Genomic DNA, 72089 nt, shown 5'->3' with positions numbered 1-72089 from the left:
TCCAGGGGCAATTTCCTCTTGCTTCATGGATTATTTATCTATAAGATCTATGATCCTGGAGTGAGGGATAATTTAGTTCCCATGGGACTATACTGCTCCTGCTGAGGGAGGGCAATCTCTCAATGGTGGATCTGCCTGCAAGACTCACTGTGTAAAATGCAGGGCAATGACTGAAGACTTCTAGACACTACTCCAGAGCTCTTGAACAGGACACAGTAAAAGCAGGCAGTTTGTGGAAAATGCCTCAGTTGTTCTGACCTTGATGTCTTCAGTCTTGAATGAAGCACATTATCAACTTTAGATGAATACTCCTTAAATAATTAATATGCTTATGCTTATATAAACTAGTATAGCCATTATGAAATGCTATGGGGCTCCACAAAACAACAACTAGAAGTAGAACTATCATATGATCCAGAGTTGAGCAGTAATCCAACCCAAAGTTTAATAAGGTAAAAAAGTCAGAGATACATGTATCAAAATCTTTTTTCAAAAGGAATTCATGTTGAGAAAAAAATTCAATTTTGGACAGAGTATAATGAGAGAGTAAAACAGATCCAAGTACAGGTTTTGAATAGTTAACTGAATAGACTATTCTAGAGTTCAAGGGAAAGGGTTAGAACTGAGCACAAATAAGGAAATCATAATTTTAGGATGGAGCTTAAGTTCTAATATCCCCAAGACAATGACTGGAACTATAAAAAAAGACTAATCCTTGATTAATATTTAGAAATTGAAAAGAGGAGGCAGCAGAAGAAACTAGGAACAGCCAGTGAAATAGTATGAGAACAAAGAATATAGTATCCCTAAGACCAAATTAATAAGGGTTTCAAGAGTCACGGTCTGCATCAAATGCAGTTAAGATATGTAGTAAATGTAGGATAGAAAATAAGCACTGAATTGAACAACATTATGGTTTTCAATGGTGTTGGCAAGAGGTCCAGTGCCTGACTGGAGTGATTAAATAAAGAGAATGAGAGGAAAGAAGGTGGAGACACACCATCTCACCCCTTTTGAAGAATTTTGGTGTAAAAGAAAGCAGAAAATTGGCAGCAGTAACTACCAGGTCAAGGGCAGTTTATTTTGTTTTAAGATGGTGATGTTAGAACATATTGAATGCTCATGGGAATAATCCAGTGGAGATAAAATCTGATGATACCAGGATAATGTTCTTGAGTGAGAGGAGGTGGGATCTAATGCACAAGTAGAGGGGTTGGCCTACACAATAGAATGCACAGTATGAAAACAAATTTGGTGGTGACAGCACCTTATCTCTCCTTACTCTACTGTCTAAATGAAATAAGAATGGCATCTGGTGAGCTTTTGTGGGAGGGATGTTGGGGGTTTGAGGACAGAAAATTGTGAAATAGTTGTCTAAGGAAGTGGAGAATGAATGGACAGGAGGAATATGGTACCATTGCCAAGCAGCAGTGTGGGCCACTTGAAGTTGATGGTCAGGAGACCAGGTAGCATGGTGTGTGTTGGCTGCAGGTGAGGAAGAGTTCAAAAATTCAGTCTTACCAGGGTTAGATATTTGCCAGATAAATACAATAGAGAGTGATAATAAAGTTGGTCATATCCCCAGTGTCTAGAATACAGGTGAACACAATAGATAAGGTCCCTGTATTGTGGAGTTCAGAATCTAGTGATGAATAAATATAAAAAGAAAAGAAAGTACAAATAAATTATCAGATAGAATAGTGCTAAGAAGGTAATGATATTGAGAACAGGACTTGGTAGCAGCTGAGTAGAGTGGGTTGAAGAGGATAGTGCTAGAAAGATGACATTCAAATTAAGGTCTGAATGGTGGGAAGCCAGTATTGCAAAAAAGAGGAAGAAAGTATAGATCAAAGGGATCACAAAGGCAAAGTCATTGAGATGACTTGTAAGGGATAATAAATATATTTAAAAATTGGTGACAGAGCTAGGTGCAATGGAGCACACCTGTAATCCCAGCCACTTCGGAGGCTGAGATAGGAGGATGGTAAGTTCAGAGTAACCCTGGGCAATTTAGTGAGACTGTCTCAAAATAAAAATAACTGTAAATGAAATAAAAGGTATGTAAATTAAAAAGCTACGTAGCTCAGTGGTAGAAAAATTACCTAGCATATGTGGGGCCCTGTGTTCAATCTCTACTGCTGAAAGAAAAAAAAAATTAGTGAAGATGCACTTGAAGGGATTTGGCCATTGATAAGCACATGGCTAAAGGTGACAGAAAAAGATTCCATGGAGACTCCCACAGGTGTCTACCCTGGGATATGGATGTTTGTGCCATCACTGAGGGATTATAAGACATAAAAGCTGGTTTGAGGGAAGGAAGATAATAAATTCACCTTTAGGATGCATTGTATTTGAACCTAGAACAGTGTCTAGCCCATAGGTAGCACTGAGAAAGTATTGTTAAATGCTTGAGTGAGGGGGCTTTGGAGCAGTTCAAAAATATAGGACCTATGATTTTTATAATCTTGAAGAAAAGAGAGAATATTTAACAAGTGGGCAATCTAAGGCACCAAAAGTTTAGGAAACCTGTTCCATATTTTCTAGTGCATCAGTATTAACTGCCAGAATGAAGTGTAGCTCAATTCCTTTTTTATTCATTGCTCAGGTTATGCAGTCATAATACTTGTATTAATTCTGTTTTATTCCTCCACAAAAGGGAATGCCCTCTGACAACAGTAACCCAGTAATATTAACAGTAACCAAATCATGTCTTTGATAAATCTTAACATCAAACCCATCCAAAACAAGAATGATTAAAGCACATTTAGTGAACAGGTTATATTTGCTCTCCACTATGTCTACTGGGTTAAAATAGGATACTAGTTGGCAGCATACAGTGAGTCAGATATGCAGCTTCAGTAAAAGATGTGACCATAGGAAAAAATGTTTCAGACCTTTTCTTGCATTCATGAACTTGGACTTTTGGGCTAAGGTTAGGATTATGTCAGTGCCCTACACTGAGTTGAAAGCAATTTGGGTTTTCTTTCTCCCAATCAAGAAAAAACTACACTTGGCTTTGATGTAACTATATATCTTAGGCATCAGATTTATATAATAAATGTAAAACCTAGAGAGTCCAAGAACCTGAGAAGATATACCAACAAGACTGTGCATTTAAGTATAGCAGGAAGTGCTTTACAGAACTCTTGCCCAGTCACCTCTGAGAATTGTCACTCCCTTTCAGTACCAAAGGTAAGGGCACAAACTAAAAAATTATCAAAAATTTATTGAGAACACAGGTCAGAGATTGTAGATAGCTTTGCACTGAAACTTGTCTGTGTGTCTTTTGTTTGACAAAGCAGTTCTAGTTTTCCTATTTCATTTGTTTAAAGTACTGTAATTGAATCCAAGGTTTTATGTGTGTTAGGCAAGCACTCTACTATTGAGCTACATTCCCATTCCTTTTTATTTTATTTTATTTAATTTTGGGTGTGTGTAGTATGGCTAAGTTGCCAAGGCTGGCCTCAAACTGTGATTTTCCTGAATTAGCCTCCTGAGTAGTTATGATGACAAGCTTGTGCCATTGTGCCCAGCGTTTTTGTTGTTCTAATTTAATACTTATTTTTTTCAAATAGGTTACAAGAAATTTCACTCTTTTTGGTCCAGCAGGAAAACATTTATGCAATCTACCTAGCTAGTCCCTGAAGCCTTTGAGTGTACTACTGCTGGAGTTTAACTTTTCTAACAGATTTTCATGTAAGGAGCACATTATCTCAGCAGTAAAATTGCATAAAGCTAAATGTTCCTCCTGATTCAGCCTACACTGAAATCCTAAGAACACTCTGTGACCTTCCTCTTCCTCTGGTTGATAAGAACCCAAAGCCATCTTATACCCTAACTTCACAAACCTTGGTCTTAGGTTTGAAAAATTAACATACCTGTTGCACATATATTTGTATTCCTGAGGTAGAGTTGAACATTTAGCCAAGAAATTTCCCATTTTGATACCCCAAAATGTTCAAAAGTGGCATGTAAAATAATCTTCAAACTCAGAGGACATAAATAATCTGAGAGTGCTTCCAAAAGGCCCATGATGCATAGTAATTCATAGTGAGGACAATAGTAGTTGTCCTATAACACTGTTGAGAACACTAAATAGACCACTTTTTAAAAAATTATTTTTAGATGTTGATAGATCTTTATTTTATTCATTTATTTATATGCCATGCTGAGAAATGAACTCAGTGCCTCACACATGCTAGGCAAGTGCTCTACCAGGGAGCCATAACCCCAGTCCCACCTTTTTTTAAAGATAAGAAATAAAACACAAATTTGAATTTCCAGGGTGTTGTAAAAGACCAAAACACTTTAGATGGAAATAAATCTGGAGATCATCCATCTGTCTGCATCTCACCAGTAAAGACTCAAATGATCAGGAGTTATCCTTCATGGTTGAGGTTCCATGGTAATCTTGTTAACTTGTGAAGTACAGGCATAGTGTTTTCCTCATTTTCATGACCCATAGATGTGGTCTCTGAAAGCAAACAGAATCACAGAGTGTGTGTTTTATCTACTCAATTATAGTTCATGCATAGCCAACTTTGGTAGATTGTGTTCCTATTCCCAACTCTCCATCTTCTCCCCTATAGAAATGTTGTTCATCCAGACCCTTAGTCATGTGACCTTCTGTGTCTCTCAATGGACAGAACCCATGTGCTTTGTTTTGAAATGTTTAGGAACATGATGTCTGAGTTGAAGTTTTAAATGTGCCTGCTTATATTGTTCCTACTGCCTGCTATGAAAGTTATATAAATCAAATAAGTACCATGGTGATTAAAATTTTCCTAAACTTCCATGTAAATATTAATTCATATCATTTCAAAAAGTGAATGTGTATACATTATGTGTGTGTCTTAATATCACCTGTAGAGGTGGAACTAGAATTGTGCCTGCGTTCTCCTTCATCATGCCTGTTTATGAGTTCCATCTCTCCTTTCCATGTTAATTTTCCACCTTAGGTCTTCTGAAATTAAGGTAAAGGTAAAATGTTGTTTAATTCAATGGCTATCCTGCACATGTGCTTGGGGCTCACCACCTAGAGTTGCACTTATTGTCTGAGAAATTATCTGCTATTAATATTTTCTTTATTTTTTAATTTAATATTTATTTCTTTTGTTTAGTTATACATGACACTATAATGCATTTTGGCATATTTTACATACATGAAATATAACTTCCCATCCTTGTACTTGTGCATGGTGTGGGGTTACACTGGTCATGAATTCATATGTGAACATAGGAAAGTTATATTCAATTCATTTTACTCTCTTTTCTCATTCCCCTTTCTTTCCTTCATTCTCCTTTATCTAATGTACTTCTATTTTTCCCTTACCCCACCTTATTGTGTGTTAGCATCTGCATATCTGAGAGGATATTCAACCTTTAGTTTTCTGGGATTAACTTATTTCACTTAGTATTATAGTCTCCATTTCTGTCCATTTATTTGCAAATGCCATAATTTCATTCTTATTTATGGCTCAGTAATATTCCATCATGTATATATACAACATTTCTTTATCCATTCATCTTTTGAGGACATCTATGTTGGTTCCATAGTTTAGCTATTGTGAATTGAGCTGCTATAAACATTGATGTGGCTGTGTTACCATAGTATGTTGATTCTAAGTCCTTTGGGTATAAACCTAGGAGTGGGATAACTGAGTCAAATGGTGGTTCTATTCCAAGTTTTATGAGTAATCTCCATATTACTTTCCAGAGTGGTTGCACCAGTTTTCAGTCCCCCCAGCAATGTATGAGCAAACATTTTTCATCATAACCTTGCCAACATTTATTCTTACTTGTATTCTTGGTAATTATTATTCTGACAGGAGTGAGATGAACTCTCAATGCCATTTTAATTTGTATTTCTCTAATCACTAGAGATGTTGAATATTTTATATGTTTGTTGTGTGCTATTAATATTTTCAAAATAGTACAATCTTCACAGGTTAGGTAGAAGTTGCTCACATTTGCTCTTCTTATGTTCCTTGGTGATAACTTGATCATAAATTTACAAATAACTTAAAAGAGAACCAGGAAAATACAGTTCTTCTTTGGGAAGCCCCACTCCAAAGAGATATATGATATTGTAAGAGGAGGAGAAAACTTTTTACTGAGTATCTAGCAGTGTCTGCTTCTGGTCTAGCCACTAAAATTCAATGTTAATTCTGCTCTTGATATGCTCATTTCTACCCCAAAGATGACAACCCCAAACCCATCTGGCTACTGTGCCCAACTTGAATTGTCTGTCTGGGTGACATGCAGTTGTCACTCTCAGTTTCAGATTTAGCCCCTTGTGGTCCAGTGATTCATTAACAGAAAGAATACCATCTGTGTTCTCCAACACCTGACAAACCATGGTTTAACAGAAACTGGATAGCTGTAGATGAGATGTCTTTTTCTTAAGTATCCCTTGGCCCTTCCACTACCATAGGTCTTGGGAGGGATGAAATGGGAAACTATTCTGAAATCTCAAAGGAGATTTAGGTAACTGATAAAAGGAACATTGCTTTATCTTCCCAGGAGAAAGTAGCATTAGACAGAAGGAAACGTCCTTGGTGACAAAAGGCACTCTTTTTGGTGGTAATCTGTGAGGACAGACACTAGTTAAATAAAGGTTTTAGAGGAAGTGTTGCAGGAGCAAAGTGAGACAAAAATTCAGAACAAAATTAAATAGCAGCTCTTTTAAAATAAATACTACTTGACTAGGTCTTCTTGATGTGTCCATTGAAAATTTAGTATATTTTGATGAATAACTTTTGACAGAACCACATCAAAAAGTTAAAACATTGTGCCCAGTGCAGTGGCACTCACCTGTAATCCCAGTGACTCAGGATGTTGACGCAGGAGGATCACAAGTTCAAAGCCAGCTTCAGAAAAGTAGTGATGCCCTAAGAAATTTAGTGAGACCCTGTCTCAAAATGAAAAAAATAGTTGGTTGTGGCTCAGTAGATAAGTGCTCCAGGTTCAATCTCTCATACCCCAACCAAAGTGAAAACATTCCTTTTTATTATATATATATATATATATATATAAATGTGGAGAGTAGGGGAGCAAAAGAGATTAGAGGACCATTCTGTACTTAGAGGGAGTAAAAAGGCACTGTCTATGACAGCAGCTGAAAACTACAGAAGTTGTAGATGAGTAGATGATTTTTTTATTTTTGTTTTCTTCTCAAAGCAGATTCACTCCATGTTTTCTTCTCATTAAGAGAAGGAGAATTGCTGCCAATGAGTGAGTGGGGTGTTGGCTGAAAGGATTTGGGGAAGAACATCTCTTCCACACCAACTGTTGCTGCTGTTTGTACTTCTGTAGTTTATATTTCTTTTACCATGGCAGAAAATCAGATTAACTTCAGGATTGCAGCTGAAGAATCAGCCAGATGCTTCTGGAAACAGTATGATAACACTATGGAGCTTCTCAACTCTGGGTCCTGCAGGCAACATGGCTGCCCTGTCCTGTGCAAGAAATTCCTTCTGTAGAAGGCAACCAAATCTGGCTTTCCCAAAGTCACCTCTTGTTACAGCATTTATTTGAGTGTCATGGCAACTGTCTTTCTTAAAAACTGTTGACAAATTTGTGCTTTCTGTCTCTTGTCATTCTTTCTTTAGGACAAGTGACTTTGCCATAGCCAGGTGAAGACCTGTGGAGACCATGACCAAGAAAAAAATTGCTGTAATTGGAAGTGAATTCTGTCGGCTCTCTTCTGTAAAGTGCTGCCTGGATGAAGACTTGAAATCTCTGAAAGGACTGATGACATTGGAGGGCTTTGTAGGTATCAGGTAAATCTTCTTGTCCATTAATATTTGAAGCCCTCCCTGCAGATGGGTGCATGCAACATTTTATCTCATGTTAGGTAATATGAGAGCTTGATAGTGACTAAACATGATAAAATTCTGCCTGTTGACTTAATATCCCCCCATCTCACATTTTATGAGGGTTTCTCTTTCCCTATGTGGGCTTCCTTGTCTACTGTCTATAAATACCACAGACAACATTTTCATTTCATTAGTTTTTCTGTTTTTCAGAAGAGGGAAACAATCTGGTGAAGCAGGGAGGATGAGTAACAGAACAACATATATTAGAAAGCACAAAGGGATTAGAAAATGTAGAGTGGTTCCTTCTGATACATCTTAAAGGTAAATGAGCTAGAATTACCTGCTAACAACTCCTTCCAGAAATATCCCCCTCCAATCTTCAGTATTACTTTTTCTATTAAAAATATGCACATATTTTTCTGACATTTCTTATCCTTGAATAAGGTATAAAATTTGATAGTATTGCTTGCTGTAAACTTCTTGCTTTGAGGAGTTCAAAGTTCTTTGTCTTCCATATGAGGGTAGAGGGCACATGCAAATGGGTTTTCTTGTCCTTACACATACTCAGTTTTAAAGTTAAATTGTTTTAATATGCACATTCAACCCAAAAACTTGTTAGTAACCATTGACAATATCATCTATTTAAATGGTATGCTTATTAAGTGCCAAAAAGTATCAGTCACCTTCATTGATCTCTAACTTGGTTTACTATTAAACTCATTTTCTGGACAAGTGAATGGAATTGAGGTGTTACAGGTATATTTCACATCATAAAAACTAACACAGTTTTGGACAGCTACTTTAAAGTGGCCTTATGACATTTCTTAGTTGAACAAATGTGTTGTATCTTGGCTTCATCTTGGGAATTAATTCTGAATATAGTCTTATTCAGATCTATAATGAATCCTCTTAGCAAATTCCTATACCTTTATCTTAATTGGATGTGGGCTGAAAACCCTGTTAATTTGTTTTTAGTAACAGAAAATTCTACTCTTGAAATCCAGTCACACCTTAGTGTAGAAGTTAAAAGCACTGTTTTAGATTCAAAGACTGTCATTTATAAGAAGTATGGCCTTGGGCAAATCATAAAACCTCTCTGTCCACTGTTTTTTTGAATCTTTCAGAAGGGATAATAGTAATACTCCCTTTGTACAGTGATCATAGTAAGTGAATGAATAATTACATCAATCACTTATAAAGGTGACATCTCTGCGTATGGTTACATGTCAGTTATTATTCATGCCTAGAGTGAGACCCCCACATTTTGAGTCTCCTTAAGCATCTTAGCAAGGTTTGGCAAATACCAAACAGCAGTGAAATCAATTGAGGCAGGGATGATGTTGGAAGTGTAGCCATTATTCTGCCTGATTATCAGTTCTGTGGTTTTTAAACTCTAAGGGGATTTGAAGTTAAAATCTGTTGAATATACACATGGGGATTTCTTTTTTATAATCCTCTGGGCAAAATTTCAACACCTTATGAACTGCTACTTAAAAAATAAACTTTCATCTTAATGCTCTGACTTTTCTGACTTTTCTTATCACAGACATACCTATATGGTTCACTATTATATTCAAAAACCAAGAATGATGCCTGGCATATATTTCTTACCCAGTATATTTATGTTTAATAAGTGTATTTCTGAGAAGAAAGCTGTCCTGAGTGGCTGCTAAGAATGTTTATAGAACTATAGACCCTCCTTTTCACATTTTTTAGTTACATAAATGTGGAGACTAAGGTATTATAAACATCCTTTAATGGACTGAAACATATTTTGCATGTTGCTGGTGGTTACCTTGAGAACTTTTTCCTGAGATGTACTTCTCTATCAGTCTCATGATCATTATTTGGAGTCTAGTTTTCCTTGCATCCCCCAAAACCTTTTTATACTTTGTTAGAGGTTTCATATGTAGAATTGATCTAAGCACTTTGAAATTCCACCTTCACTGGTAGGTTGTCCAATAAGAACCCTGGGAATGCAGGGTTTCTATTTTCTCCTTTTTTTGTGACAGTTTCCTGGGATTCGATATATTTTTATTTTCTTCTCTGGTAGTACCATGTGTACTTTCTTATCATGATTCCTGTTTCATTTTTCTCTCTGCCAAACAAGTATTTTCTCAGACACAACCATTTCTACTTTCTGATTATGTTCCACCAACCAAACTGGTATTGTCTCCTTGTACAGCTGAAAACTTTCTAATAATAATTATATGTGCTCTTAAGACATTAATTTCAATCAATTCATGATCTCTTTATTAACATTAAGTAAGATTGATGGTAGAAAGTAGGTTGTAATATGATATATACATCAGTTTTCTTTGATGTTACCTTATGAATGAAATTACTTGAAAAGTTAATAAATTTCTTTCAAAATGCTAAGGATTTAATAAGTACTCAATACTATAAAATAATCTTGATATTTTTGAGTCAAACTGCAGATCTAAAAAATATTAAAGCAAGCTAAACTGTGCTTTTCAAACTTTAATGTACACATGAATTACTGGAGATTCTCATGAACTAATTTGGAGTATACCAAAATTCTCCATTTCTGACAAACCATAAGTGATATTTATGCTGATTATCAGATAACTATTTCACATAGTAAAGTTTTAAAGTATAGCAGATAGACAAATAGATGTCATGTGGGCACAATATAATATAAAATGGTAGTTACTGCTAAATCAGAAAATTAAATAATATACACCCTTTAATAAAATATGTTTTTTAAAAACCATAAATTTCATAACTCCTCCTTTCTCAAAAAATTGTAAAAAAGAGAATAAGACAATAAATGAATTGAAAAACACTTAAAAGAATATAGTTGTCCACATTTGCTACATATTTAAGAATTAATCACTGGGAGAAAATTGACAAAAAATGATGTCAGCCCATTCATGAGATTCTGGTGGTGTTGATCTGATGTCCCAATAAAATACTCTGCTAGGTAATATAGGAAACATGAACAGCTAAAATGTTAATTATGGCAGAGATATAGTCATAACCACAACTTAAATGAGTATTTTGGTTGAAATAGGTAAAATAAATAAGAAAAGACTTGAAAGAAGACTCCTGAAAATTTTATTAGCAGTCAAAAAGAAATAATTATGGGACAGACAAATGACTATGGTCAATTTTGAATTCCTAGAATAAATAATTATTTAATAAGAATTGAGAGAAAAATAAACCTGAATGTGGACAAATCAAACACTCTGTTTTGTGGATATTTAATTTTTTTGTAATACCCACTTTCCTAATATTTATTCATTTCTGTAATACAAAGGAAGGAGAGGGTCCAAATTGGTTAAGGTGATATTCTATAATCAAAAATAATTTAAATGTAATAGATTTGAAAACCTGTGGTTTGTGACATTTCAGTGACAGTATAATAGGCTGGATTTATATTGCATTATTTTATTGGATTACCACCTTAACCCCATGAAGTAATTAATTGGAATATTTTGAGGAAGCAAAAAGTTTGTTGTAGGAAGGAAGACACTGAATTAGAGATTAATGTCATCTGAACCAGTGCTTCTCAGTTTTCATATGCATCTGACTCATTTGAGGATTTTGTTATGTTAGTTCTGATTCAGTAAGTCTAGGGAAGGGCCTAAAATTCTGCATTTCTAACAATGTCCCTAGGGATCCCCTTTGTGTTGGTCCACAGTCCATACTTTGGGAAGCAAGGATCTACAACAATGGTTCTCAAATTTCAGTTATTTTTTCTTAAACATTTAACTTGTTTTCTTTTTATTTTATGAGTAATGCTGACAGTACCATCTTTTAACAATAATCTTTGTTTGCAAGTCTGAATATTTCCTTATAAGGCTATGTAAATTACAAGGATTCTCATATACATTGCAAAATTACTCAGAAAATATTGTACTAACTTATACTCTCCCTAGTATGTTTTGATCTAATCCATTTTAACTCATTTAAATGACTGTTACTCAGCAATAGTAACAATGGGGTAAATAAATTATACTGGAAAGAGAGTACATTTTCTTGAGAGCAATATCTCAATATATATGAAATTCTTGAGACTTATTCATTAACCTGGAAAGTTCTCACTTGGAATTTCTTGTTATTGCCATATGATGAGTGCTAAGACTGAATTTAATGTGACTACTTTGTTCACATGTTTAGAACTTTAGGTGAGATAGCTAGAATTTCTGGAGACTATTTGAATATTTCTCTATCCTAGTTATTTTCTTCCATGTGCCTAGGTTGGGCTTCCTAACAGTATTGTGGTCTCAATGTAGTTGGAGATTTTATAAAGATTTAGAATATTCCCCAAAAACCCAGGTGTTCAATCTTGGTATCCAATGCAGCATTGTCCAGAGGTGGGTCTTGTGGAAAGTTATTCATTCATTAGGGTTCTGACATCAGCAATGAATTAATTTATTGACAGCTGAGTGGATTACTAGGCAGTGGTAGAAAGAGTAGGCAGGTGGGACATGGTTGAAAAGCAGATCATGGGTTCAGGTGGGTTACCCTTGGGGACTCTATCTTGTCCTGGGCCTCTTTCTCCAACCCCTGCTTTCTGACTACCCTGAGCTGAAAAGCTTTCCTCGGCCATACCCTTCCACCATAATTTTCTGCCTTGCCTGAAGCCAAAAGCAGTGGAGCCAAAACCTCTGAATGCATAAGCCAAAATAATTCCTTCTCATTGTCAGGTATTTGGGTCACAGCTACAAAAATGAACTTCTTACATGGCTGCTGGGTTCCACCAAAGTGAGCCTTCTAAGACACGCAGGTGGAAGCTGCAAGACTAATTATTATTTACTATTGAAAGTCATTCAGTGTCATTTCAACTGTATACTGTTGGTCAAAAGCAAGTCATAAAGATACTGAGTTTCTAGGGGAAGGAACTACACAGAGACATAAGTAATGAGAGATGTATGGAGGTGGTGTATGTGTGCATTTGTTTGAATTGACATTTATTCCAGAAAATTTTTCAACTGTTCACTGGCTATTTGTAAATCATGAAATTAGTTCTCAAGTTGCCATGAATACTTCTAATTTACTGCAGGAAAATCCTGAAGAAGGGAGAGTCAGTATTTACAAATTGGTGATAATCAATGCTTCTAAGGAGATGATGTGCTTCAGTGACTACATCATCCCAGATCATTATCTTAACTTCATGCACAATTCCCAGGTCCTTGAGTATTTCAGGATGTATGCCAAAGACTTCAACCTTTTAAAGTATATCCAGTCCAAGGTAGGCACTTTTGTGGGTGTCTTTGTGTTTGAAGTTCTTCATCAAGTAAATGAATTATGTGGCTTCAATTACCAGTGCTTATGTGTAAATATTAGCTTGATATGCCCAAGTACAAAGACTCCACTATTTGTTCTCTCTCTAAAACACCCCTGGGAAAGTCTCTCATATATTTTGGTTGCAGACAAATAAAGAAACCTGCCACCAGTATTTTCATTGTATTCATTTCACACTCTGCTTATAATAAAGGAGATGATGGGAATGAATACGTATGGGAAATTTAAATCTTTCTGGTTCCACAACTTTTCCACTATTGCTTTATTCTTTTATACTTTCTGAGGCACTTTTCAATATATTATTTTATGTGATCACCAAAACAACCTGGTAAAGTACTTAGTGACTGGGAAAATATTGAGGAAGCAAAGAAGTTAAATCTGGTGGAGAGAGTAGAATACTGAATTAGGAAACAAAACCCTGAATTCTGGTACTTGTTCTTACCACTAATTAACTTGTGACCTGAGATGAGTTAGTTTCTCAACTTGAATTTATCATAATTTTTTTTTATGTAAAAGAAAATGTACTGTATGACTTTTGGTTCCTTTCTTCTCTAAAGTCTGCTGTGATTTTCCCATAATTTATAATCATGACCATAAACAGATATATCACCTGGCTTAAAACCCAAACCTTTACCTTCTTCTGTTTAGCAACAATAATAAAATGGTAATATCCTATGACCATTTCCAAAGCCAGTCACTTACAGCCCAGTGGTGCATCTGTGATGTGTTTAAATGACAGTTCTTCAACAAGTTTGTTACTGTATTAAGCAGTGATGATTAAAAGACAAAAAAATAAGTAACTTAACTAAGTAACTGTGTTTAAAGCACAGAAAAATGAAGAAAAGTACTATTATACATATAAGTAAAAAATGAAGTGATAAGTGCTATAGAGATCTATACATTGCAGCTCAGAAGAGGGATGTTTAACCCATCAGTGAAGAGGAATCAAGTTTCAGAAAAGATTTTTAGAGAAGATAATGTCCAAGCTAAGTCTTGAGTAGAAAGAAGTCTACTAAATGAAGAAGGAATAAAAGGATGATTCAAGTAGAAGTACCAGCATGTGTAAAAACACATGACAGGAACTATAAATATTACAGGATGGTTAAGGCTTAGTGTCTCTATTATTCAACCAAGACATTATAGCTAAGGCCCTAGAATCTCATTGGAATGCATTCTTGATGTTTCTTTAGAAAGGCAGAGTAACCCATATTTATTGCTTTTTTTGAAAAACTAAAAATTATACCACTATTTCCCTATCTCACAGTCTCTTTCTCTATAATTACTTGTAAAGTGGTCACATGTAAAAAGCAAAGAAAGACTCCTTTAAAAAAATAAGAGCCACTGAAATATTTTCCTGCTCTAGCATGAAAGGAAGCCTCATAGTCACATGTTTGAGGTTAGTCAAAGAGAACAGAATTTGGGTGTCAGAAGACATCAGAGAGTATGGGGATGTCTGGGGTTAGTGGAGAAATAGGTGTTTAGTGCACAGAATGTCACAGAAATACAGGAGAAATTCAGCATTTATTCAGGTGCTACAATGCCTTAAGGCAGAGACTAAAATCCTCACAAACCCTACTTTTCTAGAGGCACAGGAGAGTACATTATCTGTCAAATTCATTTTACTTTATCTGCCTTATAGAAATCTTCTCATTCAGACCACAACCTCAAACAAAACTGTTCTTTAAGGAATATAAAAATCAAATATTCTTGCAAGGATCCTAATGATGTGATGGTACCTGTGGTATCAACCTTTTGTGCAACATTTTGCAGGATAAGTCATGTCTTGGAAGATATACATTGTACTGGCTATGGTTACAGTCCCCTGTATATGTGTACTTTTCTTTCAGACCACTGTGTACCATGTTAAGAAGAGGCCTGATTTCTCTACTTCAGGTCAATGGGAGGTGGTCACTGAATGTGAAGGGAAAAAAGAAGTTAATGTCTTTGATGGAGTCATGCTTTGCACTGCTCATCACACTAATGCTCACTTACCCCTGGAAAGCTTTCCATGTGAGTGACCTACCAGAAAGGAGGTTGAACCTCAAACCATGCCTTTTACACTGAGGAATAGAAGGTTGTGGTCTGAGTAATTTTTTACCTTGGGGTGAAATAAAACTTACCCTAATTGTGCATGTTCCCTTGAAAATGGGATTTGTATTGTTGCCATTTGGACAATGGTAATTTTAGAGTTTAGAGGTCTATAAACACTCATGCCACCTCATAATGCCATTTTAGTCAAAGCTGGAATACATACAGAATGGTGATCCCATAAGATTTAATGAGGACTGAAAAATTCCAGGCTGAGTAGTATCATAGCAATTATAATATTATGGTGATGTTGATGTACAAACCCATCTGCACTGTCAGTTGTATAAAATTTTAGCTCACACAATTATGTTATGTGGCACATAATAATAAACAACATTGTTACTGGTTTATGTATTTACTACATTTAGCATACAGTATACTGCTTCTACTTATAGAAACATTTACTGTAAAGCAGACTTTCATGTTACACCAACTAGCCTCACATGTCTCATGTTTATTGTGGGTCTTGATTGCATCAGTAGGTCACATTGAGTGACTGGCCTAAACAATCTATGCTTATGTAAGTACTTCTGTGATGTTTTCACAATAATAAAACCAACTTACAGCAAATTTTTTGAGAACATACGTATTTCTGACAAGTAGAACATGATTGTATTTAGTTTCACAATGACTTTGGTCTCCATAAGGATCAAAAAGGAAGACTGTGGAACTCTTACACATCATTTGTTCAGATGTGGCACTTTTCAGTGATTGAGGAAACTAACAAATATTGAGTTCTAAGGGCTAAATGAAAGCTTGAATAATTTAGTTTCAGTTTGGGGCCTAACTTTCTTTTTCTAAAGAATGCAATTTATGTATATCCTCACGTATACAGAAACATATATACTCCAATTGAAATGGGAGTATGTAACTAAGGGAATGAAAAGACACAAGAGAATGGCAGTTTTCTGAGGCAATTTGGATTTGTGAGTCTGCAAATACAAAATACATACTACTTACAGTAAAGGAATCACAAGTTACTATTCTTGGGCTATGGAAGAAAAAATAAGCAAATGTATTCAGAATGACAAGAATAGCTGAATAAAGGGAGATCATATGGAGAATATGCGCTTCAACTTTAAATTCTACAAAAGAATGATTTTACAAATGATATCCATAATATAAACTATCATCCAAAATTATTTTATGTTCTCTTGCAGGAATTGAGAAGTTCAAAGGACAGTACTTCCATAGGCAAGACTATTAAAATGCAGAGGCATTGGCTGGAAGAAGAGTCATTATAATTGTTGGGAATTATGGAGGAGATCTTGCTGTAGAGATTAGCTACACAGCCAAGCTGGTTTGAATCAATGATTTACTTTGCTCCATTCTACTTTCAGTCTTATCAAGAAGGTAGACTCAACAGATTATGGATGGCTGCACATTGCCCATCAGTACCAGTGGCAAATACAGGGCTTGGTTTCATTGCCTCAATTGGCATCATGATTGATGCTAATGGAGGGGCATTACTGGTTAGAGTTCCACTCTTCAGTTGGCTTTATACTAAGGAATAAGTTCACTGCTTCAGGCTGCACTCAGAATCCCAGTTAGGACTGGGGCTGTAGCTCAGTGGCAAAGTGCTGGCCTGGCATGTGTGAGGCACTGGGTTCCATCTTTAGCACCACAGAAAAATAAGCAAATAAAACAAAGGCATATGTCCATCTACAACTACAAAAAAATTTTTTAATGAATCCTAGTTAACTTCTCCCTGGCTTTGAGGAAGACCAGGTATTTGCTGGAAGAGGTTGTTTAAATGCAATATTGAGAATGTGAATTGTCCATTGGTCAGAAGAAATTCCATGTTCTCACATAAAGGAAGGTGCATTTTGGTAATTAAAAACTTTTACTTAACAGAATGGTGGGTGAATTTCCTTTTTGCCACTCAAATGGAAAAAAAAAAGAAGCAATCTAATCTTTCCAAAAACATAGGGATATCATCATTTACCCACTGAGCCACTTCCCCAGCCCTTTTTATATTTTATTTAGAAACACTCACTGAGTTGATTAGGAGCTTGCTAAATTGCTGAGGCTGGCTTTGAACTCGTGATCCTCCAGCCTCAGCCTCTGGAGTCACTGGGATTATAGGCATGCACCACTGAGCCCAGCCTATTCCATGATTTTTAATGAGTCCTATAGGTGGTAAGTGCTAGTGAAGTTCAGAGGAGGAGAGAGTATTCTCAGTCTGAATGGTCAGTGATGTTCTCATAGAGGTAGACAACTTGATCTGAATCTTAAAAATGAATGGGCTGAGGAGAATTTAAAAGTGGAGAACTTTTCAAGCACATTAACTTTAAACAGAAAATTAATGGTGGATCACAGTGAAATATATTCTTGGACAGTGTTTGGGAAGGAAAATGACAGAAAAAAAATTTTAAAGGATTATACAGAACTAAAATGCCACACTAGTGAGTTTGAACTTAATCTTGAATAAAGGAGGAGTGCTTTCAGGTCGTGAGCCAGAATGATAAAAGTAAAAAATATTTTCCATGCCTTAGGTATTCCTCAGCACCAGGAGTGGGGCTTGGATCCTGATTCATGTAGGGGACCATGGATATCCTTTTGATATGGTACACTTTTCTCAACTTAAACATCTTATATCAAAGATATGTGGCCAAGCATTAACAAATACATTTTTGGAAAAAAAGTATGAATCAAAGATTTGATTATAAAATGTTGGCCTGATGCCTAAACACAGGTATGTTCTCAGGATGGGAATGGATTTGATAATGGCTAAGATACAAGAACAAGGATTGTTCACACAGGCTAACAGAGCTATCTCTATCCATACATTAAGAAAATCAAGAGAATTTGAAATTCAATTTTTACCTTATCAACCACAGAAGAACAAGATCTGCTGGTCTAAAGGATTTCTGTCACTTACTCTCATTGGCATTAACCATTTTTTTATTCTTTCAGTTATTATTTCTTTTTATATTGTGCTCAACAACAACAAAAAGGTAGTGCAGGGCAGTGCATCATTCAGTGAACAAATATGGGGCACCTGTTGTGAGCAAGGCATCACATTGGGCATGAAATACAGAAAGAAAAGACATGATAATACAAATAATACCTTACCTTTTTTGAAGAGTTTTAAAGACAAGCATAGTGATGAATTATATGTATTATCTCATTTAACCCTCACAAATGGCCCTGGGGATCCATACCTTTTTTAATGTCCATTTTACAGATTAAAAAAATTGAAACTAAGAGAAACTAAGTAATTTGCCCCAGGCACACATGAGTAACAAATGGAAGACTTCAGAATGGATCTTACCTTAAAAATATAAATGAGAAGACAGACAACAGGGTATGACAAAAAAATGCATAGGATGCAGAGTATAAAGAATGAAGTTCTCATATAGTCAGGAGGACCATTGTAAAATCATTTCTATATACAGACTTTAAATATTTTTTTTTCTAATTTCTCATTTTTGAAAATATTCAGATCTACAGAAAAGCAGTTCAATAATAAATACATTGAACATTCATATATCTTTTACCTAGATTCACCTATCAAAGATGGCTATATTTCCTTTTTCTGTTTTCCCTTTTAGAAGATAGAAATATTCAAACAATATGTGGTATGCATACATACTTAAGAACATTTTTTTAAAAGTAAGTCAAAATCATTAATATATACCTTAGAAAAAGGGCACTCCATTATATACCATAATATAATTATCACATTTGGGAAATTTAACATTGATAAAATACATTATCTATTTTCCACAGATGTTCCAATAATATTCTTTTCTTTTTTCTTTGGGTGCTAGGGATTGAACCCAGAGTCACTTTACCACTGAGTTACATTCCCAGCCTTTGTATTTTTTTAGATAGGGCCTCACTAAGTTGTTTAGGGCCTTGCTAAATTGCCTCAGCAATTTGAAATTAATTAGTGAGATGATACTTGGATGCTGTGTTTCCCAACAAATTTTCATTGAGTTATTTAAACATGAATATCTTTTGTAGTTGCAAAACAAACTGAGGAGTTATGGAATAATAAGAGGTAGATAAATAGCATCAGCATGTAGCACTCTAATTATAATATCTTAGAATAGCAAAAGGCACATTATAGCCTGAGACCTGCACATAGTCTGATATATCTAGAATATATGGCAAAGGTAGAAGAGTAGTTGAATATATATCTAGGTCTATCAGGTAAGAAACTTTTTTTATGCTCTGCTAAATAAAATGTTTGTGAGTTGGGGATTTAGCTTAGTGGCAGAGCACTTGCCTAGAATTTAAGCAAGTGAGTGACATAATAATAAATGTGTAATAAAAGTATTGTAGAATGACCACCATACCTGAACCAATAATATTCTTCTAGCTTTTTATTTTTGTTGCTAAATTGAGAATCCTAAAACCATGTTTACTTGCCTTTCTATTATAAGGCAAATGGTATAGAAGGCCAATAGGAAGGGAGCCCTAAAGACAACTGTAATAGTTCAGGGGAGATAGGAAAGAAACAAAACTATTCTGGGTAATATTCCTTTTTAAGGGATAAACAGTATAGGATTGATAAGCAGATATGAGACAGTTTTGTGACTTGACCATCTAGATAAATGGTGGTAGTGCTAGTGAAAGGGAATAGGTTTAGAGAGAAAAATGAAATCATGAGGTTGGGATGCAGAAAAGAATCTTCCTAAAGGTTAGAATCAAAGCAAATTAAATTCAACAAATAAAGGATAGTTGTAAACCATGCACTATTTCTGAGACTAGGCCAGGAAGATAATGAAATGAGGACTGTCAGAGCTCACTGACTTAAAATTCAGAAATTAAGACTGTTTTACAGTTTTGCTTAGGAGTACTAGAAAAAAAAACTTTGAGTTTTGGGATAGTAGGCTCAATATGAGTCAACAGAGGATAAGGTTTCTAAAAGGCATAATTAAATTTAGCATCATCAAAAAATTATTATGTCCCAGAACACATAATTGTTTTCTAAACTGATCAGACCACCACCTGAAAACATTATAAAAGTGAAACTGGAATTCATTGAATAAGAAGAGAGATAAGAATGATTTAGGGAATGTGAAAACATATCATTTGAAATACAGATTAATTTGCTGGAGAAGTTTAGGGAAAAGAAGTTAAGATCTGGGGGAGATCTGAGCGTTCCTTTCAAATATTTGAAGGAATAACCTACTTAGTAGGACAAAGAGTCAAATTAGAACCAAGGAGTGAAATATTAGGGTTGCATAATATCAGCTTAACATTAAAATTAAAAAAGACAAGACTTTTCCTTTTTTGTCCATATAAAGGTTTATTCTTAATGTTGTTTTTAGATATACATGACAGTAAGGTGTATTTTGACATATTATACATATATGGAGTGCAACCCATTCCAATTTGGATCCCATTCTTGTGGTTGAACATGATGTGGAGTTACACTGCTCTTGTATTCATATATAAGCAAAGGAATGTTATGTCTAATTCATTCTACTGTCTTTCCCATTCTCATCCCTCCTCCTTTCCCTTCATTTCCCTTTGTCTAATTCAGTGAACATCCATACTTTTCCTCCCTACCCACCACTGTTATGAGTTATCATCCACATATCATAGAGTACTTTGGCCCTTTTTTTCTTGGGAATGGTTAATTTCTTTTTAAATTTTTTTTCAGGACCTCACACATTCTAACCAAGCACTGAAACATTGAGCCATAACTACTCCTGATTTATTTCACTTAGCATGATATTCTCCAGTTCCATCCATTTACTGCAAATGCCATAATTTCATTCTTCTTTATGACTGAGTGATATTTCATTCATATTCATTCATATTCATTTTCTTTATCTATTCATCTTTTGAAGGTCACCAAGTTTGGTTCCATAGCTTTGCTATCATGAATTGAGTGCTATAAATATTGATGTGGCTGTGTCACTGTAGTCTGCTGATTTTAAGTCCTTTGGGTATAAACCAAGGAGTGGGATAACTCAGTCAAATGGTGGTTCCATTCCAAGTTTTCTGAGTAATCTCCATACCGCTTTCTACAGTGGTTGCACCAGATTGCAGTCCACCAGCAACGTATGAGTGAGCATTTTCCCCTACATTCTTGCCAACATTTACTGTTACTTGTACTCTTGATATATTTCTGACTGAGATGAACTCTCAGTATAGTTTTAATTTGCATTTCTCTCATTACTAGAGATGTTGACCATTTTTTCATATTTTTTGACCATTTGCGTTTCTTCTGTAAGGTACCTGTTTGGTTCCTTTGCTCATTTATTGATTGAGTTTTTGGGGATTTTTAGTATTAAGTTTTTGAGTTCTTTGTATATCCTGGAGATTAATGCTCTGAGATGTAGATGGTAAAAATTTTCTACCGTTCTGATAGCTCTTTTGATCATTTTCTTTGCTGTGAAGTAGTTTTTTATTTGATACCATCCCATTTATTGATTCTTGATTTTACTTCTGCTTTAGGAGTCTTAAGGAGGATGTAGGTTTCTGAGTTGACATGATAGAGAGTTGGGCCTACTTTTTCTTCTACTAGGGGCAGAGTTTTTAGTCTAATGCCTAGATCAACAAGACCTTTTCTTGGGCAGCCTCTGAAATTGTGAGAAATCCAAACATAAGAGCAAAAGAATGTCACATAGATAAGATGGCCATTTGAACAGAGGTGAATGGAGAAGAGTTAAGCCTCAAAATAGGGAGAAACCAGATGACCTTGAAGTTTTTTTCTAAAGAAGAAATTCTCTGATCCTGTAATTATTATAATAAAATTTGTTATCATTACTAGTATTTAATTAAAACTATTCAGTGTTTTCATTGGAATTATAGCTTACTCTTTACTAGTGAGATCCTCATGATGTCAAAGGGAAAAAATATAGTGCTATATAGTTCATAGGTAAAAAACATCTTTCCAAATGTCTGACATTTCTTAATTTCTTACAGTCTATGCAGTAGATCATGTACTAGTTAAGAGCAGTGGACCACCAAAAGCAAGGTCCCATGGTTGACTTAATTCTAGTCATACTAAATGAATATTTTAATTAGATCAATTAAGTAAGGTGAGAAAAATTCATTAACATAGGTCAGAGCATCTTAGTATGCTTGAAGCAAATGGGACTCTTATTCCATGCCCAAGTAATTTGTGAAGAGAAATTGGAAACATGCGTATTTGGAAGAATCTGCATTATGGGTATGAGAGTAGGTGATCTGAAGGAAAACGTACAAAAATTTCAGGTTCTTATGGTAGCAGAAGCCTAGCACACATTCTTCCAGCTTTTGCAAAAAAGAAATCTTCAAAGAATCCCTATGACTTTACCAAACTTCCAACAGAAACCCTGAGTTTTTTATTCTAGCCATGAATTACCTGTCTACCTACCAAATTCTTGTCTTTCTCATCCCTGAATTTTATCTTTACTAAGTTTATCTTTGACCTAGTTTCTCCTAGTCTTTCAAGCCTGCCCAGCTCAGTCTTTCCTCTTCTTTGGTCTGTTGTCCCTCTACTAAATCCCATTTTCCTTCTTCCTTCATTCTCTGGAATTATTGTCCTCTTGTGAAGGACAATAATTCCACCCTTTTCTATAACACTGAACCCACATTCTTGCCATGAATGAAATCAAGTTTCTTTGTTCTTTTTCTGTTTTGCCAGTCTCACAAGGGTTCTTTCATTCAGCAACTTTTTTTTTTTTTTTTTTTGCGGTGCTGGGGATTGAACCCAGGGCCTTGTGCTTATGAGGCAAGCACTCTACCAACTGAGCTATATCCCCAGCCCCTCATTCAGCAACTTTCTTTCCCTGAAAACCATATCAAGTTATACCAATTCTTTGTATTACCAGAAGGTATAATGTCATAGGGTGACATTTAGGTTCCACCACAGATTGGTCTAACCTGCTTTTTAAGGTTCATTTTTTACTAGTCTTTACCACACATCAAGTCTTCTAGAAGTACTGGATGACTTATTCACTAACTACCAATATAGCAGATACCCTTTTAACCAGAGCTTTTGTTTCTGATGTTCTCTTCTTAGTATGCCCTCCCTTTACTTTCTGTTTATACAGGACAAACCTATGCATATTTTCTCCCTCCTTTATTAGTATATTGAAAGCTCTTTAAATAATCATGTTTATTTACCTTTCTATTCCAAGGTTAGACCAATGCCTAGCACATTGAAGGTATCTAATAAATATCACTTCTAATGAATACAGTATGGCCTTCAAATAAATGAAGTTCTGAATTCTGTAGTACAAACTTAATAAGATATCAGGTTATCAAGTGCCTTGGCCAATTTCTCTTCATGTTAAAAGGCTGAACTTGTCTGGAAGACCAGTATGTCAGTCACATCTCTTTTCTTTTGTAACATTATACCAAAATAAGCAGGGCAAGTCAGGATTTCAGAAAGTCAGGATTACACAAATACAATATGCCTTACTCCTGAGAGTAGACCTTGAAAGACCCTTTCCCATAGAGCTTAATTTAGGCTCTCTTCATTCCCACATTGTCTTGGGTCCCTGGGAAAATAAACTTCAATTCCTTACTGTTCTTCTACAACATTGTTCAGCAAACATTTACTTATCTCTCAGTATATATGATCTCCTAGGTATAGAAAAAACAGAAAAACAGAAAATCCCTATTTTCATGGAACTCAGAGTCACAAAAGGAAGACAGGCAAGAAACATTTAATGTGTTCATTCACTTCACAGATATTTACTGCATCCTAAGCAGATGGTCTAGTAGCAAAGTAGAGGAGCTACTATGGGGACAGTGGGCAACAAGTAACCAATTCTTCCATGACTATACACTGAAAGAAAAAGGAAATTTTGATATATGAGTGGGAATATCACCAATATTTATATAAAGTTAGGGGAAAATGACAGTAAATTGAGTTCTGGGTATTATAAGTAATTGAGAATTTGGGAAATAATGTTATAGAAATTAAGGAAAATGAAGTCAGGGGTATTCATAGAGGTGATATCAAGAAAGTTCTTGGCTGCCATGCAAGTAATTTTTTTTAATGTACGCTATAGAGAACCACTGAAAATTTTAACTGGGACAGGAGAACTCAAGTCAGCTTTGCAAAGTATAATACATGTTAGAGGGAGTAAAATGGAAATGTCAGTCCAAGTAAGACCTCATGAAGCCTTTAAACCAAAGTAATGGAAATGTTAATGAATAAGAGAAGACAAACTTGAATGAAACTTCATAGGAACGTTTAAAAGGATTTGATGGCAGAATACATTTGGGGATAAGAGAGAAAAGAATCTGCCCAGGTGCTGTGCCAGTATTGTAAACTAGGAATTTAAAAAGGGGAGAAAGATTTGGAGGGAAATAAGAAATATGATACAATATGTGCCTAAACAAGATAATACTGAAAGTTAATGAATTCAATGAGAACTGCATCACTGAATGTTGTAAATATATTTGTCCATCAAATCTTAACATATTTTTGTTATTGTTTATGAACTGACTGTCACCACCAAGAAACCTCTATCCCCTCCTCCTCCTTAAAATTTCAAGCTAATAAATGCAAGATTTACTTGCATTTATTTACTCCCTCTGACATGTATTCTAAATTGCAAATCTGATTTGAGTTCTCTTCCAGTCAAAATCCTTCAGTGGTTATCTATAGCCTACATTAAATGCAAATTTCTTGCAGCCAAGAACTTTTTTTTTTTTTTTGCGGTGCTGGGGATCGAACCCAGGGCCTTGTGCTTGCAAGGCAAGCACTCTACCGACTGAGCTATCTCCCCAGCCCCCAAGAACTTTTTTGATATCACCTCTATGAATACCCTGTAAGAAGTAATTGGAAATAAGCTCTCAAAATGTATTTCTTGAGCATCCTAAAAGACCTGTGATTAATTTCAAAGGAAACATTCCCATTCTTCCTTATTGATTTATAAGTAATAATTTTTGCAGCTAAAATGAGAAAAGACATCCAAAAAACAGAGTAAGCTCTGAGTATTGAATTTCTGACTTCTGTGTTTCAGGGGTGCATATCAGGATAGTTAACGCAGTGTGCCCAGAAAAGGGCAAGTAGAATGTCAGAGAACATAAAACCTGTTATATAAGGAACCTGTGCTGGTTAGCCAGATAAAGAGAAGATTAAAGTAGTTATGACAGGTGCTTTTCATATATTTTAAGACCTGTCAGGTGTTGAAATTCATTTCTGTGGCTCCAGAAGGAAGAGCTACTTCCAATGATGCAAGTAGAATAGAAGTAGATTTGGGGATCAGTACAAAAAAAAATGTTCCAGCAACTACAGCAATCAATTATATCATCTCCTTAGATGGCAGTGAGATCTCCAAGACCAGAGACTTTTAAGGAGGAATGAAATGATCACTTGATATTTTATTGTAGAAAGAAGGATTGGACTGAAATTCCTGTACTGAAATTCTACATTCCAGGATTTTATAGAGTAACACTTTACGATTGTGACTTAAATTTTCTACATGGCCTAGAGCCTACATATCTGGTCATAACACTATATATCTGGGCAAAGGCTAATTGTTTGAGCTAGAGTTGTTTATATGAACTTAAATGTGATTCTGCCTTTGTCTAGCCATGTCCTTGGTGTTAGATCCTACTACAGGAAAACTGTACATTAATACTTAATTTTATTTGTCAATGTTGGGTATTATGAGTTACCCTTCACCTTACCCTCCACACAAACTCCTATCTAATAAAAGAGAATAGAAGGTGAGGCTTATCTTCCATAGGACTTTAACATAAAATGTGATTGAGAATTTATGTTTACTTTTTTACTTTCCATTGTATAAAAGACATTTGCTATTAAGATACCTGTGTAGGTGAATTTCTCCAGTCCCCTCCTTTTTTGAGATGGTGTTTTATTACATTGCTCAGATTGTTTGAACCCCTGGACTCAAATTGTCCTCCTACTTCAGCCCCCCAAGTGCGGGGATTGCAGGTTGTGTCACCACATCCAACTTGCCTTTGACCTTGTATCTCATTTTCCATATGGTTTTAAGACCATTTGTCATTTCCATGTGTCCATATTTCATTTACCAATTCAAAGGCTATTTTAGGGAGGAGGCAGGTATTTGTTGGAAAGCAGAGTATAGTAAGCATGTTAAGACAAAACAGAATAAAGTAAGCTACACATATTGATACAGGTGAATATTCTTTATCTGAAATGCTTAGGAATACAGGTGTTTTGAACTTCATGTATTTTCAGAGTTTGAAATATTTGCATATATATAATGGCCTATCTTGGAGGTGGAACCCAAATCTAAAAATAAAATTTACTTATTTTTCATATGTACCTTATAAACATAGCAATAAGGTAATTTTATACAGTAGTTTTAATGTACCTGTTTTTTGACTGTGAGCTATCACATAAGGTCAAGTGCTAAATTTTCTACTTGTGGCATCTTGTCAGTGTTCAAAGAGTATTGGAATTTGGAAAATTTCAGATTTCTCTTTTTCCAATTAGTTATGCTCTTCTTATATTTTGATGGTGGCAGGATCAGGTAATCAAGCAAACTATAATCTCTTTGAGTACGGAAAATTATCCTATATTTCTTTGAATTTCTCATAACACAGTAATTGTTAATAGGATCATTGTTTTTACTGAGGTAATTTACACTCAAATTTTATTTTTTTTTCTTTAGGGCTAAATAAATTTTACTCACAAAGTGAAATGATGGCAGGTATAATTAAAATTCAAGAGGAAATGGCAAAAAGATAAGAAATTCTCCCAGGATGATGTATGGTAACTCTTTCTACATGTTTCTTAAAACAAACAATATTTTACTACATTTTACTACATTTCAGTTTGCTCTTGTTCATTTGAGAATTCTGATTAAAAGTGGAACAATATTGATGACAAGTGAATGGGAAAATATCAGTAACAGTTTCAATGCAAATGAAAAAGGAGAGAAAATTCAAGAAAGGGGTATAAATACTATGTTTAGGGCATAAAATAAAAGTTAGGTAGAAAAAAACTCATGGAGAAAAAAGTTAGGTATGTTATTTTGGGAGGAATTACTTGAAGCAGTAATAGAGCTGCCAAAGGAAGGAAGAGTATGTTGAATTAATGATAATTTCAAATCTGTTAAGTAGATTTACAAATCCAAAGTGACTGCTTTGCTGGCTATAATCAGGTGAATAACACATGCAGGTTAGACTGGCTTGGGGCATGAAAAGTCCATGTTACATGGAAAGGTAATAACATCAGCTGGCGGCTTAGTGCTTTGGTGAACACAATGATTTGGAAGTCTGAACTTGAGTTCAATCCTAGGGTTATTTTTATTCAGAAAAAGTGGAAATTGATTGTTGAAGTCCCCAAAATGGTGGTTTTCTGCAACTGACTATACTAGCATAACTCCCCTATCTTGAAGGAAGAGAAAGTAATTTTTTATTTAATCTTCTTATTCTTACCAGGTGCTCTCCTATTTTCTTCCTCACTTTCATTGATAAAACATCTAAAGTTTCTACATCCTATGCTATCAGGCCTCTCCCCTTTTTTCCACAGAGTCCCTGCATTTTAAACTCACCTCCTTACTCCTGACACTGTTCCCTTGAAAGTCATCCATAACCAGGTTCCAATCTCTCACTACTGAGCTTAGCATTTTTAAACCTTTTCCCTTGGAGTGCTTTCTTTCCCTTATTTTCTGGCACTAAACTGTTTTATTTGGACTTTTCTGCTTTACTTCCTTTGACTTATTCTTGTTCCACCACCTTCTGACTATAATCAGTCCCCAAGGATATAAATTGAACTTTATTAAGGGTTGACAATTATATTCAACATTTCATGTACATGGAGCTTATTTAATCCTCATAACAATCCTGCAAGGCTGGAACTAGTGAATCCTTTCATGAAAACTTCATGAAAACTCCAGCTCTTGACCTACTGCTATAAGATAAATAAAAGAATGCATACAAACACTTGAGTTAATATCATCTCCAGAAAGCAAAGCTCTCAAATTCTTTCCTATTTAATCTCTTCAAAATTCCAACCCCATTTTGATAAAGTACTACTTGACCATCTATCAGTTCCTTCAGAATTCCATCTCAAGAATTCTACCTAAAATTTATTTTCTAATCATTTTTTTCTTGTCCTTGGTATTGGATCCCTCAATCAGCTTAATTTGACTTTCCTCTTATTTCCTATGTGTTCTGTTGTTCTTTCTTTTTATTACAGAAAGTAGCAAGTGAAAGTCTCCTAGTCACACTTCTTCCACATATTTTACTGTTTACCACATTTTCCCACTGAAAAGTCTCTTTAGCTCTCCAAAACCACTTGCTATAATCATTTTATCTGGTTCCATCTGTAGGACCACTTCTTTGTGTAGGATAAATCACCCTCCCTTATCCTTTCAGGATTCTAAGTTAACATTTTCCCTGGGAAGCCTGATTTGTGAACACCCACCACCCCACCACCATTGTTTTCATAAAATAATTGAGAATCCCATGTTTGAGGATTTTTGTGGTGAGTTCTCTCTTTTGCATCAGTCTTCTGAATCTGGAATGCTGTCCATTCTTGTTTTCTACTAATTTAGGTATTGATGATAAATATTCTTTGACACATTCCTCCTTTATTCTCTCACTTTGCTGTTGTTCCCTGATTTTTAATACTTTTCTTTGTTTTCATCTATATCTTTCACATCCTTCAAGGGCCTAGTATAGCCCTTTCTTAAATGCCCATTTTTACATTTCTATTATCAGTCAAATCCACAATATTTAGCAAAACCCTTGAGTTCTCTTACATGTATACATATCTTATCTCTTACCAGTAGATTTGTAAGATCTTTGAAGATGGTGACAAATATCTTTTTTTCACTATTTACTACAGCTAATAGTCCAATATAAAATCAATACCAGCAATCAGAAATCACTGATTGATTGATCATATAATTTATTGCCTTGTTGATAGGCCATGGCTTCTTTCTTCTCTACTTTTGGGTACATGAAGAGCCAATGTCATACCATTCAGGGAGTCTACATGGATAACATGGAAGGGATTACTGTTTTGTGGGAGTCAAGCCTAATCTGTCTCTGGCCTTCACTGACCCCAAGCTAGCATTACAGTTATTTTTGGGACCCTGTACTCCACTCCAGTTTCATCTACATGTCCCTGGAAAGTGGGATGGGGTTTGAAAAACCATCTTAACCACAGATGATTATATCAGGAAGCCTATGAAGACAGGAGTAATTGAAAAGAGTAATCCATAGCTTCAACAAAGACAATGGGCAGGTTTATGCTAGCTGTTATTTTCTTTGAAGTGATTATGGTTTATTTTTAGATGTCTCATTGTCAATGCCCTGACTTTCATTGGGAAGCTCAATCTAGAGATGGCTTCCAAACCTAACAAGATGGAATAACTCTCAGCTTCAAATTTCCCAGAAAATACTTTTATTTCTCCTTCAGAAGCATTGATCCTCTTTCAGCTTTTTTCTACAATGAAATCCTGGGTTTTCATTTGTGTTGATTCATCCCCCCTTACTCTTGTAATCTGTCACCTTTTTCTTTCAATAATTTCTAGACTGTGAGCTCAGGGATTTCTTTGTTCATTGTTATATTATGTCCTTAGGCATGTTGATTATCAAATATTATGTTTGGAACCCTAAATCAGCAACTCTAAAAAATGTCTGACTCCATGTAATTATTCTGATAGGATTTGATTTTCTATTAAAAGCTCAATTTTTGTTTGTTTTTAATATTATAACTAAATATATGTTTTCTGAGAGATAAGATAAATAATGTTCTTAAAATAGTTGTCTATGATAAGACATTTTCTTTTACTTACTATTTACTAATGTACCTGATAAGTGGTCTATTTTGCTCCTCTCCCTAAGCAACATGTCTTTATTTTCTTAATAAAGAAATTACTTTCAACTTTCTAGGCTCATAGGTTGTTTTAATAATTTAACATCAACCCATGGGTTCTAGTTTGTTTAGACAATTGGGATTTTTTAAAAGTAGCTGTCCTATCTTTTTTGATCTCTTAGTTCCCAGATTGAATCTAATCAGAGTTTTACTTTAAGAAATAAGTAGCTGCCAACTATTGTAATGTGAACTACAAATGTATTTTGTCTCCTTCTACTCTAATTTTCTCCCATTCCTTCAAGTAAATTCTAAGTAATAAGAATTCAAAGAAGGTATGTCTAAAACATAGGAATATTTTTTATTATGTCATACTGTGTAGTTCTCCAAAACAGAGCAAAGAAATAGAAAGCAGGAACTTGGGTTTACATACAGTGCTGCTGCTGACTTTTTTTTCTCATATGTTGAAGTTTTGCTTTGTCTGTTTTATGAGAAATTGTCAGCTGTCAAGCACAATGAACTCCATAGGGAAAGGTGCTGAAAGTACCAGTCAAGTGTGTATTCATTTATAGCTGTTGTGCAATATGTTTACAAGTTTGAATTGCTGCCAATTTTTTAACTACAGAATAAATTTGAACAACTAAAAGGACATCCAACAAATACAAATGCACATAAGAGAATTAGAAATGTGAGAATGAGAGCTAAAACTTCTTAATCACATAATTATTTCATTTTTTTTTGTTTGTTTATTTGTTTGTTTTGTGGTGCTGGGGATTGAACCCAGGACCTTGTGCTTGCAAGGCAAGCACTGTACCAACTGAACTATATCCCCATACCTCACATAAGTATTTGGACAGCTGCCTATCATTTCACCTTTTCAAGAACTAAAGTACTGAAAGTTGATATTGTTTCTTAGGTTTTTTTCCTTCTCTAGTATTTATGATACAAGGAATTTGTCATCTATTAAAGGAGAACTAGTATTTTTGAATAGCAGAATATTCTTGTTCAAAAGTAAATTGAAGTTCTCTTCTTAAATTTTCTCCTTTTATAATATAAACTTACCTCTGTTTTAGAATGTAAATGTATTGAATTAATAATCCTCTAGTAATTCCTAATTATTACTAATAACATCCCAATTTCCTCTTTAAAGTGTTTATTTTTAAATTGATTTGATTTCTATTATGTAAGGCCACCAAAAATGAAATCCTCACTCATTTTCTCAACCAAGCTGAAAGCAAGATGTGAATAGAATATTGCACTCAAAACAATTCAAGATCCAAAGCCTTTGTTATTGATGCATATGTACTAATATTCTACTTACATATTTTGCTCTTTATATTAAGATCATATACATGTATTCATATATATATTTATGTAAAATTTTTCCAATTGTATTAAATCTGGGTACCAAAGAAAAATGCATTCTTGTAACACCAGAGAGGAAGAAAGTGCTCAAAACAAACTGAATAAGCAAAGGTCAAAGGGACACCAGAGTCATCATATAGTGGAAAATGTGAACAATAAAATAGATAAACTAGTATTAGAATATAAGACATAAGACATAAAAATACATGAGTCCATAGTGATATAAACAAATGATTAAATAAATAAATGAATAAATTAATAAATGATATGAAAGAGAAAACTCTGCCACACAAAAGAATTCTGAATTTATATAGTTTCTTCTCAAGGAGATGGAACAAAATTTTCTACTTCTTAAATGGGCTGCATAGATTGACTTTCTTCCAAAAATTAACAGTATGGAAAGGAGGAAAAAGTGACTGCAGTGGAAAAATTTGAAAAATCCACTGCAGTTATGTGATCAAGATTAACATCAACAGTGATAAGTCATACTGAGGTATGTACCCTTGAAATGATATGACAAGAAGGTCACTTACTTCTGTGGTATTCCTCCCCTAAACCATAACCCAGTTTAACCATAATAAAAGTATCAATAATCTCAAGTTGAGAAATATTCAACAAACTATGTGACCACCTCAAAATTTTCAAGGTCATCAAAAACAAGGAAATTTTTATCAACTGTCACAGTATAGAGGAGCCTAAGGAGATCTGGCATAAAAATGTAATGGGCATTCTGGAACAAAGAGAGGATCAATTTTAAAAATAGGGGAATATAAGTAAAGTAGGTATTTTGATTACTAATAATGTGTCAATGTTGGTTTGAGTTGTGACAAATGTACCATAATAATGTGTAAACAATAAGGAAAAGTAGGTGTGGTATATCCAAGAACTTTGAAATATTTTTGCAACCTTTCTTAAATCAAAAACTATTTCAAAATTAAAAATTACTTTAAAAAAATAAATGTATTTATTTGATTCAGGATTTGACCCAGAGCTGCAGTTTAGTGAAATTTTCTTAGCAGAAGAATATTAAATATACCATTCATTTCTATTACTATGTGTTTACCTGATTACTCTCAAATTAAGTTGATCTAATAAAACATAATCTAACTGAGCAGGAGGATTTGATAAAGTAAAGAGAAAGAGCAATGAGGAACTCTAGGCAGCATAAGGAATGAAGAAGACATATACCCCACTTTGTTTTTTATGTTGATCCTGCTGCTTTGAAGTAATGGCCACCACCTCTCCTCATTGTAGTTCTTTTCAACCCATTTACTCCCCTTCATTCTGTAAATATTTAAGTATCAAGCTTTGTGCCTTTCTCTGTAAACATAACTATTCCTGCAGTTGACATTAGTACCTAGCTTATAACTTTCATCAATCCAACATATTAGTTAGGATTAGGTTTGGCTATATATAATAGAAAATCCCCATAAAATGATGTAAATGAGACTGAAGCTTATTTCCATCTCATATAAAAAAGTCCAGAGGTATACAGGCCTGATATATAACAGCTTCATAGTTCTTTTTTCTGCCGTATTATTCTCAGCTACCTCACAGTCCAAGGTGACTGCTGGATTTCAGTCATTCAGTGAACAGTCACACAGAAGGGAGGAGAAATGTGAGGACATACCCTTTCTTCTAGCTACCAGAGAAGCTAAGAAATGTGTCTTTATATAGAAAGGAAACATACCAAGTTTATTGAAAAGGAAGAGGGAATGAATATTAAATTGTGCCTTTAACACTCTCTGTCATCTCATTCTTTAGTCCTGTAACCTTATTCCAATAATTTTAGGATTCATCTCACCTCACCTACCTACACCTATTGTCATATATAAGACAGTGCTAATAAATGCAACATCACTGAAATCTCAATGTCAAACATCCTATTCTCCAAACCATCTCTTACCTACTAAACTCATCCTCTCTTGTACTTGCTGACATCAGCCAGTTCTTTGACTCCTCTGGGTCCTCCATCAATCTGCTCTTCATTTCCCAGAGCAGCAGGCTTAAAATCCACCACCCAGCATTATAATCCCACTCTGATATGCACTTGTTACCCTCCTCCATACCTGCTTGGATAAACTTTACCTTTGTTTATGCCTGCACCCAAAAAGCTAAATATGGTAAGACAAAAATACCACTATGGTGAATTGACTTGTCTTAAATTTATAACCACCAAACATACCTAGATCTTCAGTACAATCTGCCATTAACACTTAGGTTTTCTAGTCAATTCTCTATCCTACTATTCTAGTTGATTATTTCATACCTCCTTCCTGTTCAAACATCAAATACTTGTCTCCTCTCCTCAGTCAGCTAATCACCTTGCTGCTGCTTTTCTTCTCTATGAGAACAGAAGCAAGGCTCACGATATAGCTCAGTTGGTAGAGTGCTTTCCTCACATGCACATAAGCCCTGGATTTAATACCCAGTCAGTTCCAAGGGAAAGACAAAGGAATTGGAGGTGAAAGGGGTAAAAGTAAGTATAACCAAAAGGAGGTACTCAGGAAGTCAAGAATGTGGAGGGGTGAGCAAGGAGTTGTGGTAAAATTGCACCTCTTCCCTCAAACTGTTTTTGATCAACAGCAAGATGAGTTCACAAAGAAACAGAACAAATAATTGGGGGTGCAGTTTATGTTAAGTAGAATTTTCAACTTCATAATACAAGAACAGACTTTACAACAAACAGTGCCACTCACTCAGAAACCATGGCCTGTGTGACTTGGAATTCTCCAGCTTTGGCTGCCTTCCCCATCACTATGCCTAAGTGGCATATCTTGTTAGAAATGTAGCGAGCAGTATTCCTGTACTCTTCACTCATCAAATGTTTACTGAAAGCTTACTCTCTACACAGTGTGTGCAGAATATGAGAAGAGATCAAATCTGGATCTGTGATGTTATCAATTGTCAAAGAAGTGATTCTCACACTTTAAAATACACTTGTTAAAATACAAAAAACTACACCAAGAGTACAAATAATCAGGGCTGGGGAGAGAGCTCATGGAAAAATGTTCAACATCTCTAGTAATAAGAGAAATGCAAATCAAAACTACACTAAGATTCCATCTCACCCCAATTAGAATGGCGATTATCAAGAATACAAGCAACAACAGGTGTTGGCGAGGATGTGGGGAGAAAGGTACACTCTTACATTGCTGGTGGGCTGCAAATTAGTGCAACCACTCTGGAAAGCAGTGTGGAGATTCCTTAGAAAACTTGGAATGGAACCACCATTTGACCCAGCTATCCCACTCCTTGGCCTATACCCAAAGGACTTAAAATCAGCATATTACAGAGATACAGCCACATCAATGTTCATAGCTGCTCAGTTCACAATAGCCAGATTGTGGAACCAACCTAGATGTCCTTCAATTGATGAATGGATAAAGAAAATGTGGTATATATACAATGGAATATTACTCAGCCATAAAGAATGATAAAATTATGGCATTTGCAGGCAAATGGATGAAACTGGAGAATATCATGCTAAGTGAGATAAGCCAATCTCAAAAAACCAAAGGAAGAATGATATCGCTAATAAGTGGATGATGACACATAATGGGGGGTGGGAAGGGTTAGTGTTGGGGTTGGAGTTGGGTTTAGAGAGGGGGGCAGGAATGGAGGAAGGAAGGACTGTATAGATGGAGGGGAGGGGTAGGAGGGGTGGGGGGGAAGGGAAAAATGGCAGAATGAATCAAACAACATTACCCTATGTAAATTTATGATTACACAAATGGTATGCCTTTACGCCATGTACAGACAGAGAAACAACATGTATCCCATTTGTTTACAATAAAAAAAAGAAAAAAACAAGAATACAAATAATCAAACCAACAAATGGGCAAAGGAAATGAACAGGTACTTCACAGAAGATCTACAAGCAATCAACAAATATATAAAAACATGTTCACCATCTTTAGTAATAAGAGATATGCAAGACAAAACTATCCTAAGATTCCATCTCACCCCAATTAGAATGGCGATTATCAAGAATACAAGCAAAAATAGGTGTTGGCGAGGATGTGGGGAAAGAGGTACACTTATACATTGCTGGTGGGGCTGCGAATTAGTGCAGCCACTGTGGAAAGCAGTGTGGAGATTCCTTAGAAAACTTGGAATGGAGTCACCATTTGACCCAGCTATCCCACTCCTTGGCCTATACCCAAAGAACTTAAAATCAGCATACTACAGAGATACAGCCACATCAATGTTCATAGCTGCTCAATTAACAATGGCCAGATTGTGGAACCAACCTAGATACCTCTGAATTGACGAATGGATAAAGAAACTGTGATATAAATACATATATACAATGGAATATTTCTCAGCCATAAAGTATAATAAAATTATGACATTTGCAGGCAAATGGATGAAGTTGGAGAACATCATGCTAAGTTAGATGAGCCAATCTCAGAAAACCAAAGGACGAATGATCTCACTGATAAGTGGGTGATGAAACAAAATGGAGGGTGGGAGGGGGGCAAGAATGGAGAAAGGAGGGACTGTATAGAGGGAAAAGAGGGGTGAGAGGGGTGGGGGAGAAGGGAAAACATAACAGAATGAGTTAAACATCATTATCCTTTGTAAATGAATGATTACACAAATGGTATGCCTCTACTTCATGTACAGAGAAACAAGATGTATTCCATTTGTTTACAATAAAAAAAAAGCAGATTCTGGTTCTGTACATGAGGATGGACCTCAGATCCTGCTTAGATTGTAACAAGCTCCCAGGTGATACATGAATGCTGCTGGTCTGTATATATAACACATATTGAGTAATAAATATTTCTCAAAGGGAACGATAAGTCCCATTATCATAAAATCTTGGTCTCCTCCCAACCCTAGAATTGTCTGTGACATTTTTATACATTTTGTGTGCCTTCTAATGTTATTTTTTTTTTTTTTTGCTCTTTCTCTAGGAGTTTATTTCTTCTGGAGTTAATCATTGCAAAAATGCTATTTCTTAGCTTATAAGAGCAATCTCCTTCTTCTAACTATTCACTAATTTGTCAGGGTCTATCTACTATTAGACACTCCATCTCAAATTTTTCCCCAGGACCCCAATTTGGGCTGACTAGTTCTTCCTGTGGCTCTGCACAGTATCAGCCTCAAACCTTGACCTCTAATTCCCTCTGTCTGGAGATGAAGTCCATGGTATTATTCCTCTCCTGGTCACTGCTCAGAGAGATGCAGCTCATAAAATGTTTTGGCACTCCTGAGGCCGCAGGAGGTGGTCATGGAGAAAGCTGCACTGGTCCTGTGTCACTGAGCCCCTGGCGTCCTCTTAGCTGTCCACTCGCCAGGCAGCGCAGGACCCAGAGCTCTTGTGCTTCAGGTGTGGCATACCCACGGGGCGGGTTTTGTCCAGCACCCCCGCGTGGGCACTGGAGGCTGTGCTCGCCCACCATCCAGATGGTAGCAGCTAGAGAGGCAGGCGGACTGGGGAGCCATGGGTAGCGGGTGACAAGAGCCCACAGGAGTGGCCTCTCACCAAGGGCCTTGTAGCCATTTCAGGAGGAAACCCATATCCCTGGCCAAGAGTGCGGCTTCAATTTCAATAACTTTATTGGTGGCCTTGCCTGCTTGACGGCCAAACCGCCCATGATCCCGGGAAGAGGGAGCGCATTGCTGGAGGTGATCGGGGTGCGGGAGTGGGTGCGGTACTGCGGGGAAGTCCCGAGGGCGGGTTTCCAGAGTGGGGGCTGTGGGAGACCCGGGGGGCTTGCGGGAGTTCCTGTAGGTCGGGAGTTTGGGGACCACGGGGCACGGTTTCCTGTGGTGGGGATTCCCTTTCCAGGTCCCCAGGCACAGAGGCGTGGCCGGGTGCCCCTCATATGGCCATTGGGTTGTTTGTTCCCTGCCGGGAGTAGCTCTCTGCACCAAGTGACCCCCGAATCCATCTGCAGCCATGGAAAACACCACCAGTGACTGGGTGTCTGGGGAGCATCACCGCATCAAGGCAGCACGTGCAGAGGGCGATGCAGCCATGACCCGGGCAAGGAGCACAAGATCATGGTGAGGAGCATCAGCGACCCAGGCGTCTTCAGCCTGCTGGACTGAAAGGTACTCGTCTCTGCGCCCCCTACCGTGGTGGTGCAGCTGCTGCTTGGCTTCTGGAATCCTCCTCCTTTCCTTGACTCCTTTTCATCTCACTGAACTGGGTTACAGGAATATATATATTTTTTTAAGTAAAGGGATATTTTGGGGAGGGAGGCGTTGGATCGTAAATTCTTCTTGTGGTACTGCTTCAATATAAGGCACACGTGGAATTCTTGTTTTCTTGGTGGTTTGACCAAGCCTTGAGCCACATATTTATGGCAGGAACCATAGACTTCTTCCCCGCCCTCTCCATCCTTGGATCTTCTAACAATTTATAGGTTGTAAACTTTGGTGGAAAACTTGAGGGGGTAGATTGTTTGTGCCACTGGCCCTAGCTCAGTTGCTTACATTTTCCTTGAAATGGCTAAGTGATTTTTTTCCCTGGAATTTTCTGTTTGTTTGGATCCTTTTTGCTCTTTTAGGAACTCTGCACTTTAGGTTCTTTTCCTCTTTGGCATGGCTGTGGGCACCCACCACTTTTTAACTAGAATACTTGTGCCTAGACTTGGAGATCAATAAAGGGCATCATTTAGTTGACTGTTCAGTTTTGTCCTATATTTTGTAGTTGTGCACAGATCAGCTGTGCTTTCAGGCCAACTTCTCAAGAGGGAGATCCAGTGATTCCCAGATAGCTCCACTCCACAGTAGTCCTTCAAAATTTTTCCTTAGCCTACAAGCAACAATTCATTGCTTCCCTGAAAACCTTGCTGTCAATTGAAGGAATTACATGAAGAGGTTAATTGTGTTCCCCCCTAACAGAAAAGGCAGATGGAGCTGACAGCAATGTAATTACCATTCTAATGTTTCTAATACCTTAGAAGTGTCAGCATAAATACATTTAATTATTTCTGGTAGGCTGTTCAGGGGTGAAATAGAAAAATGGAGGGATTGAGGCAAGTGGAGGATGTGTTTGAGGCTTTATAGAAAAATTAGTTTTATTTGCCACAGCAGTAGTACATGGAATTTGGATGCTATGGTTTATTTTTTTGGATCCCAAATGAGAACATCATCATAGAGGGAGAAATAAGAGTTGTTGAAATGGGCATTTTATGGGAATTTTTCTCCATTCCTTTCTTTCCTCTCCCACTTCAGAACTTCTTCCTCATCATGTGGTCTGTCTACCCAGCTATCTGTATTTACTTCTTTAAAACTTTCCAAGGTGATCAACCTCATTGTATTTTTACCCCCTTTCCTACATCAATGACTCAGGATTTAAGTACATTGTATTTGTCAGACCATGACTGATGTCGTTGGTGTTCTGAATTAAAGCCAAATTTTTCTGTGTGAATTGGGACCTATTCTAAATCATTCTTTAACTCACTACATTCTTGCAATTTGGAAAACAAGAAAATGGTTCATATAATTTTTATGGTCCCACACAAATCTAAGGGTTTTTGACCGACCATTTTCTTCCCTCTGTATTTTACTAAAGTATCTTCAAACTCTAATTTTAATTGTTGTTTTGCCTCTTTTATCAGTGGTTCTACTGTTTTACTTAAAGTAATCAACCTTTTTTCTAGTCAGCTGCATTCAGTCCTACCACAGAAGTGTCATGTCATAAGTGGAAGGTCTTTGTTCCAAATGTTGGAGCACTAGTAGTTTGTGGCTTTCAGATTCTAAATAAAAAATCCTAAGTTGTAAAATAATTGATAGAAACAGTGGCAGTGGGGCCTTCATTGGATGCCAGCCTTTTGCAGCAGACTAATTCAGTGGTTCTCAATCTTATTTATGTATTGGAATCACCTGAGATTTGATTAAATACTTTAAGGAATAGTTGAATCATTCACAAAGTAGGAGAACAGTATAAAGAACCCTGTGTACCTCTTACCAAATTTAGAGATATATCAAAGCATGAATGAATGTATATCATCCATACCCTAATCTACTATTCCTCCACCAATTTTTTCCACCAATTTTTGAAGAAAATTCCAGATGTCATAACAAATTATGATGTACCTCAAAAGATGAAAGTTTTTCTCTATTTTAACATAATCACAGTCTTATCTGGGATGATTTTAAAAATAGAATCCCAGATCCTATGTCTGAATCAGAATCTTAGGTTATTCTTAGGCATTTGCAAAAATTTCTGTCTAACGCAGTCTGTCAGACAGAATGCATTGCTTTTAGAATATGGATACTAGGTTTTCTCTTATGTTAATTCCTTATAATATTGTAAAAGCCTCTTCAGTTTTTTTTTTCAGATCCTTTCTTTCTTTTAGTTAATTAAGTAATTAATCTGTGCTTCTGGGGCTGGAACCAAAGACCTCATGCATTCTAGGCAAGTGCTCTATCACTGAGCTACATCCCCAAACCTTGAATTTTATTTTAGATTATGTGCCTGGTTTCTCAGACTGTAGTTTTGAGGAATAGTGAGAGACAGTATGGAAAGTAGACTTTTCCATTCCCCACCACCATCACACACTAAAAAATCCTGAGTAAATTAGCTGGTCTTTTTTTTAATGCACTTTTTTTTTTGTTTGGTAATATCTTTACTTAACAGTGTAAAGTACTTTTTACCTGTTACCATTTTAAGGCAGGGCTTAGCAAATATTTTCTGTAAGGGACCACATGGTACATATTTTAGACTATGTAGATAATACAGTCTTTCACAAATACTTCCATGGTAGCATGAAAACAGCAGTAGATAATAGGCATACATATGAGTGTAGCTATTTTTCAGTAAAAATTTTATAAAAGCATCTGGCTTACTGGCTGCAGTTTCCCAACTACTGGTCTAAAGGGATGGTAATTTAAAAAAAAATACAAACTAAGGAGTTAATATTTTTCAGAATCCTGCAAACTTAATTTGATGATATATTTTGATTATATAATTGTTTTTGTTAAAGGAAAAATTTTTTATTGTCTTTCACTGTTTGAGGTGCCAAAATTTACATTTCTATAACTCAAATAGAATAAACCTGTCATAGGTGAGCAAGTATAATTTCAAAACCACTTTTTGATTCTAGTACTGTCTCTCACTAGCTAGGCCAACTCCTCTACACTAAGCTACATTCCCAACAACTATTTCTGCATTTTATAAAATCAATGATCTTTTTTAAATTAATTTTTATTGTAAACAAATGGGATATATGTTGTTTCTGTTTGTACAAGAAGTAACAGCATACCATTTGTGTAATCATACATCTACATAGACTAATGATGTTTGATTTATTCTGTTATTATCCTTTCCTCCCCATCCCTCCACCCCTCTTTTCACTCTATACAGCCCCTCTTTCCTCTACTCTTGCACCCCTCCCACCCTCCATTATGTGTAATCATCTGCTTTTCAGTGAGATCATTCACCCTTTGGATTTTTGAGATTGGCTTATCTCACTTAGCAGGATATTCTCCAATTTTATCCATTTGCTGCAAATGACATAATTTTATTATTCTTTATAGCTGAGTAATATTCCATTGTATATATATATACCACAGTTTTTTTATCCATCCATCAGTTGAAGGACATATAGGTTGGTTCCACAGTATTGCTATTATGAATTGAGCAGCTATGAACATTGATGTGGCTGTATCTCTGTAGTATGCTGATTTTAAATCCTTTGGGTATAGGTCAAGGAGTGGAATAGCTGGGTCAAATGGTAGTTCCATTCCAAGTTTTCTAAGGAATCTCCACATTGCTTTCCAGAGTGGCTGCAATAATTTGAAACCTCACCAGCAATGTATGAGTGTACCTTTTTCCCTCATCCTCCCCAACACCTATTGTTGCTTGTATTCTTGATAACTGCCATTGTAATTGGGGTGAGATGGAATCTTAGGGTAGCTTTGGCTTGCATTTCACTTATTACTAAAGATGGTGAACATTTTTTCATATTTTTTGATTGCTTGTAGATCTTCTTCTGTGAAGCATCTGTTCATATTCTTAGCCCATTTGTTGATTGGTTATTTGTATTCTTGATGTAGAGTTTTTTGAGTACTTTATATATTCTGGAAATTAGTGCTGTATCTGAAGTATGAGTGGCAAAGATATTCTCCCACTCTGTAGGCTCTCTCTTCACATTGCTGATAGTTTCCTTTGGTGAGAGAAAGCTATTTAGGTTGAATCTATCCCAGTTGTTGATTCTTGCTTTTATATCTTGTGCTATGGGAGACCTCCAACAAGTTGAAGATTTGTACCTACTTTTTCTTCTATAAGATGCTGGGTCTCTGGTCTGATTCCAAGGCTCTTGATCAATTTTGAGTTGATTTTTGTGCAGGGTGAGAGATATGGGTTTAGTTTCTTTCTGTTGCATATGGATTTCCAGTTTTCCCAGCACCATTTGTTGAAGAGGCTCTTTTCTCCATTGCATATTTTCGGCACCTTTGTCTAGTATGAAAAAAATTGTATTTATTTGGGTTTGTGTCTGTGTCCTCTATTTTGTACCATTGATCAACGTGTCTATTTGGGTGCCAATACCATTCCATTTTTGTTACTAGGGCTTTGTAGTATAGTTGAAGTTCTGGTATTGTGATACCCCCTGTTTCATTCTTCCTGCTAAGGATTTCTTTAGCTATTCTTGGTTTCTTATTCTTCCAGATGAATTTCATGATTGCTTTTTCTGTTTCCATGAGAAATGTCATAGGAATTTTAATTGGAATTGCATTAAATATGTTTAGTGCCTTTGGAAGTATGGCCATTTTGACAATATTAATTCTGCCTATCCAAGATCATGGGTGATCTTTCCATCTTCTAAGGTCTTCCTCAATTTTTTTCTTCAATATTTTGTAGTTTTCATTTTAGAGATCTTTTACTTCTTTGATTAGATTGATTCCCAAGTACATTATTTATTTGAGGCTATTGCATATGGACTTGTTTTCCTCATTTCCTTTTCAGCTATTTTATTGCTTACATATAAAAATGTTTTAGATTTATGCGTGTTGATTTATAGCCTGCTATTTTGCTGATTTCATTGATGAGGTCTAGAAGTTTTATGGTTTTTGGATCCTCTAAATATAGAATCATGTCATCAGCAAATAGTGACATCTTAAGTTCCTCTTTTCCTATTCATATTCCTTTAATTTCTTTAGACTGCCTAATTGCTCTGGCTAGAGTTTCGAGGACAATGTTGAATAGAAGTGGTGAAAGAGGACAACCCAGTCTTGTTCCCATTTTTAAAGGGGATGGTTTTAATTTTTCCCCATTAAGAATGATGTTGGCCATGGGCTTAGAATAAATAGCCTTTACAATGTTCAGGTATGTTTCTACTATCCCTATTTTTTCTAGTGATTTGAGCATGAAGGGGTGTTTTATTTTGTCTAACGCTTCTTCTGCATCAATGGAAATAACCATATGATTCTTATTTTTAAGTCTGTTGGCATGATGGATTTTGTTTATTGATTTACGGATGTTAAACCATCCTTGCATTCCAGGGATGAACCCCATTGATCGTGGTGCACAATTTTCTTAAAATGTTTTTGGATACAGTTTGCCAGTATTTTGTTAAGGATCTTTGCATCTATATTCATCATGGATATTGGTCTAAAATTTTCTTTTCTTGATGTGTCTTTGCCTGTTTCGGTATGAGGGTGATATTAACTTCATAGAATGAGTTTGGTAGGTTACCCTCCATTTCTATTTCCTGGAAGAGTTTGGGAAGTATTTGAATGAGATCTCTTTGAAGGTCTTGTAGAACTTGGCTGAGAATCCATCTGGTCTTTGACTTTTCTTGGATGATAGGTTTTTAATGGCTTCTTCTATTTCATTGCTTGATATTGATCTGTTTGAATTGTGTTTGTCCTCCTGGTTCAGTTTGGGAGGAGCATATGTCTCTAGAAATTTGTCAATGTCATTGGTAGATTCTATTTTGTTGGAATACAGATTTTCAAAGTAGCTTCTCATTATGTTATGTATCTCAGTGGTGTCTGTCATGATATTTCCTTTTTCATCATGAATTTTAGTAATTTGAGTTTTCTCTTTCCTTCTCTTTGTTAGTGTGGCTAAGGATTTGTCTATTTTGTTTACTTTTTCAAAGAACCAACTTTTTGTTTTGTCAATTTTTTGAATTGTTTCTTTTGTTTCAATTTCATTGATTTCAGCTCTGTTTAATTATTTCCTTTCTTCTACTACTTTTGCTGTTATTCTGTTCTTCTTTTTCTAGATCTTTGAGCTGTAATGTTAGGTTATTTGATGTTGACTTTTCATTCTTTTCTTGAATGTGCTCCATGCAATGAATTTTCCTCTTAATACTGATTTCATAGTATCCCAGAGATTTTGATATGTTGTATCATCATTCTCATTTATCTCTAAGAATTTTTTATCTTCTCCCTGATGTTTTCTGTTATCCTTGTTTTATTCAGTAGCATAATATTTAGTCTCCAAGTGTTGGAGTAATTTTTGTTTTTTATTGTGTCATTGATTTCTACTCTCAGTCCATTATGATCTGATAGAATACAAGGTAGTATCTCTATTTTTCTTGCATTTCCTAAGGGCTGCTATGTGGCATAACATATGGTCTATTTTCCAGGAGATTCCATGTGCTGCTGAGAAGAAAGTGAATTCACTTGTTGATGGATGGGATATTCTATATATGTCTATTATGTCTAGGTTATTGATTTTATTATTGAGTTCTATGGTTTCTTTGGTTGGTTATTATTTGGAAGATCTATCTAGTGTTGACAGCAGTGTGTTAAAGTCACCCAAAATTATTGTGCTGTGGTCTACATGATCCCTGAAATTGAGAAGAATTTGTTTGATGTACAGGGATGCACCATTATTTGGGGCATAATTATTTACTATCATTATATCTTCCTGATTTATGGTTCCCTTAAGCAGTATGAAATGTTCTTCTTTATCCCTTCTGACTAACTTTGGCTTGAAATCCACTTTATCTGATATAATGATGAAAACTCCCATTTTTTTACTGAGTCCATGTGCATGGTGGGTTTTTTCCCATCCTTTATCCTTTAGTCTGTGGTTGTCTTTTTCTATGAGTTGGGTCTCTTGCAGGCAGCATATTGTTGGTTCTTTCTTTTCAATCCATTCTGCCAGTCTTTGTCTTTTGATTGATGAGTTTAGGCCATTAACATTCAGGGTTATGATTGAGATATGATTTGTATTCCCAGTCATTTGGCTTATTTTTGGTTTTTAAGTTGGCTTGGTTTCTCCTTTGAGTGGTTTTTCCTTAAGGTAGTCCCTCCCTTTGCTGATCTACATTGTTGTTTTTCATTTCCTCCTCATGGAATATTTTTTTGAGAACATTCTGTAGTGCAGGTTTTCTATTTGTAAATTCTTTTAACTTTTGTTTATCATGGAAGGATTTTATTTCATCTTCAAATCCGAAGGTTAGTTTTGCTGGGTGTAGGATTCTTGGTTGGCAACCATGTTCTTTCAGAACTTGAAATATGTTGTTCCAGGCCCTTCTAGCTTTTAGACTCTGGGTTGAGAAGTCTGCTGCTGTCCATACTGGTCTCCCCCTATATGTAATCTAAATCTTTTCTCTCGAGGCCTTCAGAATCCTCTTTATTTTGAATGTTCGGCATTTTTATTGTAATGTTACTTGGTGTGGATGTGTTGTGATTTTGTGCATCTGGTGTTGTGTAAGCCTCTTGTAATTGATTTTCCATTTCATTCCTCAGGTTTGGGAAATTTACTAATATTACTTCATAAATAGGTTGTTCATTCCTTTGTTTTGTTTCTCTGTGCCTTCCTGAATTCCAATAATTCTTAAATTTGGTCTTTTATGATGTCTCATAGTTTTTGGAGATTATGTTCATGATTTCTTACCATCTTCTGTGTTTGAGAAAGTTTATTTTCAAGATTAAATATTTTGTCTTCATTGTCTGAGATTCTGTGTTCCAAGTGGTCTAGTCTTTTGGTGATGCTTTCCATTGATTTTTTTATTTGGTTTATTGTTTTTCTCATTTGAAGGATTTCCATTTTTTTTTCAAATCTCTATCTCTTTGTTGAAATGATGCTTTGCTTCCTACAGTTGCTCTTTCAGCTTGTTGGTATTATCATTCATTGCCTGCATTTGCTCTCTTATCTCGTCCTTTTCTTCATGAATCATCTTAATCATGTATAATCTGAAGTCCTCTTCTGACATTTCTTGTAACATACTGTCATTGGATTCTATTAATATAGAATCTAGATTTGTTTGGATCATTTTCTTCCTTTGTTTTTTCATGTTGTTCATGTATCTTCCCCTCTAGCAGTGCAGGTCTGGGGTATTGCAGATTTTCCCCTATAGGCTTATAGTGGCCCTATAGGTTTCCAAAACCCTTTCTTTAAGGGGAGATCAATATTAGCAGTGCCCAATTCAGACACTATGCAACCCTAGACCAAATAGCCCCTATGAGGACAATAACAAAATTGTCATAATAAACAAAATGAGTTCAAATATTATCTTCAGTAAAACAAACAGATTTGCAATAAGGTCTGCAGTTTCTAATGGAGGACAAAGAGGATGCAGAGTGATGTAGAATGTGGCTGTTAATGGGAGAAGAAAAGAATATACAGAAGTTCTAGATAATAGAAAGTGTGAGAGTGTAATCAAAAGAAATTAGATGATAGCATGCTAAAAAGGGAGAAAGATACGGAGGGAACAGGTAAACAAAAAGAAAAGAGAGCAAGAAAAGTAAAGAAATAAATCTTAAACTTTTTTAATAAGGAGAAAAAAGAAAATCTACAACATAACAGTCATATCATAATGAAACCTCCCAGAGTTCAGTAGCCTGATGCATGAGAAGTACCTGACAATGAGCTTCAAGCCTCCAGCAGGTGTCTCGCGATGTGATTTGCCCCACCTAAAGATCAGAGCTACAGTTTCCAGGGTTATCCAAGATGGCCACTCTGGCTTTGAAATGTGTTGGGAAATGGGGAGCTGCATCTCAGGGTGTGGACATGGTCAGCAGGAGGTCCTGGAGGCGGGATGTTTGGTCAGGCAGAGGTCCTGTAGTTCCAGTGTGTTTTGTGTGGTTGTGGGATCCTGGAGGCTGGTGCAATCAGTCAGTCTGGGGTCCTGGTGATAGGGCACAGTCAGTTGGTCTGGGGGTCCTGGCATCAGAGAGCAGAAAGTGGATGTGAGGGCCCTAGAGTCAAGGAGTAATTTGTTGTGCTGATGGATCCTGGAGACGGGGCTTTGTCAGTCTGGCCAGGGGTCATATGGGGACTAGCTGTTTTCTCAAAGTAGCAGCAGCCACGTGTAATCAAACCTTCAGGTACTGTGACAGAGATCTTCCTGGCAACAGCAGGCAGCTGGTGCTCCACTGGAAGTCAGCGATCAGTTTTAAGAATAAATCTTCAGGAGAGAGAGCTCGTATCTGGGTAGACACACAAAGCTCTAGTGAGGCTCTCTGCAGACCAAATAAGTGGTGGCTGCCACTCGGTGCAGGAACAGTGTGACTCAATGGTCTTTTTTAAAATTTTTAATTAATTAACTGTGTAATCTGTGGTTCTGGGACTTGAACCCATGGCCTCACATAGGCTAGTCAAGTGCACTGGCACTGAGCTACTTCCCCAGACCTTTAATATTAAATTTTTAATGTCTCTTCTTTGTGTAACTTGTTGGCTAAAATAGAGTTTATAATTTTTTATGAAGTGTATCTGTAACTTTCTTTACAGTTGATTATTGAGATCTGTTTATAGTTGCTTGTGAAAAATATATATCTGCCTTAATTTTTAAAAATATAGCCATCTTTTGTTTTCATTTTTTTCTTTCTCTTAAGAGGTACTCAAAAGCGTGTTGTAATTGCCTGCCTATGAATTAAACTGGCAATAGGGAGTATTCCTTTTTAAGGGCAATCGTGGTATAACTTGGTAAAAACTGGAAATAGGGAGTATTTCTTTTTAAGGGCAATCTTGAGATTCTGAAGGGTAAGTAATATATGCAAACTTAAAAGTTAGACTATGATTTATGCAGCACTTGCGCATAAGCCATTTGACCATTTTTGGTTCAAGATGAGTTCTTTTTCTATGGTTTCTAAAAATCTGATTTATTCTAATTTTAAGGCTTATTTTCTTAGCTGAAGCTAACACCTCTCTCTACTCTAAGAAGGAGAATGATCTTTTTAAGAATTCTTGGGTCACAATTTATTCTACAGATAACCTATTCCTTCTTACAGCTCCTTGGGGACAAAGAGTTTGTATCATGGCAGCAGGATTTGAATGACTCCTTAAAGCCCACCCAGCAGGCCCAACCTACTGTTATCCACTGGTCTGAAGGATGCGAGAAGGTCTTCATTTCTGGGTCTTTCACTAACTGGAGCAGCAAGATTTTACTGATTAAGAGGTGAAGATAATTGTCTTGGTTGAGGCTGAGGGGTCCAGGAATACAGCCTGACCTGTTATCCTTTCTAATAGAAGTGAACAGGCTAGACTTCCCATCTCCACCCTCTAGATGATTTCTTTGGAATATGTCCTATTTTGTGACCACTTAGTATCTATGGCATTATTTTATAACCTCATTGTGAGTCAGATGCATTACCACTTAGAATATCATTACCTCAAGAGAATTTATAATAGCTTTGTAGGTGTATTCTTTAGGATGGTGTTACACAGGTCTTTTATATGCTTGGAGGAAGCCTGTAACTGACAGAATTTGTTGCTGTGACTTCTACACTAAAGCAAAATGCACCATAAAATTCTAGGTGGTAGTGTGATGTGGTACTTGCAGAGCAATGATGAATTAACTGATTATTAGAATGGCCCAGATAACCAGATAGGTCATTTTCCAGTAATGACTCATCAAAATATGGAAAGTACCTTAAGGACTCCTATATCCCAAATCTGTTAAGGTGCTTATATTTGTGAGGAATCTGTTCTGCTAGAGCAAAATATTTATACCAAGATGAACCATTTGGGGAGATCATTGACTATTTTTTTCTAGGCATTGGCTTAAGAAACAAAGTTGTTGAAAGAGTTGGAAACATATGTCCAAGATGATATAGGTAAAGAGATTTGATGTATACATTATATTTTACACAAGGGACACAGTGGCTTAGGGATATGGGAAGTCATTGGAATAATACTATAATTACCAGTTGGTTTTCTATATTCTGTCTTCTTAAAGAAACTTGACTGACCTTCTGTTTTCTTCCATAGCCATAATGACTTCATTTCCATCTTTGATCTCCCTGCTGGGAGAGAACCAATACAAGTTTTTTGGAGTTGGACAGTGGGTTCATGGTCTATCAGAGGTAAGTCTTTGATCTCCAAAGGTCACCATGACTTAGCAGTCTCATTTTAACTATCATTGCTATCTGAATTGATGGTAGCAGTTCACTTACTCTAAAGGATTTCTCTCAATAAAAGATGGAGATTCAGTTTTTCAAGATGGTGGACTAGAGGGTGGCTGCATTTCATGTTGCTCCAGGACTCAGGATACAAAAGAGGAGATATTGAGAGACTTGGGACCAATTCAAAGCCACTGGGTGAATCTCTCCCATTGGGGAGATATCCCAGATAGGGTGGTAGTACCAGAACACAGGGAACTTTGTGAAGTAGCGTTGCCAGGTGAGACACCCCTCCCCCCACTGGAGCAGTGAACACAGACAACTGGGAGCATTGTAGAGGAGGCTGCTCAGCACAGCGCTTGGTTTCAGAGCAACCCACCAGGACTCTGGCAGCTGCCCAGAGGAGGGGCCACATAGCCAGGTGATTAGGTGCAGAGCAGGGCCCCAGGACATAGGTGGCTTCTCGGTGGAAGAGCTGCAGAGACAAGCTGAGGGGCAGAGAAAAGGTTCCAGTACTGCGGGCAGCTTCTCTGAGGAGGGGCAGCCTAAGGAGACTCATCTGCAAAGGGCAAGGCTCCCAGGCCCAGGAAGTAGGTCAGGGCCCTGGGAATATTGCAGAGGAAAACTGCCCAGCCCAGGCGGCAAGATACCCCTCTCCCCACTGGAGCAGTGAACACGGACAACTGGGAGCTTTGTAGAGAAGGCCAATGAGCACAACGCTTGGTTTCGGAGCAACCCACCAGGGCACAAAAGGCTGCCCACAGGAGGAGCTGTGTGGCAAGCTGTTTGCACTCAGAGCAACTGCTCCTGAAGCTGCCCAGAGGAGGAGGAGGTGTGCAGTGAGTTGCTTGGTCTCAAAGTGACCACACAGAACACCGGGTGGCTTCCTGGAGGAAGAGTCAGGCAGCAGGTTGCTGGGGCTCAGAATGTCTGTATGGGGCTCCACATGACTGCTCAGAGGAGGGGCCGCATAGCCAAGTGATTAGGTGCAAAGCACGGTCCCAGGACCTAGGTGGCTTCTCAGTGGAAGAGCTGCACAGAGACAAGCTGAAGGGCAGAGTGAAGGTTCCAGGACTGCGGGCAGCTTCTCTGAGGAGAGGCAGCATAAGGAGAATCGTCTGTGAAGGGTGAGGCTCCCAGGCCTAGAAGGTAAGTCCGGGCCCCTGGGAACATTGCCTAGGAAGGCTGCCCTGTTCAGGCAGTAGTTGTGAATTGAGGGGAACCGCCAAGAGGGAAAGCAATAGGCGAGACATCCCCACCGGGTGAGTCTTCCCCACTGGGTGAGGTTTTCCCACAAGGACGGTAAAACAAGAGACACAGGCACAAACAGGCATTGCCTCAGCCCGCAGCCTAGTTCCCCTTTGGATTACAATTGGTCAACAAGTGGAGGTACCTCTGCCCACTAGCAGGAAATATACCCCACCTGAAGGCCACCACCCCTCAAGAGGCAGCTTCCTTGTGGAGCAATGCATTATCAACTTCTTTCAAGAATTCAGGTTACTGAAGGATAAGAGGGATATACTAGAAATCTTCAGGGACATTATAAATCAATAGAGGAAATCTGCAATATCTTAGTGGTCCACTGATACCTGAACAATATGAGAAAACAAGGGAAGAAAATAACCCAAACAAATCTAGATGTTACATCAGTAAAATCCAATTACAGCATGGCAGAAGAAATGACAGAAAGGGAGTTCAGAATGTACATAATTAACATAATAAGGGAAGCAAATGATGAAATGAAAGAGCAAATGCAGGCAACGAATGATCACACAAATCGACAGTTAAAAGAGCAAATACAGGAAGCAAAAGATCATTTCAATAAAGAGTTAGAGATATTGAAAAAAAAACAAACATAAATCCTTGAAATGAAGGAAACAATAAACCAAATTAAGAACTCCTTAGAAAGCACAACCAATAGGATTGAACAGCTGGAAGAAAGAACCTCAGATATTGAACAAAATATTTAACCTTGAAAATAAAAGTTGACCAAGCACAGAAGATGGTAAGAAATCATGAACAGAATCTCCAAGAACTATGGGATATCATGAAAAGGCCAAATATGAGAATTATTGGGATTGAGGAAGGCTTAGAGAAACAAACCAAAGGAATGAACAATCTATTCAATGAAGTAATTTCAGAAAATTTCCCAAATCTGAGGAATGAAATGGAAAATCAAGTTCAAGAGGCTTATAGGACTCCAAATACACAAAATTTACAACAGACTCACACCAAGGCACATTATGGTGAAAATACCTAACATACAAAATAAAGACAGAATTTCAAAGGCTGTGAGAGTATAGAACCAAATTACATTCAGGGGGAAACCAACACAGATATCAGCAGATTTTTCAATCCAGACCCTAAAAGCTAGAAGGGCCTGGAACAACAATTTTCAAGCCCTGAAAGAAAATGGTTGCCAACCAAGAATCTTATACCCAGCAAAACTTACCTTCAGATTTGATGATGAAATCAAATCCTTCCATGGTAAACAAAAGCTAAAAGATTTTACAAAAAGAAAGCCACCATTACAGAACATTCTCAGCAAAATATTCCATGAGGAAGAGATGAAAAACAAAGAAGCAAAGCAGCAAAGAAAGGAGCTATCCTAAGGGAAATGTCAAATAAAGGAGGAACCAAGACATGTCAAAAATAAATAAATAAATAAATAAAATGAGTCAAATGACTGGGAATACAAATCATATCTCAATAATAACCCTGAATCTTAATGGCCTGAATTCATCAATCAAAAGACATAAACTGGCAGATTGGATTAAAAAGAAAGATCCAACAGTATGTTGGCTACAAGAGACTCACCTCATAGAAAGAGATACCCAGAGACTAAGGGTGAAAGGATGGGGAAAAACATCCCATGCACATGGGCTCAGCAAAAAAGCTGGGGTATCTATCCCATTTCAGATAATGTGGACTTCAAGCCAAAGTTAGTCAGAAGGGATAAAGAAGGACATTTCATACTGCTTAAGGGAAGTATAAATCAGCAAGACATAACAATCATAAATATCTATACCCCAAACAGTGGTGCATCCATGTATGTCAAACAAGTCCTTCTCAATCTCAGAAACCAAATAGACCACAATACAATAGCACTAGGTGATTTTAGCACACTCCTCTCACCACTGCACAGATCTTCCAAACAAATATTGAACAAAGAAACTATAGAACTCAATAACACAATCTATAATTTAGAATTAATGGACATTTATAGAATATACCATCCAACGAAGAGTGAATACACTTTCTTCTCAGCAGCACATGGATTCTTCTCTAAAATAGACCATATATTATGCCACAAAGCTAATCTTAGCAAATAAAAGAAGATAGAGACACTACCTTGCATTCTATCAGATCATAATTGATTGAAATTATAAATAAATGAAAGAGTAATAAACAGAAATTACTCCAACACCTGGAGATTAAACAATATGCTATTATATGATGAATGGATAACAGAAGATATTAGGAAGGAAATTAAAAAAATTCTTAGAGGTAAATGAGAACAAAGAAACATCATATCAAAATCTCTGGGACACTATGAAAGCAGTACTTAGATGAAAATTTATTTCATGGAGCGCATTTAATAAAAGCAGTAAAACTCAACAAATAAACGACCTAACACTACAGTTCAAAGCCCTAGAAAAAGAAGAACAGACCAACACCAAAAGTAGTAGAAGACAGGAAATAGTTAAAATCAGAGATGAAAGCAATGAAATTGAAACAAAGGAAACAATACAAAAAATTGACAAAATAAATAGTTGGTGCTTCAAAAGAAAAAACAAAATTGATAAAACCTTGGCCCCACAACAAAGAGAAGACTAGAGAAAACCCAAATCACTAATATTCAGAATGAACAAGTAAATATCACAATGGACACGATTGAAATACAAAACATAATTAGAAGCTATTTTGAAAATCTATACTCCAAAAAAATAGAAAATTTCGAAGACATCAAGTTTCTAGATACATATGAATTGTCTAAGCTGAACGAGGAGGACATACACAATTTAAATAGACCAATTTCAAGTAATGAAATAGAAGAAGTCATCCAAGGCTTTGTTGAAGCCTACCAACAAAGAAAAGTCCAGGACCAGATGGGTTCTCAGCCCAGTTCTACAAAACTTTTAAAGAAGAGCTCATTCCAATACTTTTCAAAGTATTCCATAAAATTGAAGAGGAGGGAACCCTCCCAAATTCATTCTGTGAAGCCAATATCACCCTGATACCTAAAACATACAGAGAAACATCAAGGAAAGAAAATTTTAGACCAATATCCTTAATGAACATTGACGCAAAAATTCTCAAAAAAGTTTTAGAAAATCGAATACAAAAACGTATTAAAAAGATAGTGCACCATGATCAAGTTGGTTTCATCCCAGGGATGCCAGATTGGTTCAACATCAGGAAATCAATAAATGTAATTCACCATATCAACAGACTTAAAGTCAAGAATCACATGATTATTTTGATAGATGCATAAAAAGCATTTGATAAAATACAGCACTCCTTCATGCTCAAAACATTAGAAAAATAGGGATAGAGGGAAAATTCCTTAACATTGTAAAGGCCACATATGCTAAGCCCATATCTAATATCATTCTAAATGGTGAAAAACTGAAAGCATTACCCCTAAAAATTGGAACAAGGCAGGGATGCCTTCTTTCACCACTTCTATTCAATACAGTCCTTGAAACTCTAGCCAGAGCAATTAGACACACCAAAGAATTTAAAGGGTTACGAATAAGAAATGAAGAAGTCAAACTATCACTATTTGTTGATGATATGATTATATACTTAGACGAACCAGGAAATTCCACCAGAAAATTTTTAGAACTCATAAGTGAATTCAGTAAAGTAGCCGGTTACAAGATCAATGCTCATAAATCCAATGCATTTTTATACATAAGTGATGAAACTCCAGAAAGAAAAATTAGGAAAACTACCCCATTCACTATAGCATCAAAAACAATAAAATAATTGGGAATCAATCTCACAAAAGAGGTGAAAGACCTCTACAATAAGAACTACAGAACACTAAAGAAAGAAATTAAAGAAAACCTTAGAAGATGGAAAGATCTCCCATGTTCTTGGATAGGAAGAATTAATATTGTCAAAATGGCCATACTACCAAAAGTGCTATACAGATTCAATGCAATTCCAATTAAAATCCCAATGATGTACCTTACAGAAATAGAGCAAGCAATCATGAAATTCATCTGGAAGAATAAAAACTCAGAATAGCTAAAGCAATCCTTCTCAGGAAAAATGAAGCTGGGGTATCGCAGTACCAGAACTTCAACTCTACTACAAAGCAATAGTAACAAAAATGGCAAGGTATTGGTATCAAAATAGACAGGTAGATTAAAGGTACAGAATAGAGGACACGGACACAAACCCAAATAAATACAATTTTCTCATACTAGACAAAGGTGCCAAAAATATGCAATGGAGAAAAGATTGCCTCTTTAACAAATGGTGCTGGGAAAATTGGAAATCCATATGCAAGAGAATGAAACTAAACCCATATCTCTCACCATGCATGAAACTAAACTCAAAATGGATTAAAGACCTTGGAATCAGACCAGAGAACCTGCAGATTATAGAAGAAAAAGTATGTCCAGATCATCAACTTGTCAGGTTAGGACCAGACTTCCTCAACAGGCCTCCCATAGCACAAGAAATAAATTCAAGAATCAATAACTGGGATAGATTCAAACTGAAAAGATTTCTCTCAGCAAAGGAAACTATCAGCAATGCGAAGAAAGAGGCTACAGAATGGCAGAAAATCTTTGCCAATCATACTTCAGATAGAGCACTACTCTCCAGAATCTATAAAGAAATTAAAAAAAAAATACTCAACACCAAGAATACAAATAACCCAATTGACAAATGGGCTAAGGAAATGAACAGACACTTCACAGAAGAATATCTACAAGCAATCAACAAACATATGGAAAAATGTTCAACATCTCTAGTAATAAGAGAAATGAAAATGAAAACCACCCTAAGGTTCCATCTCACCCCAATTAGAATGGTGATTATCAAGAATACAAGCAACAACAGGTCTTGTCGAGGATGTGGTGAAAAAGGTACACTCATACATTGCTGGTGGGGCTGCAAATTAGTGCAGCCACTCTGGAAAACAATGTGGAGATTCCTTAGAAATTATGAAATGGAACACCATTTGACCCAGCTCTACCACTCCTTGGCCTGTACCCAAAGGACTTAAAATCAGCATACTACAGAGTTACAGCCACATCAATGTTCATAGCTGCTCAATTCCCAATAGACAGAGTGTGGGACCAAACTAGATGTCCTTCAACTGATGGATGGATAAAAAAACTGTGGTATATATATACAATGGAATATTACTCAGTCATAAAGAATGATAAAATTATGGCATTTGCAGGCAAATGGATGAAATTGGAGTATATCATGCTAAGTGACGTAAGCCAATCTCAAAAAACCAAAGGAAGAATGATCTCGCTGATAAGTGGATGATGTCACATAATGGGGGGTGGGAGGGGTTAGTGTTAGGTTTAGAGTTAGGGTTAGGGTGGGGGGCAAGAATGGAGGAATGAAGGACTGTATAGAGGGAAAAGAGGGGTGGGAGGGGTGGGGGAATGGGGAAAAATAACAGAATGAATCAAACAACATTACCCTATGTAAATTTATGATTACACAAGTGGTATGACTTTACTCCATGTACAAACAATGAAACAACATGTATCCCATTTGTTTACAGTAAAAAAGAAGATGGAAATGCTGAGTGTGATCATTTGTAACCTTTAATAGATGCAGAGAGGAGGATAAGTGGAAGAGAGGGATTTGATAAGGGAATTCAAGAATCTTTTTTCTGCTTATTGTTTCAATCTATTTTTACCAGTTATGTTGGCACGATTACCAATTTGACCCATGTCAAGAAATCTGATTTTGAGGTGTTTTATCCTTTAAAACTAGATTCTAGGAAAGCTGTGAGACATCTTGTTGAGGTAATTTTATAATATTTGTTCTCTTTGCCTTGTTTTTCTTGTAACACAGAAGTGGTTTTTAAATTTCTTTCTTGAAAGTAATCTTTTAATTTTGTTTTTTATTTCCATTTCTTCTCAGGAATCTTCTGATTCATTTATATATGTGCACATATTTCTTATATAAACATTTAGATCCTATTCTTTATACCAAAAAAGTCTCAGTCTAGTGTACTTTAACTTTTTAATCAAGTATCTACAGTGAGACATTTATTTTGCATTGCAGCCCAATACACACATACACAGATATAGAGAGGTGTAATATGTGGTATAATGTTTGTCTTTATTCCCTGTGATGTATGCTTTTCTGTTTTTTAAAAAAAATTATTTATTTATTTAGGTACTGAAATTGAACTCAGATACCCTCTACCAACTGAGCCGTAAACACAACCCCTTTTATTTTGAAACAGGATCTCACCAAATTGCTGTGACTGACCTTGAACTTGTGATCTTCCTGCCTCAGCCTTTTGGGTCATGGGGACTACAGGCATGTGCCACAGTACATGGCTGCTATTGTATTTTTTATAGACCAATAGTGGGCTATAGCCTATTGTTTGAAAACTCTTTCTAGTAATATTTCAAGTTTTCCATTGACCTCTGGTGATATCACCCAGCAGATACTAGATGTGCCTTGTTTGTCTTACTAAGCTGCCTCAGCTTAATCTGCCAGTTTGATGAATCAGTTGGCAGTTCTGTAGCTTTATGAGACCCTACAAGTATAGTAGTCATTGTGGAAAAGTAGCTTAAGAAAAAAACACACACACAATATCAGGGAATTCTTTTGCATGTAATCAAAATTTGTAAATTTTGATTTACAAAATTCTCTGGTATTGGAAAATACCTCTATATACTTATTTTATTTTATTTTATTTTCTTGCAGTGCTGAGGATTGAACCCAGCGCCTTGTGCTTACAAGGCCACTCTGTCAGCTGAGTTATATCCCCAGCTCCTTTTGTTTCCTATAATATTATTTTTCCAAGACCTTCATCTCTACTTAATTTACTATGTCAGTAATGCAAATATTCTCCAAACCATATTCATAATAATTACTGTTTTGCTACTTTACAGTAAGAGATAAGCCTGTCTAAGGAACTGTGCACTGTATTTATGCTGAGTATTCTTCTTGCTTTGAATTCAAAACCTACCTGTGCTACTAAGTAGTTTTACCATTGTGGACAAGGCCCTCAATTCTTTTGGTTTTGTATTCCATAACGGTAAAATCAGGGGTTGGACTCAGTGTTTTGCAGCAATCACAAGTCCTGAAGTGGAACACATTAATAATCACAGGGCATAAGGGTGACATGTTTCTAAAACTTCATATTATAATAATTATTTAGGAAATTTTGGATAATAATATTTTCATTATGTAAGCTCTCAATGTTAAGCTAGACATTCTTTTTGACTGGTAGGCAGAGATTTAAAAGGGTTTAAATATACCAAATGAAATTATGAGGCCACTGGTAACTACATTTTTGCATTATATAATTCTGGCAAAGCAACCAATGAATAATAGTCAATCATAACTATACAGAGATAAGACTAGCATACTTTTTATATTTCTCACTCCCCTCTTTCACCTAATTTCCCAATCCGTTCAGGTAAGCCTTAGAATATATTTTTATTAGATTTTAATTTGCACTAAGTTTAGTGTAGCCAGTTACTTAACCAATTTGTATTTTTTTGGATCATGATGATGATGAAAAAGAAATTTAAAAACCTATTCTGTGTACTTCCCAGCAGTGTTTTGTGGATTACATGATATAATAACTGGATGTGCTTTGGAAAGTTTTTAAGATACTGTATAATATCACTGTATTTATATATGTTTTTTGCTTCATATATGTTTAACTGAAATCAGTTCTTTAAATGAGCTATTATAATTTTCCACTGGAGACTATAATATTTTTAAATCTTTAAAAAAATCAATTTTCTTTATTGTTAAATTTTTCCTTCTATGATGCATTATTTTTTCCATTTTTGAAGTATAAATAACATACCATAAAATTTGTCCTTTAAATTGTAGTTTCATAAGATTTAGTATATTCAGAGTTCTGTTACATTACCACTAGTTCCAGAGTATTTTTATCATCCCCAGAAGAAACCCTGTACCCATTTGCAGTCACTTTCCATTTCTTCCTCTCTCATATTCCTCTCAACCCCAAGTCTACTTTGTGTCTTTATGGATTTGTCTATTCATGGTATTTTTTGTGAGACTCTTTCACTTAGTTTAATGTTTCAGGGTTCATCCAAATTGAAACATGTATCTATTTATGACACAATAATATTCCATGGTATGGACATACCATTTTGTTTATTTGTTATTGATAGACATTTGTATTGTTTCTGTTTTTTGGTACCATAAATATTAGCATACAAGTTTTCATGTGGACATATATCTTGGATATATACTTGGGAATGTAATTGTTGAGTCACATGGTAAATTTCTGTTTAATTCTTTGAAGAAATACCAAACTGTTTTCCCATGTGGCTATTCTATTGTAGATTTCCACTGGCAATGGGAATACTGTACTTTGAAAGTTCCAACTTCTCCATCTTTGCCAGTATTCATTAGTTTGTCATTTTAATTATAGCCATCCTAGTGAGTATGAAATGGCTTCTTACTGTGGTTTTGATTTGCATTTCCCTAATGGCTCTTACATAGCTCTTGTTCTTATTGCTGCAGTCATTGTAGTATCAGAAATCTTAGAATTTGTAACCTTGTTATATATTGCTTGGGTGGGGGAAAAATAAAATCTAATTTTTTCACATTGTTTGAAAGTTTGCGAGTCCTCTTCACATCCATTATCTTTTAGTTTCCTCAATAACATTGGAAATAGGGCAAGGATTCTTTTTATTTTTATGGATGAGGAAACTGACTGTGGTAAAGGCATTTTCCAAGGTTGTAAAGTTGATAAAGAGGGTAGCTCTTTCCTTACCTCAAGACTATGACCCCTCTCCTCTTCATGGAATCTTGTTGTCATGTTAGGAATTTTTTTCCTTGCACTACTTGACACTTGTAGACCCAATGGGTTAAAAGTTATGATTCATGACTTATAAATTTAACATTAGTGGCCATGTGTTTTTCTATGCTTTTTCCTAATTTTTGTACATTTGCTCATATTTGTGGAAATATCTTTTATATCTTTCCAGCTCACCCCCTGGGCCTTATGGTTAAGAAATGTATGTATTTTGATCTGAAGAGAGATTCAAATCCTCACCCACCCTTCTTCCTCACCTACTACAATTTATTCTTAACAAGGACACTAATATTTCTGTAAGTATCCTGAGAAAAGTGTTGGTGGATCTGGGGAACTGTAGAATTGAAGTTGGGATTGCTATAAAGGTATATTGAGATTATAAATCATATACATAGGAATAGCACTATAGAATACTTTTATCAAGTCTCATTTGTTAGCTTATTCAGGAACTAAAATCAAAGCTTATACTTGTCTCTTTTGCTGAAAAAAATCAGGACCACAGTGTATTCTAGAACTAATTTCTGAGATTTCTATGCCAACATGAGGTAAGGAATACTTATCATTTTGGGATATACAAAAGATTTACCAATTTTGTTTGCATATAATTGACTTCTATATTAATTCTCATTGACTCTCACTAAGATTACTTTTGCCATTTATTGCGAATTTTCCATAGTTGTCATAGGTAAGATTTTTGTTTTAGCTGTGTTAAGATAAGCAGATCTTGATGCCTTGGGTTTCTGCCATGAACTGATAATTTTCCAAATTTTCTGTAATAAGAATGTATTATTGATAAATACTGGAGCAGATACACTATTGAAAGGAGATAAAGATAAGGTGTTCTTAACAGTCCCAGAAAGCTCTAAGAAAGAGTAAGCTGATGATTTGTCCATACAACTAATGCATTCTTTTAATTTTTTTTGTGTCTCTTTGTGTGATCCAGCCTTACTTCCTGAGCCCACCCATGGTATGCTGAACCATCTCTATGCATTATCTATTAAGGCAAGGGGTGTCCTTGGTTCTTCACATCTCAGCTATATGAAAGGTTAGGGGTAACATGTGCAGTGGTTACTTGCTCAGCTATTTCATTTTACCTGAAGGTGACAATAATGGTTAAGAAAAACTTTCTTTTTAGTCAGTGGGTCTTTTGTTTTTAATTTCATTCACTGTGTCTGTGTTCTGGCTGACTGACTTGTCCAGTGATGGAATGGTCTATTTTATTTTCCAGTTTCTTTTTGGGTGGCTAGAACCTTTATACCACCTACTTATTTGAGTTCATAGCAGTAAGACATCATTTGCTGAAAGTCAGGTTTAGCTTCTAGTTCAAAGAATACTTGAATGTGATAGTAAGACTTCTTTCTCCCATTTTAAATGTGGAATTCAGCTGCTTTTAGGTGCCACTATCATATATACCCAAATGCTTGCTTCTATCCTGTACAGTAGGTAAAGGAGAAATATGACCAGACTTGCCCTGCCCCCTTTAGCTCTAGAGTCCTCCTTGCTTTCTCTGCTATTTTAGATTCTGGGATGAAAATTTCTGTTCTGTTCTATCTTGTCATGTCTGGGTCTAGGCTGTTAGAATAAAGTTATATAGCTCTGTGGCTGTCAAACTAAGCTGATCATGATCAGAATAACCTGGGAAAATTTGTGAGCATACAGATTTAGTAACTCCATTTCCAAAGATTTCAAATAAGAGCATCAAGGTTCAGTCACATCTCTAACCCTTTTTGTGTTATTTTTATTTTGAAACAGGACCTCACTAAGTTTCTGAGGCTGTCTTTGAACTTGTGATCCTCCTGCCTCAACCTCCCAAGTCATTGAGATATAGCCATGCACCACCATGCATGGCACACTGCTTTTATTTCTTAGAAGATGTGTGTAGCTAGATTAGGGAAATTACTGGTAAAGTGACTGTAATAGATTATATGGTAATATAGAAAATTTAAAAATATATTTTTGAATTTCACTTTTATAATTACCTTGTGAGCTATTATTTTTAACCCCAGTTTTATAGATAAACTAAGGCTCACAGAAGGTCAAATTGCTAGTAATTAACAGAAAGGATTGAGATTCAGTCTCCTTATCCTAATTCCATGTTATATCCTCTGCGTCATCCTACTATGTTTACTAAATAGGTCTTTCTTTCAACTCCTTCTCATTTCTACAAAATTTTTGCAGGGATTGTGTGTACTGGTGTGTTTTACTATGTTTCAGATCCAGAGCAGGTGCATGATAGGCAACCACTCTACCCCTGAGCTCCACCCCAGCATTTTTATTTAATTTCAAGACAAGATCTTGCTAAGTTGCCCAGGCTTGACCTCGAACTTGCCTTAGCCTCCTGAGTAACTAGTATTACAGGCATACACCACCATGCCCAATTAAAGTTCAATTTTTACCCACCTTCTGTCATATTTAGTCTATGTGTCAGCATACGCTGGTCAAAGTGTTAATCTGAGATGCATTTATTATGGATAATACAGTTTGGGGGAAAGGTAGGAAATATATGGGTATCTAAATTAGATTGACTTGGGTTCTTTGGCTACTGAAAAAAAATGACACCATGATTCCATCAAAGCCAAACTTGAATTGGCTTGTGATTTCTAAAGCATCTTTTTTTGGTCTACTTGACTTGTGACCTTTTACTTTTACTAAACCTACCCCACCTCTTCGGCAGTGACAAGGACCAGTGACAGAGGTGGCTCAGGGACATCCTGAGTCTCTCTTTTCCTTTCCCTCTGGCCTCTGTGGAAACCATCCAGCAACACATATGCAATTCTGGAGTGCCAACTGCCTTTGCCTAACATCCCCTGACTCCAGGGCACTTAAATTGACTGAAGATGAACTGCTTCATGTTTTATGTTCAGTTAGCAATTTTCATGCACTCATTCATATTCTGAAAGATGTTCCTGTATTGAGTTTTTCTTTTGTCAGAAATCAGAAGGCCTAAGGTAATATGTTTTGTATTTTAAGACCCCAAGTAGTTTTTCACATAGTTCTCTACTACTTGGGATCCAATTTCCCTTTGTTACTGCTTCCAAGTTCTTAATAGTGACAGTTTGTGAGAAGATCAAGTAAAGATGTTGGGTATCTGAAGGTTTGAATATTAATGCAGACCTGTGTACCTGGATCTTAAGGGGGGAAATTCTGACTTCCATACCCAATGATAACTCAGAATTGTGACCCTATAGCTCTTCCTCTTTTCAGGAATTTCTGTTATCAATTACAAAATTGAAGTTCTAGGTCACAATTTTAAGTTGGGAGTTAGAACTGAATAGTCACATGGGTGTTGTCCTTAACAGGGCCTTAAAAAATAAGAGAAAGGGAATTTGGACAGGCTAAGGACATTTTAAATACACAAATGTTTGGGAATGTTTGTGATAACTTGAAGGTGGTGTTTCTCTTCCCCAGTTAGTAGAGTTGCATTCTGTAGATTGTCTGGGAGAGTGATTTACATTTAGAGTATATAGATGAAATAAAAGGAATTGACAATCCAGAGATCCACCAGATCAAGAGCTAGTCTGAGCTCAGAGGATTCTGAGGGTAGCATCTTATTTTCAGATGCAGCAGAGAACTGTGGTAGCAACTACAAGTAGATGAACTAAAAGTTCAGGAGAAAAGGTAGAATTGTCCAAGTTGAACTGAGATCAATAGTCATTTTATTCTCTGGGGCAATTTGTTGATTATGTGTCTGGACTGTGAATGACCTTTGCCTAGTCAGAGGATATCTGTTAAGGTAATAAAGCTCCTAGCAGTATGAGCTAATAGAGGGTGAGTTGGAAACTTGAGGGACTTCAGATGTGCAGCCAGTTTTACCCCAAAGGACACTTACTATATGGGAAGTGTAGAGAGACACCACAAAATCTTATAAGAATCAGAGTAAAATGTCTTAAAGATGTATGATACTAAGGTTATAAAGACTAAAGCAAGGGTACTCCACTAAAGCATATGGTTCCAAAATATTTTCCAACTATAAAAGTAAGGTAGAGTATTATAACTAAAGAGTTCCCAAGATGTTTTTCAAGAAACACACTGAATACCAGAACAAAACTCAAGGATACCTGTCAGAATAAAACATGTCCACCTCTCAACATGGTAAACAGCTACCATGATTGACAGCCAATCAAAAATTACTAGGAAGATTTCTAGGCAAGATGGAATAACATGAACCAGATTTACCCTGCCACCAAAAACAACATTCCAGACACATTATATGAACCAGTTGTTTTCAGGCATTGTCTTAGTCTATTTTGCTGCAGTAACAGAATACTGAAGATTCAGAAATTTGCCAAGAAACCAGGCATGGTGATACATACCTGCAATCCCAGCAACCCTGGAGTTTGAGGCAGGGAGAACACAATTTCAAGGCCAGCAGTCTCTAACTTAGTGAGGTCCTAAGCAGCTTAGTGAGAACTGTTTCAAAAATTTTAAAAATGGTTTGTTACATTGTTCTGGTTAAGTACCTCTAGATTCAATCCCAGATATACACACATATACACCATATATGTATATGTACACATACACATATAAAACATCTATTTATTACAGTTCTGGAGACTGGGAAGTCAAGAACAAGGGGCTAGTATCTGACTAGGGTCTTTGTACTATGTCATCCCATGTGGAGGGTCGAACTCAATCTTTTATAAGGAATTCACTCCTACGATAATAAACCCATTCTCACAGTAACAGTTTTAATCTATTAATGAGGCAGAATCTTCATGGCCTAATTGTGTCTTAATTTTACTATATTGGAATTTAATTTTGTAACATACTTTTTGGGAGATACATTCAAGCTACCATAGATATTAAATACCAAGCAATAAAGAATGATGGCCTCTGAAATATGGGAAACAAATGAGGTGGACCCTTTAATTGATTGCCTCAACTTACTACCCTGAGAATATTCTGAGTTATGACTGTAAATTTCTGAGTTATAAATTTCCAGTCTACTGAACTGCCTAAGTTTAGAACATGGAGTACAGAAGGGTTTTCCATTAGTAGTAGTGAACATTTCTCTCAAGACTGAATGCTGATAGTAGGCATAAAAATGACCCTCCAAAGATATATTTGTGTTCATTCCCAAAATCTATGATTAGGTTAGCTTATATGCCAAAGTGTAACTAAGATTATAGATGGAATTAAGGTTAGCTTGAAATGGGGAATTTGTCTTGGATTATTCAGTTGGTCCCAACTATAAATGGAAGAAGTTCTGAGTGATATGATATGAAAAGATCTTGACCTATGTGCTGGTTTTGAAGTTGGAAAAAGAGGATAATGAACCAAGTCATGTAGGTAGCCCCTGGGAGCTAGAAATTAAGGAAATGGATTCTCTCCTAGAACCTCCAGGAGAGAGAAACTTTAATATTAACTGAGAGAGACCCATTTTAGAGTTAGAAACCAAAGAAATGTAAGACAAATTGTGTTGTTTTAAGCCACTGAATTTGCTGTAATTTGTCACAGTGGTCATAGAAAAATTAATGTAAAATCTAAATCTTAAAATGCCAAGTCATGGGGATCAAGTTACTTCAACATATCTGCATCTCAGAACAAAACTCAAACATATGAACAGAAAAAAAAAAAAAACTAGCACCAAGCAAGATAAAATTACGATATCTGATATCTAATAAAAAAAGAAGCATTCAAAAAACAGGAAAATTATACCATAATGAGAAAAAATTATTGAAATTGACTCAAAATTTAAAGAGTATAGACACAACAGACAAAGGATATTGAAAGATATAATTTTTCTACATATTTGGAAAGATTACCTATATGTCCATACATGTACATATTTATATCACTTCAGCTTCAAGAGATTAGAACTACAAATCACGAGAGAAAAAATACTCAAACATTGCTGTTGGATATGGAAAATGAAAAAACCCAAAGTAGTGAGTCCTGAGATAAGGGAGTGAAAAAGAAAGTCATACATTAATAGCATTGATCCTTTCCCAGTTCATTCCTGCCCAATGACAGAAAAATCCCATAGAAAGGAATCCAAAGCATTGATCCTTCCCCAGGTAAATCCTGTCCCAGTGGCAGTACAATGACACCCTAAAGGGAAAGAGATAAGTACTGAACACTAACCCCATACCCTCCATTCTTCTTCAAGTAAAAATACTGCCCAGTAAAAATAAATTTTCAAATTCTCACAAAGCTGCTTCCTGAGTTCTCAAACTGCTGACTTAGACCTCCTCCCATTTCACCCAGTAAGACTGACCTCAAATTTCTGAGTGCCCAAGCAGAGTGCTCATTACTTAAGTCACCTCTCAGTACAACCTATATAAACCCAGTCTCCTCCTTTATTCAGTGGTCCATTTTCTACCAGGAGAGTGGGTCCAGTGGTGTCACCCCATTCAAACCCCTCATCCAGTCCTGCATGAGACTTCATTCCTGAATAAAGAGCTGATCTGTGAAGTTTGTGTACACACCAGTCTTTTTTGTGCTAACAATTGCAAAACAATACAAACCACTCAAAATGAAAAAGGCTTTTAAAAATGAACAATGCAGGGGAATTCAAGATTATGAACTAGTGGAATGCTGTATTCCTTGTTGCTCCATGAACTGGGATTTGAGCAGCAGGAATACTGCTTTGAGAGATTGGTGAAAGAGGGATTTCACAAAAATAGTTTTGGGTCATTGAAATATCTTAGAGACTCAGAAATTTGGGTACAAGATTATGTAGAGGGAAATGAGAGGGAGGAGGGGTTTCAAAAATGGTGTAATGGGACAATCATCATTACCCTATGTACATGTGTGATTACATGAATGGTACGAATCTACATCATGCACAACCATAGAAATTAAAAGATGTACCACCCTTCTGTACAATGAATCAAAATGCAGTATGTAAAACAATAAATAAACAGGTTTTTTTCTAAAGACTACATTAGGGCCCAGCACTTTGCAGTGCTGGTTCAACAGAGGGAGGGACAATGCAGAGAAACACAACAGATTTTGTAAGAAAAATTCTGAGATCAGAAAACCAGCCTGCCCTCAGCTGATCCAGAGGCTGCATTGAACATGGTTTATACCAACTGGTGCCAAAAAGTGAGTCAGGAGGCATCGTGAGGTGGCCATGCTGCAGCACCTGCTGCAGGAGCTGGGAGATCTGAGCAAAGGCAGCTATGTTACTATCTGGGGTGCTGGCTTTGTTGTCTATGTTCAACACAGAGTTGAAGAACAGGACACAGTGATATCAAGAAAGAAGCAGGTTTATTGCCAAAAGTAACAGAAATAGACTTTTCTGAAGAGAAGTGGCCCCAGAACTGGGAATCCTTTGGGTGGGTTTTGGCCTGTTCTTTTTTTGATCTCTGGAATTTTCTCCTTTTCTTATTTCTTCCCCTGTCTACACACACCTCACTGTTATCAGTTGGTTTCCTCTCTGTCCATGTGTCTGTAATAGCTTTTCTATTAGACAACTGCCCCCTGCCCTTTGCTTTGGGGCACAGAGCATATTTTACCCAGGGGAATTCAAACTGGAAAGGTGAAGGGGAGCCCAACTCACTTTTCCCTTTGAGTCTGGTGGTTTGCAGAACCAGGTCAGGAATTTGTACAGTTAGGTGTATAAACTCAAGAACCAAACCCAAGAAGCCTGGAAAGGCTGTGTCCATGGGCAGCAGAGTGGTGAAGGATTGGCTTCCCTGTCCCACGAGTAGTGACTCCTGGAATCCCGACTCCCAGCAGAGATAGGGTAAGTGGTGAACCCTACGTGTTGATCCAGTTTCTCCAGAGCAGTCACCACCCCTGAGACCTGATTAGACCTAAGCTCCACCTACAGAAACTCCACTCTTAGATCTCTGCAGTAGACACACCCTGGGAGTGCAGTGATCTGCTCTGTGCCAACAGAACTTCAAATGACAGGACTTCCCATCCCATTCTACCTCCTACTGGTGAGAAGGGAAGCAGATCATTTATGAACTTCAACTGGCAACTTGGTGAGCAACACAAGAAGAGGAAGGTCTAAACAACTCTTTGTCCTTATGCTCATGCTCAGTACATCATTCAAGAACAAATGGAAAAAAAGACAGTTGGACATAGACAGTGAACAAAAAGCGAAAATGCACCCAGACAAACCACTCTACATGTGGAAACTCACAGTAGATATTTTAATCGGTAGACTAACAGTGTCTGCCCTGAAGAGAGAGAGAGCCTGTTAGAGACAGGGTGGTGGGGTAGCTTTGCTTAAGTACTTGAATTGCCTGGGCTAAGGATGATCGGGCCAATTGCTGAGCAGTTAAAATTTGCAAGCTAGGGCTGGGAAGATAGCTCAGTTGTGCTTGCAAGGCAAGCACAAGGCCCTGGGTTGGATCCCAAGCACCACAAAAAAAAAAAAAAAAAAAAGAAAATTGTGGGCTACGGATTAAGCCAATGACTGCCAAACACAAGATGACAAGTGGGCCAATGGCTGATTAGAATAGTAGACAGAAAGTTGGGGAAGTCTCCTCGCCTTCCCCTGCAGGTGTGTTCTGTGCCCAACTGCTTAGGAAGAAGCCCAACGAGGTCCTAGGGTACCCTGGTTGTAGGCAGTCCAAGGCCCAAGGTGAAAGCCAGAATGCAGGGCAATCCCAGTGCCTGCCTCCTACCTGCCACTGCCAGGTGACACCTGGCAGGTTCACGCAGGCAGACCACTGCTTCGGCAGCTGTGGACTTGCCTTGCTGCATCTGCTCACCAGGCAGCCTACTGAGCCCTACAGTGAATATATATTCTAACTGACAATTTTGACCACCTCAGTGGAAATGATGCCTTAATCTTTCATTAAGAATTTGCGTGTGTGTGTGTGTGTGTGGTGAAGATTGGTTCATGGACATATATATGTACACATATTTGTTTCTTCTTTTTTTTTTCCTAATGTCCTTTTATATTGTTTTAATTCAAGGTTAAGTTTTATGAAGTAAAAATTCATCTTTTTTGGGTTTCAAATGCATCAGTTGTGTAGCCACCACCACAGACAAGAAATAAGACAGTTTTATCACTCAAAGAGCCCCTGGATGCTGCCTCTTTGTGACCAACCCCTCCTACATCTTGGAAACCACCTATTTGTTCTATTGGTATAGTTTTGCTTTCCTTGGGCATCATGTGAATGGAGTTGTCAGTAACCTTTATATATATATATATAATAAATATTATATATATACTGATGATTGAACCCAGGATCTTGCACATGTGCATCACACTAAGTTACATTCCTTTTTAATCTTTTTGTGCTCAAAATAATAGTATATTTGAAACAAAAAGTTTCTATTGTTGTGTGTATCAGTAGTTGGTTACTTTTTTATTGCAGAATAGAATTCCACAGTACAAATGCAACAGTTTGCTTATCTGATACTTACCAGTTGAAGGATTCAAATTTGCTTAAATTAAAAAATCAATGCATCTCACGTGGCTGCCAGAATTACTGTCTGTCTGTCTGATTGACCAATTAAATTAAGAGGCAAGGTGTTGATTCGAGGAATGTGACTTTATTTGGAAAGCCAGCTCAATAAGAGAAAAGGGGAACTCTTGTCACAAAGACCTTCTTGCCAGGAAGCTGATCTAAGATGGCTTATATAGGTGGCCTTTGGTTGTTCCCCCAACTGGTGGGCAACTTCCTGCAGCAGGAGATCTGGATGATGCACATCCTACCACATTCCTTAGTTATGAGGTGTTTTTCTCTTTAAGAAAGACTCAAAATCCATGATCAGGGCTGGAGTTGTAGCACAGTGTAGCTCATGCCTAGCATGTGTGGGACACTGGGTTCAATTCTCAGCACCGCATATAAGTAAACAAATAAAGGTACCTTGACAACTAAAAAAACTTTAAGAAAAAAAGAATATCCTTTCTTTGTTGTTACATACTACAAACTCCCCCACAATGAATGTACATCATCCTTCTTCGGTTAGTTGCAAATCCAGCTAAGCCTGAAACATCCTCATGCATGGTTTCACTAGCTTAAATGAAGCCATGTGGGCGGGGTTCTGCATGGCTGCCATTTGTTCCCAGACCTTCTCCTTGAGGGATGGTGAAGGGTATAGGTGGAATCAAGGCCTTTGCTCTCAGTGCCCAGCCTAGACAGAACCATCTCATGTGGGGAAGAGTGTGTGTGAAGGAGAGTGGGTGCAGCCACTGAGAGAAAGTGCGATGTGTGGGTGAAGATTGAGTTTTTAACTTTAGGAAAGGACTGAACAAGAAAACACCTGCTTCTGAGAGTAGAGCAAGCAGAGTGTGTGAGTGTGTAAAAGCAAACACCCTCCTTTCCTGGACCTGGGGAAGCCAATGGATGGCAGGCACCCAGGAGACTGCAGCTCTTTTGGCCAATAGATGGAGGTGTTGTACCATGACTGGGTTCTTCTTTTGCAGTCGTCTCATTCAACATCCTTGAAAGACCCATTAGTCTCTGCGTTCTGGCTGTGAGGGACAATAGAGACCACCATCCATGTCCCTGAAGCAATGTCTCACAGAACAGGGGGTTGGAACCAGTTTTCCTGAGTTCTCTCCTTTGGAAGTCTCCATCTCTAGAGAAATGAGAGTTTCTTGAAGCTTCAGCCTTAAGAAAGAGGTCCAAATGTGGAGGAACAGCCAGCCAGGATCACCAGGGACCTGGCTCTGATCCTGCAATCAATTTACTGATGATCTCAGTCCATTTGCCTTTCCCTGTGGTCCTTTGCATAATAAAATTCTGAATTTCTAGCTTTAAAATACTTGCTACTTGAGGTACTAAGATGAAAGAGACACACAAGGTCCCATTCTGCTGGAGGTCTTCAACTTATAAATAACTAATCCTTCTAGGCAAAGCAGACCAGAATGGAGACAAGGTGACACAGTGGATGGTTGTATGTGCTGTTAAAATATTTAAATGCTTCTCTTCTAGTTGATAAGTACCTGTTGACCCAGCACTAGTTTTCCCAAATCAAATATAGAGAGCACCCCATTAAATTTGAATTTCAGATAAACCACAGGTAATGTTTAAGTATGTTCTTTTTTTAATCATTTATTTTAATTTTACAGGCTGAATTTTGATTCATTGTATACAAATGGGCTACAACTTTTTATTTCTATGATTGTACACAACATAGATCCACACCATTCATGTAATCATAAATATACATAGGGTGATACTGTTTCATTCTACTATCTTTCTGTTTCCCATCCCCTCCCACACCATTTTTCTCTACATCATTCAAAGTTCCTTCATTCTTCTCTTCCTCCCACCACACCCATTTGTTATATATCATCATTTACTCATCAGAGAAAACATTTGACCTTTGGTTTTATGGGATTGACCTATTTCACTTAACATGATCTTTTCCAACTTCAACCATTTACCAAAAAATGCCATAATTGTATTATTTTCTATGACTGAGTAATATTCCATTGTGTATATATGCTACAGTTTCTTTATCCATTGAACAATTGAAGGGCATTTCAGTTGGTCCCACAATCTAGCTATTGTGAATTGAGCTGCTAGAACATTGATGTGACTGCAACACTGTAGTATGCTGATTTTAAGTCCTTTGGGTATAAACCAAGGAGTGGGATAGCTGTGTCAAATGGTGGATCAATTCCAAGTTTTCTGAGGAATCTCCATACTGCTTTCCAGAGTGGCTGCACAAATTTGCAACTCCACCAGCAATGTTTGAATGTGCCTTTTCCCTCACATCCATGCCAACACTTATTATTGCTTGTGTTCTTGACAATAGCAATTCTAAATGGAGTTAGGTGAAATCTTAGGGTGGTTTTAATTTTTATTTCTCTAATTATTTGTGATGATGAGCACTTTTTCATATATTTGTTGATCACCTGTATATTTTCTTCTATGAAATGTCTGCCCAGTTCCTTAACCCATTTATTGATTGGTTCTTAGTATTTTGGGTGTAAAGTTTTTTAAGTTCTTTATAAACTTTGGAGATTAGTGCTCTGTCTGAAGTATGTGTGAAAAAGATTTTCTCCCACTCTGTAGGCTCTCTTATCACATTATTGATTGTTTCCTTTGCTGAGAAAAAGCTTTTTAGTTTGAGTCTATTCCATTAATTGTTTCTTACATTAATTTCTTGAACTATGGTGGTCTTGTTAATGAAGTCTGGTCCTAAGCCAATGTGATGGAGATTACAGCCTACATTTATATTTGGTGAAGGGTCTTAAGCCTAATTCCTAGATCTTTGATCCATTTTGAATTGGGTTTTGCACAGGGTGAGAGATAGGGGTTTAATTTCATATTCCTGCATATGGATTTCCAGTTTTACCAGCACAATTTGTTGAAGAGGCTATCTTTTCTCCATTGCTTGGTTTTGCAACGTTTGTCTAGTATGAGATAAATGTACTTATGTGGGTATGTCTCCGTGTCTTCTATCCTGTACCATTGCTCTACCTGTTTGTTTTAGTCTCAATACCATGCCATTTTTGTTACTATCACTCTGTAGTACAGTTTATGGTCTGATATTGTGATATCACCTGCATTAATCTTCCTGCCCATGATTTCTTTGGCTATTCTGGGTCTTCTGTACTTCTATATGAGTTTCATGATTGCCTTTTCTGTTTCTATGAGAAATTTCATTGGGGTTTTAATTGGAATTGCATTAAATCTGTATAGCACCTTTGGAAGTATGGTCATTTTGATAATATTAATTCTGCCTATCCAAGAACATGGAAGATCTTTCTCTCTTAAAAGGTCATCTTCAATTTCCATCTTTCATGTTCTGTAGTTTTCATTTTAGAGATCATTCACCTCTTTTGTTAAATTGATTCCCAAGTATTTTATTTTAGTCCAATATCTCTGATGAATATAGACACAAAAATCCTTAACAAAATCCTGGTAAATCACATACAAAAATATTTTCTCATTATAATAGAGCATCAGTGTTTCAGATATTTGTTAGAGAATGTATAACTGATAGTATCAGAATTTCTCCAACTATTTTTAAATTCAAAAGCTGAAGATTTTATGAAGCAGACAACTTACACCAAGATCAACAAAATATGAATTAGTTACCAAGCTAAGTAGATCAAAATAATTAATCAAACTGTGATTAATGTTCTTTTTAGTGTATATGAGAAACTCCCTTTTTAAAGTATATCAAAATATTTCATTTAGAAGAATTTGTACAAATTAGAAAGGAACACTGTTTAATGGCATCTGTATCATCTAATCCTTTGAGTTTGTGGAAAAACCAAAGATGTTAATATATGTTATAAACTAATTAATCACCAAGAATTATTCTTAAATAGCTGATTGGTCTAAAAATTTGCTCAGAACAATTTAACAATGGTTAAACATAATGCAAAATGCATTTACTATTTTTTTACTTTTTATGATTCTATAGTTACTTATAAATACACAGTAAGAATTCTCATTCTTCCTGTCATAACTGTTACCATTTGGATCCAGAATGTTTCTCAGTCTCATATGTTAATGGTTGGGTTCCTGATTTGGCAGTATTCAGAGATGGACCTTCTGTGAAGTGGTTGAATCATGAGGCACTAACTTCATCAGTGAATTAATCCATTGATGGGTTAGAAAGTGGTAGAAACTATGGGAGGTGGGGTCTAGGAGGAGGAAGTAGGTAA

The 72089-nt window shown here is 36.4% G+C and overlaps 1 non-coding gene and 2 pseudogenes across 1 annotated transcript; 2 read left to right on the top strand and 1 right to left on the bottom strand.

The window, feature by feature from the left end:
* The first annotated feature begins 7653 nt into the window (after positions 1 to 7653).
* Positions 7654 to 17017, top strand: LOC124974437 (flavin-containing monooxygenase 5-like; annotated as a pseudogene).
* A 5795-nt stretch (positions 17018 to 22812) lies between these two features.
* Positions 22813 to 22886, bottom strand: Trnam-cau (transfer RNA methionine (anticodon CAU)). Its single transcript has one exon. It is a non-coding gene; the product is annotated as a tRNA-Met (tRNA).
* Positions 22887 to 37174: 14288 nt separating this feature from the next.
* LOC124974433 (5'-AMP-activated protein kinase subunit beta-2-like) lies at positions 37175 to 59599 on the top strand (annotated as a pseudogene).
* Positions 59600 to 72089: the final 12490 nt, after the last annotated feature.

This window comes from Sciurus carolinensis, unplaced genomic scaffold, assembly GCF_902686445.1.
Source record: "Sciurus carolinensis unplaced genomic scaffold, mSciCar1.2, whole genome shotgun sequence".
NCBI classification, from domain to species: Eukaryota; Metazoa; Chordata; class Mammalia; order Rodentia; family Sciuridae; genus Sciurus; species Sciurus carolinensis.
The sequence above is the reverse complement of the archived record's forward strand: the minus strand, read 5'-3'. Positions and strand labels throughout refer to the sequence as shown.